The 57,538-nt window shown below is 43.7% G+C and overlaps 2 protein-coding genes and 1 pseudogene across 4 annotated transcripts; 2 read left to right on the forward strand and 1 right to left on the reverse strand.

Annotated features, from left to right (window-relative positions):
* Nucleotides 1-435: 435 nt before the first annotated feature.
* LOC311150454 (serine/threonine-protein kinase PRP4 homolog) lies at nucleotides 436-23,047 on the reverse strand (the record flags this gene model as incomplete). Of its 2 annotated transcripts, none has more annotated exons than XM_084187954.1 (15): nucleotides 436-1,756; nucleotides 2,710-2,796; nucleotides 3,009-3,160; nucleotides 3,599-3,713; nucleotides 5,665-5,818; nucleotides 14,424-14,561; nucleotides 15,073-15,220; nucleotides 15,441-15,531; nucleotides 16,809-16,882; nucleotides 17,301-17,499; nucleotides 19,350-19,431; nucleotides 19,914-20,060; nucleotides 20,471-20,608; nucleotides 21,318-22,487; nucleotides 22,985-23,047. In XM_084187954.1, 15 exons carry the CDS (start codon nucleotides 23,035-23,037, stop codon nucleotides 1,550-1,552), a joined length of 2,955 nt encoding a protein of 984 aa, XP_084044080.1. In that variant the 3' UTR covers nucleotides 436-1,549. The 2 variants fall into 2 exon arrangements, with proteins under 2 accessions (XP_084044080.1, XP_084044079.1); XM_084187953.1 differs by having other exon boundaries at nucleotides 833-1,756; nucleotides 16,809-16,879; nucleotides 22,985-23,037.
* LOC311150455 (uncharacterized protein) lies at nucleotides 23,043-34,393 on the forward strand. Its single transcript, XM_084187955.1, has 8 exons — nucleotides 23,043-23,523; nucleotides 23,878-24,424; nucleotides 24,566-25,256; nucleotides 27,352-27,448; nucleotides 28,156-28,371; nucleotides 31,016-31,149; nucleotides 33,436-33,559; nucleotides 33,770-34,393. Exons 2-8 carry the CDS (start codon nucleotides 23,888-23,890, stop codon nucleotides 33,981-33,983), a joined length of 2,013 nt encoding a protein of 670 aa, XP_084044081.1. The 5' UTR covers nucleotides 23,043-23,523; nucleotides 23,878-23,887; the 3' UTR covers nucleotides 33,984-34,393.
* A 15,261-nt stretch (nucleotides 34,394-49,654) lies between these two features.
* On the forward strand, nucleotides 49,655-50,759 carry LOC311150529 (melanopsin-like; annotated as a pseudogene). The gene is made up of 2 exons: nucleotides 49,655-50,677; nucleotides 50,740-50,759. The product of its transcript is annotated as a melanopsin-like (transcript).
* The last annotated feature ends 6,779 nt before the right edge of the window (nucleotides 50,760-57,538 follow it).

Raw genomic sequence — 57,538 nt, forward strand, 5'->3', positions numbered from 1 at the left:
GATTGTTTTCAACTAAAATGATCAAAAATAAACAAAAATAGCTTCTAAGCAAAAAGCTATTTCGCAAGCAAGAATTTTGCTATGACTGTCTGGGAGTGGTCTGAGTGGGGAGGGGAAAACTGAAAACTAGCCGTTATTAACAGAGAGGTTTGGAACCCTTTCTTATTGGTCTATTAACTAATTTACAACCCGGTGATGTCACCAGGCAGGCCAAAACGTTATCCCACCAAAACAGGCTGAAATTTCAGGCTGTCTTCTCAAATAGCTCTTACACTAAAAGGGCATTATCATCATTTTCACAGTATTACACCAACCTCATAGTGTGGAAATGTATATAAAGCACATGAAAATCACGTTTTTGACTGCACTGGGCCTTAATGCCTATAAAAACATATCAAACTGATGGGATACACAAACAAAACTGTAGACAAGCTACATTCCTTGCCAAATCATGACAGCTTTATCACAAATTCAAAATGGACTGGTTGATTAGCGTAGGGAAATGTGTTCCAACCACGCGCTGCAGTTTTGGAATAATAAACGAGTCTTGTCTATTTGAGGCTTTTTTGTGAACTGCTATAGTGTGCCATTTAGAATAGGTTACAACCCCCCCCCCCCCCCCCCACCCCTAAATCTAGGCAGGTTCCAGAATGAAATATGAAACAAAAACATTGTTTTGATGAAGGCAAATTGTGTACTCATTAGTCTAGGGGCTTTGTTTCATGATTAACAAAAGCCTGCCCACTAAGTTTAAGCTCACAAATCAAACACAGGGCAAAATAAAACACCCGCTAAATACGGGTATCTACTGGTTAAAAATTGAAGTTTTTTTGCTTTCTAATGCTGTTAACTGTATGTCTCAACTCCCATTATAAAGGGAATAACACCCTGTTGAAATGGGAGTAAACGGTGAACAGTGATATTTATGAGAAAGACGCACCTATTTCAGTAGCGTGAGTTGAGGCTCAAATGGCGTTTGCAGTTCTTCATTTATCAAATTACCTCGCAACTCAAGTAGGCCATTGAAAACGGTTGCGTATCAACTGCAATAATTTCTGTAACAGCGCTTTTTTTCAAACTGTTAACGACGATGACGTGCGGATGCATATCCCCTCTTACTAACGTTACAGCATTGTTGCATTACATAGGCCTATTTGTAAAAGAGAACATCTCTTTATGATGATCGGGACCTGTTAGTGGTAGTTTTGTGATAACTGCACCGTGATTTCAATTTTGTGGAGAGAAAAAAAACGGTTAGTTTTTTTTTCTTAACGTTAAGGATTCAATTTTGTTTAAACATTTAAACGTTCACACCCCTACTATGGTTAAATAATACAAGACTTTAGATCAATGTAAAACGTCAGAGCATGTGTGTGTGTGTTGTTCAAACAGGGGAAGAAAGAAAATACTACTTCCTCTCATTCAGCAGAGTCTGCCAGCTCAAATAAATACATTTCTTGGGCTGGGGTGGGGTCCAACCATAGTCAAACTATCTTCTGCATGTGTCAATCAATCAATGCATGACTGTGAGTGGTACAGTAAGAGATGGTCAGAAGATCTTCTCCTGGATGTAGGGGTGCTGCAGGGCCTGGTTGATGCTGATCCTCTTGGCCGGGTCCAGCATAAGGGTCAGGTCTAGCAGGTCCTTGAGCTGGGCAACCTTCTTGCGCTGGTCCTCAGGGAGACGCTGGCAGCCCACCATGTCAGCCAGCAGCTCCTTGGTGGGGTTGATGGTGCTCATCACTGTCACCTTCTCCTGTGAATGGGTGGGACAGAAGAAGGACAGGGGGGGTACGGGGGGTGAAGGGAGGGGAGTCAGGAAATAAATCGAGGGCATGCGATAGAGAGAGAGAAGAGAAGGAGTCAGGATGAGAAGTGGAACAGATAGGAGTGTGTGAGTTGGGTGGGGCGGGGCGAAAGGGATCAGAGTCGAGAAAGAACCAGGGAGGAAAACAAACGATTTTATAAGACGGCGAGAGAAAAGAAAGGAGTGGGGAAAAAGAAGATGGTAGAGAGAAAGTTGGCATAGAGATGTGGAGGGGGTGATTGGAATAGGAGGAAAAGGAGAATGAACAATGGGCTTAGCTTACTTTGCACAAAATGGAAATATACTGAACAAAAATATCAAGGCAACATGTACAGTGTTGGTCCCATGTTTCATGAGCTGAAATAAAGATCCCAGAAATGTTCCATACGCACAAAAAGCTTATTTCTCTCAAATTATTTGCACAAATTTGTTTATATCCCTGTTAGTGAACATTTATCCTTTGCAAAGATGTCACACGACACAATGCAACAGATGTCTCAAGTTGAGGGAGCGTGCGATTGGTATGCTGACTGCAAGAATGTCCACCAGAGCTGTTGCCAGAGAATTTAATGTTCATTTCTCTACCATAAGCCTTCTCCAATGTCGTTTTAGATAATTTGGCAGTATGTCCAACTGGCCTCACAACCACAGACCACGGGCCCACCCATGGCTGCGCCCTTGCCCAGTCATGTGAAATCAATAGATTAGGGCCTAATGAATGTATTTAAATTGACTGATTTCCTTATATAAACTGTAACTCAGTAAAATCTTTGAAATTGTTGCATGTTGCATTTATATTTTTGTTCAGTGTAAGTATACATGGACTAATACGGATACCAGAGAGGTTTTAATTAAAACATTCCCACTCTAAGACAATATTAGAGAAAATAACAACAACCTACCCTTTCGGTAACTTTGTCTACTTCTGTGTACAGGAAGTTGAGGTTCTGGTCAAAGTGCTGGTCCTTGAACACGCCTTTCCTGATCATCTGTGGAGGGGTAGAAATATATCAGAAGGGGTCAATTCCATTTCAAATTAGTCCATCCAGGAAGTAACCAGAAACTCAGATTTCAAGTTTCCTCATTGATATTTCAGAATTCTTATATCACTTCTGAATAAATTGTTTTCCCCTTCTGTACATTTCCAGTAGTAGGGGAAGGGTGTGTTTCTGGATGGACCCTACAGTACAGTTGGTCTCACCTTGTTGGGCATCTTGCCCTTGATGTCCATGGCCAGCTTAATCATGTGGTTGTTGGTTTTCCCTGGGAAAAGTATCTTGCCCGTGTACAGCTCATACAGAGTGCAGCCAACGGACCACATGTCGATCCCGTAGTCGTAAGGCTTCCCGATGACTGCAAGGAAAAATGCAGGCTTTAGGGGGACTATGACAAACGAGTATGTTTGATCAGGGATGTGTTCATAAGGGCATAGCATTTCAAAAATATTCTAAATAATCTGTTTTCTTCCGTTTGGTGCCTACTAAATACAACAGTTGTACATTTTCCCTACAAGTTAAGACCTACAGCAGTGGTCACCAACTGGTTGTGGAGAGCTACTGGACGCACTAATTCAACTAATCAAGGACTTGATGAGCAGGTGATTAGTTGAATGTAGCTTGTGCTGGGCTGGAGCAAAAGCCTGCACACCAAGTATAGTAGCACTCCAGGTCAAGCGTTGGTGATAAAAAAAAGTCGGCTGACAGGATTCATTCTAAACCAATCCAGAGAAGAGAGGAAAGGAAAAAAGAACAGAGGAGAAGAACACAAAAGAGAAGAAGAGAAGAGGCTCACTAATCTCTGGCGCCCTGTAGAACCGGCTGACCAAGTAGGGCGTGATGCCATTCTCCGCCACGTGTGACGCTGAACCAAAGTCACAGAGCTTGAGGATGGTTTTCGACTCGTTGACCTGTTGAAAACAAACCAATCAAAAGATATGCCACTCGACCTATGTAAAACTCCAGCCAACATGTTTAAAAAGGTCAATTGTGACGCCAAATCTCCCAGCATTCCCTGTCCACCAAATTAATTTATTGTAGAGTTCAAGCACAATGACAAACCACTTGCTATCAAAAGAACTGAGATGCAGAAGTGAATAACCCTATTTCACTATTACGTCACTGTGGAAAAGGAGTGCTGCCTGCCACAGTCAACAGGTCAGTAAATACTAGTCAGCATCTAGTTATTTACTGGCTAGTTAGCAAGTGAGACAACCCTGCTGTAAACTAAACTCTTAGGTAAGTGATACAATTTTAATGTACTGTATGTAATTTAGAGTCAGAGCATTGGCATTGTACAACGGTCATCTCTATGTCAGTTAACAGTGTTTACCCCCCCCCTCCCCCTAAACATCACATTGTTCACACAATTAGACTAAACCGAGGGGCACTGGGCTATGGCCGGTCACGTGACCGGGTAAAACTGATAAGGGCAGAGTGCCCTGCTCAAATCGAACAGTATCTCCGCAACCGGGTCATAATGCCAACAAGGCGGCATTATGGATCTTTCGGAAACATACAACAATATAGCAGATGAGCAAAATGGGTTCAGAAAGAAACAAAGTTGCCTGGAACACATCACCCACTTTACCACAATCAAAATGAACACATCTACATTTACATTTTAGTCATTTAGCAGACGCTCTTATCCAGAGCGACTTACAGGAGCATTTAGGGTTAAGTGCCTTGCATAAGGGCACATCGACAGATTTTTCACCTAGTCGGCTCAGGGATTAGAACCAGCGACCTTTCGGTTACTGGCACAACGCTCTTACCCACTAAGCTACCTGCCGCCCTAACACGTCCACTTACTGTTCTTTAATAGATTTCTCTAAAGCCTTTGACCACATTGACAAATTTATGCTATGGGACAAGCTGGAGTCAATTGGTCTAAATGGTAGCATCCTGAAATGCCTCATCTCCATGTATGATAATGTAAAATGTTGTGTACGAGTCAATGGCTGCCTAACTGACTGGTTACCTGTTGACATTGGAGTGAAACAGGGTTGCATTTTACCACCTATTCTGTTCTCAACGTACATTAATGAGAGTGTACTCTAGAAATGCCCAAAATGCTTTTGAATCAGCACTTTTAAAAAGCTATGAACTAAAGTGGTACCAACTTGATAAACAAACCTGAAAGTAACAAACTGCGCACCTATTGCCTATGTACGTACAGTTTTATCCAAGCAATATCAAAGCTCTTTTGCTAAATTTAGATGTGGAGTGGCCCCTCTCGCCATTGAGACTTGTCGATACACAAACATTCCCTTAGATAAACGTGTATGTACTTTTTGGAACGATGGATCCATTCAAACAGAAGCTCATGTCTTGCTTTACTGTCGGTTATACAACAACATTAGGGATGATGTTTTTAGTCAGTTGTCCAGCCCAAATTATAATTAACGGTCTAGATTAAAATATTAAATTGGGTGAAATTTGATCAGGTAATAATAATGTAAATGTCTGCGTCAAAGCCTGCCACATTATCCCACAATGGAGACGTTTCTTTATAAGTGCTTCATTATCCTTTTATCTTCTGTACTTTTTGTTTTGTTTATGCATACGTGTATAGATGATGTAATGAATTATAGCTTACGCCTGTACCATGTTTGATAATGATTGTTTGTTAGTCTCAAAACTACATTTGAGTGGTTCACAATGTGTTTAAAAACAAATAAAACTGTATTTTGCATTATTGTATCATTGTGAAGTGACACTTAAATTACATTTTCTAAACTAAACTTGCTTTAAAACATGTATTTTCCATTAAATGTTTGTAAAATGTTCACTCTCACTGTGTTTAGTGAAATAGTGTTATTGACTCTCTCTGGGGGCTTTGGTTGGTTAGAGGAGACGCACCAAGATGTTGTCAGGCTTGATATCGGCATGCAGGATGTTGCAGCGTTTCAGCAGCTTCAGGGCCAGGAAGAGCTGCTGGCTGTAGGAGCGCACCGCCTTGATGTGGAGGCCCACGTCTTTGCCATACTTCTTCAGTACCTCGCGCAGGTTCATACTAAAGAGTAGAGAGAGAGAGATGCCACTTACAATCTAGGGGTGCATCGTGCAGAGCCGTGGTAACACTCCCTGGCACATCACATATCCAACTCCCCACTCGTGACCAGGGTTTAATCCCTGTGTCTACCCTTCCCACTGTTTTTACCACTTGCCTGTCACCCCGCCTCATTTCCTGTTTGCATAAAGTTTTAAAGTAACTGTCCAGTGTTTACAGATTTCTATGAAATATTACCTATAATTAATTGCTGTACAATACGAGTGAAATAGTTTTCCTTCCATTTAAAAAAAATTATTAAGTATGTTAAAAGCAGCTTTTCTGTGTTTGAATGGTTTGGGCATACCCCAACAACAGAATGGTGTGGGAGTATACCGGTCATTAAAGGGATAGTGCAAGATTCCGGGATTCATTTTTTCTTCTTACCCAGAGTCAGATGAACACATGGATACCATTTGTATGTCTCTGTGTGCAGTTTGGAGATAATTGAAGTTACCATATCGTTAGCTTAGCGCAATTGCTGGAAGTCTCCAGGTACAGTAGCCAGCTGTAGCAGGGAAATAGACCAAACTACTTCAAAGTTGGGTGGTTGGTTATTTATAGTCTTACAAAGCTATACATAGTATTCTATATTTTATAAATGTGTTCATTTGACTGATCATCATAAGAAACAAGATTATATGAGCTCATCTGACTTGGAAAGCAGAAAAATGACATAAATCTCAAAATCTCGCAGTATCCCTTTAAAAATATTCATGCGAGTAGACTGCTAATTGGCCAATGCGCCAATGACATCATGGAAATAGCAATAATTTTCTTAACGGTCTGTTTAAAATACAAGTTTGAGGTGGGGTTTTTGAAGTGTTTTTTTTCCTTCAATTTATGCTTTGGCAACAAATACGAGTATAGGACAAGTCAACAACATTATTTGGGTATAGGTTAACAGAATATTAACTTTTAAAAGTTACATTTTCCCTGGACAGTTATTACTTTAAAATACCCCCAAAAAACTATCCAGGAGTGCGTAAAAATAAAAAAATAAAGAAATAAGGGACCCTATTCGCTACTTTTGACCAGAGAAGTAGTGCACTATGTAGGGAATAAGGTGACATTTCAGACATAGACTATATATACACAAAAGTATGTGGACACCCCTTCAAATTAGTGAATTCCGCTATTTCAGCCATACCCGTTGTGAGCGCAGCCATGAAATCTCCCTAGACAAACATTGGAAGTGGAATGTGACTTTCAACGTGGCACTGTCATAGGATGCCACCTTTCCAACAAGTCAGTTCGTCAAATTTCTACCCTGCTAGAGCTGCCCCAGTCAACTGTAAGTGCTGTTATTGTGAAATGGAAATGTCAACAACGGCTCAGCCGCGAAGTGGTAGGCCACACAAGCTCACAGAACTGGACTGCCGAGTGCTGAAGCGCGTAACATGTAAAAATCATCTGTCCTCGGTTGCAACACTCAATACCGAGTTCTAAATTGCCTCTGGAAGCAACGTCAGCACAAGAACTGTTCGTCGGGAGCTTCATGAAATGGCCAAGCAGCCGCACACAAGTCTAAGCTCACCATGCGCAATGCCAAGTTCCGGCTGGATTGGTGTATAGCTCGCCGCCATTGGACTCTGGAGCAGTGGAAACGCATTCCCTGTAGTGATGAATAACACTTCACCATCTGGCAGTCCGACGGACAAATCTGGGTTTGGAGGATGCCAGGAGAACGCTACCTGCCCCAATGCATAGTGCCAACTGTAACGTTTGGTGGAGGAGGAATAATGGTCTGGGGCTGTTTTTCATGGTTCGGGCTAGGCCCCTAAGTTCTAGTGAAGGGAAATCTTAACACTACAGGACACAATTACATTATAGACGATTCTGTGCTTCCAACTTTGTGGCAAGAGTTTGGGGAAGGCCCTTTCCTGTTTCAGCATGACAACGCCCCATGCACAAAGCGAGGTTCATACAGAAATGGTTTGTTAAGATCGGTGTGGAAGAACTTGACTGGCCTGCCCTGAGCTCAACCTCATCGAACACCTTTGGGATGAATTGGAACGCAGACTGCAAGCCAGGCCTAATCGGCCAACATCAAATCAAATAGTATTTGTCACATGCACCGAATACAGTGCATGCTTACTTACAAGCCCTTAACCAACAATGCAGTTTTAAGAAAGAATACCCCAAAAAAACATATCACAAAAATCAAAAAAATATACAATAAAAAAATTATACAAAATAAAAGTAACAAATAATTAAAGAGCAGAAGTAAAACTAACAATAGCGAGGCTACATACAGGGGGTACAGGTACTGAGTCAATGTGCGGGGGCACCGGTTAGTCGAGGTAATTGAGGTAATATGTACATGTACAGTGGCTTGCGAAAGTATTCACCCACCTTAGAATATTTCCTATTTTGTTGCCTTACAACCTGGAATTAAATTTTTATTTTATTTTTTTTTTAATCATTTGATTTACACAACATGCCTACCACTTTGAAGATGCAAAATATTTTTTATTGTGAAATAAGACAAAAAAACAGGAAAACTATTCACCCCCCTCAAAGTCAATACTTTGTAGAGCCACCTTTTGCAGCAATTACAGCTGCAAGTCTCTTGGGGTATGTCTCTATAAGCTTGGCACATCTAGCCACTGGGACTTTTGCCCATTCTTCAAGGCAAAACTGCTCCAGCTCCATCAAGTTGGATGGGTTCCGCTGGTGTACAGCAATCTTTAAGTGAAACCACAGATTCTCAATTGGATTGAGGTCTGGGCTTTGACTAGGCCATTCCAAGACATTTAAATGTTTCCCCTTAAACCACTCAAGTGTTGCTTTAGCAGTATGCTTAGGGTCATTGTCCTGCTGGAAGGTGAACCTCCGTCCCAGTCTCAAATCTCTGGAAGACTGAAACAGGTTTCCCTCAAGAATTTCCCTGTATGTAGCACCATCCATCATTCCTTCAATTCTGACCAGTTTCCCAGTCCCTGCCGATTAAAAATATCCCCACAGCATGATGCTGCCACCACCATGCTTCACTGTGGGGATGGTGTTCTCGGGGTGATGAGAGGTGTTGGTTTTGCGCCAGACAAAGCATTTTCATTGATGGCCAAAAAGCTCAATCTTAGTCTCATCTGACTAGAGTACCTTCTTCCATATGTTTGGGGAGTCTCCCACATGCCTTTTGGTGAACACCAAACGCGTTAGCTTATTTTTTTTTCTTTAAGCAATGGCTTTTTTCTGGCTGCTGCTCTCTGTGTATGGCTTAAAGTGGTCCTATGGACAGATACTCCTATCTCCGCTGTGGCACTTTGAATTTTTGGATTTAACTGTGCTCCGTGGGATGTTCAAAGTTTCTGATATTTTTTTATAACCCAACCCTGATCTGTACTTCTCCACAACTTTGTCCCTGGCATGTTTGGAGAGCTCCTTGGTCTTCATGGTGCCACTTGCTTAGTGGTGTTGCAGACTCTGGGGCCTTTCAGAACAGGTGTATATATACTGAGATCATGTGACAGATCATGTGACACTTAGATTGCACACAGGTGGACTTTATTTAACTAATTATGTGACTTCTGAAGGTAATTGGTTGCACCAGATCTTATTTAGGGGCTTCATTGCAAAGGGGGTGAATACATATGCACGCACCACTTTTCCGTTATTTGTTAGAATTTTTTGAAACAAGTTATGCTTTGGTCTGTCGATTTTGTGTATGTCCATTACATGAAATCCAAATAAAAATCCATTTAAATTACAGGTTGTAATGCAACAAAATAGGGGGGAGGTGCAATGCAAATAGTCTGGGTAGCCAATTTGATTAGATGTTCAGGAGTCTTATGGCTTGGGAGTAGAAGCTGTTTATAGAAGCCTCTTGGACCTAGACTTGGCGCTCTGGTACTGCTTGCCGTGCGGTAGCAGAGAGAACAGTCTATGACTAGGGTGGCTGGAGTCTTTGACAATTTCTAGGGCCTTCCTCTGACACCGCCTGGTATAGAGGTCCTGGATGGCAGGAAGCTTGGCCCCAGTTATGTACTGGGCCGTACGCACTACCCTCTGTAGTGCCTTGCGATCGTAAGCCCAGCAGTTGGAATACCAGGCAGTGATCCAACCAGTCAAGATGCTCTCGATGGTACAGCTGTAGAACCTTTTGAGGATCTGAGGACCCATGCCAAATCTTTTCAGTCTCGGAATAGGTTTTGTCGTGCCCTCTTCACGACTGCCTTGGTGTGCTTGGACCATGTTAGTTTGTTGGTGATGTGGACACCAAGGAACTTTAAGCTCTCAACCTACTCCACTACAGCCCCATCGATGAGAATGGGGGCGTGCTCAGTCCTCTTCTTTTTCCTGTAGTCCACAATCATCTCCTTTGTCTTGATCACGTTGAGGGAGAGGTTGTTGTCCTGGCACCACACGGCCAGGTCTCTGACCTCCACCCTATAAGCTGTCTCGTCATTGATCAGGCCTACCACTGTTGTGTCATCGGCAAACTTAATGATGGTGTTGGAGTCGTGCAAGGCCATGCAGTTATGAGTGAACAGGGAGTACAGGAGGGGACTGAGCACGCACCCGAAGGGCCCCCGTGTTGAGGATCAGCATGGCAGATGTGTTGTTACCTACCCTTACCACCTGAGGGCGGCCCGTCAGGAAGTCCAGGATCCGGTTATTGAGGGAGGTGTTTATTCCCAGGGAGCCTGTGTAGTACGATTCGATCTGTTTGATGGTTCGTCGGAAGGCATAGCGGGATTTCTTACAAGCTTCCGGGTTACAGTCCCGCTCCTTGAAAGCGGCAGCTCTACCCTTTAGCTCAGTGCGGATGTCGCCTGTAATCCATTGCTTCTGGTTGGGGTATGTACGTACAGTCACTGTGTGGGCGACGTCGTCGATGCACTTATTGATGAAGCCAGTGACTGATGTGGTGTACTCCTCAATGCCATCAGAAGAATCCCAGAATATATTCCAGTCTGTGCTAGAAAAACAGTCCTGTAGTTTAGCATCTTCTTCATCTGACCACTTTTTTATTGACCGAGTCACTAGTGCTTCCTGCTATAGTTTTTGCTTGTAAGCAGGAATCAGGAGGATAGAATTATGGTCAGATTTGCCAAATGGAGGGCGAGGGAGAGCTTTGAACGTGTCTATCTGTACATGCATGTGCATAGGTAAAAAATAATTGAGACCATGGTTAGAACAAGAAAATATTGAATCAGCGGTGAAACATAGGACAGAGAGCAGCAGACTTTCTCAGACGTCAAACAGCATCTTTGCATCAATAAGACCAGACCAGATAATCTTGTTTATCATGGTCTGAGTCCTTTAGGTGCCTTTCCGCAAACTCCAAGCGGGCTTTCATGTGCCTTTTACTGAGGAGTGGCTTCCGTCTGGCAACTCTACCATAAAGGCCTGATTGGTGGAGTGCTGCAGAGATGGTTGTCCTTCTGGAAGGTTCTCCCATCTCCACAGAGGAACTCTGGAGCTCTGTCAGAGTGACCATCAGGTTCTTGGTCACCTCCCTGACCAAGGCCCTTCTTCCTCGATTGCTCAGTTTGGCCAGGTGGCCAGCTCTAGGAAGAGTCTTGCTGGTTCCAAACTTCTTCCATTGAAGAATGATGGAGGTCACTGTATTCTTGGGGAACTTCAATGCTGCAGCAATTTTTTGGTACCCTTCCCCAGATCTGTACCTCGACACAATCCTTTCTCGGAGCTCTACAGACAATTCCTTTGACCTCAGGACTTGGTTTTTGCTCTGACATGCACTGTCAACTTTGGGACCTTATATAGACAGGTATGTGCCTTTCCAAATCATGTCCAATCAATTGAATTTACCACAGGGGTACTCCAATCAAGTTGTAGAAACATCTCAAGGATGATCAATGGAAACAGGATGCACCTGAGCTTAATTTCGAGTCTCATAGCAAAGGGTCTGAATAGTTATCGATCGATAAGGTATTTATGTCTTATGTTTTTTATACATTTTAAATACATTTCTAAAAAGCTGTTTTCACTTTGTCATAATGGAGTAGTTTGTGTAGATTGATGAAGATTTTTATTTATTTAATCCATTTTAGAATAAGGCTGTAACATAACAAAATGTGGAAAAAGTCAAGGGATCTGAATACTTTCCGAATGCACTGTATAGACACATCCTTTTTATTTTAATCAAATCAACTATATGCACGGAGCTTGTCTGATGCTTTAAGCGCACTGTTTGATGAAATAATTAAGACACACAAATGACTAGAGGGAGTCCAACCGCAATTTATTTGATTGTGCCGGGCCGGGCTCAGAATTGCTGAGCTGTGTAATTATTTTCTTTACAGCAAGTTACTGTGACTGGCACCCATTGTCTGTCTCTCCTCCCTGCTGCAGCGACCACCACAGAACATCAACAGTGTTTATCGCGCTGTCTGTGTTGCTGAACCAGCAACATAACTACAGCCATTTGACTGAAAAGTTCTGTTACCGAAATCCCTAATTTGTTTAGGGAAAACATTCCCTATTCCCTCAACCCTTGCTCTCTTTAAGTAACACATGTATGCATCACATGCACGTGACCAATAGGACCTGATTTATAGCATATAATCACATCAATAAATCACATTATAACAAACTCCAAACACATGTGACAGCAAAATAAATGCAGAGGACGTGACAAATAAACTAGAAAACGGGGAATGTTTACTGGTTGCTCAGGAGGTAAAGGGGAAGTCAGATGTGTGGAATACATTTGACTAGTTGTGGAAAATACTGGAGATCAAGAAAAACAAGGTAAGGAGCACGCATATTATGTGTGCAAAAACGGTGTTGTTAGATTACAATATAATTTCTCTGACCATTTGGAACAATGTAAACAACACTAAAGAAATTATAAGCGTACCAGAGTCTGTTGTAAAGTTTTTTTGTAAAGCCTTTATTACAGCAAAGATTCATTTGTGAATGCAATTTCCGAAATGGAACGGCTTATTTATTGTTTACGCTAATTATTAAAGGTTTGCATTGTTATTTTTAAACTAAAATGCTTGATTGCATTTCAAATCACAAATGACTCGTCTGCTGTGTGATGACATGAACGAATGATTGATACAGTAGCCTATATAAGTATTGAAATATAGGCCTAAGTAAGTTAAGGTTTTAAGACTAAACAGGACGAAACAGTTCGGAAGAGTTTGTGCATATATTATGACAACATTTTGTGACGTTTTTGTTTGTTTTGGACTTGGTAAGGGTTTTTTCGGTTGTTCGGACACAAGCCGAAGTCGGTAGCCGAAGTCTATGCCCCTTTGTCGGTGATTGGTCAACAGTCGGGACTCTTCAGTAAAGTCTGTTCATTTTCATGCAAATTATTTCATTTAGAAATACTGCACCAAACATCTTAATTAGATGTAGAATTATGCAACTAAGATCTCCTTGGCAAAAACGTCAATTTATGACATATTTCTTAAGTATCTTGGATTAATTCTGACCATTTTGAGGAAGTTTATACTGGCTACGGCGTTTCAAAATGGACAAACAGTACTATTTCGGCTTTTTTTGCGAGCACACTCGTTCGGTACGCCTAGCCGACTTCGGCTAGCCACCAGCCGAACTGAAGCATGCTGACGCCTTTAGGCCTACAACTCCATGGTGGTTATACAAGGCTGCTATACTATGCCTACTAATGATAATGACATTACTTATTATTATAATGATATCATAATAATAATAATAACAACAAGAAGGAGATCAAGAAAACGGAGGGCTATTATTATTATTATTATTATTATATTATTTTTCTGACAATTTGGAACAGTGTGAATAAATTATATATAATACCAGAGGCTGATCTATTGAAAAAAACCCAGTGTGAAGCCTTTACTACAGCATGGCAAAGATTAAACACAGCCGAATGTGTGAACTTGTTCATCCGACATGTTGTGGTTGCGTGAGGCTTGGTGCTCATGGAATCAGTTGGCTATTAAACAAACACTCAAACAGGCAACACAAGCAGGATCTGTCTTATTTCTGTAGACACTATATATATGAATGATTTATAAAGCCAGGCACATTTAACAGTTAGGCTATTGATTATAGACCTAATTAAGTTGGGGTTTCCTCTCTCCTCACTTTTCTTAGACAATTAAGGCAAGGGCTGTTTTCTCATCACCTAACTCCACTGCTGCCTCTACCGCATTGTCCTCAACACCAATATGCTGGTTAACTCTGCTATTATGCACATAGCAACATGGTCTAGGAAAAGGCGCCAATTCAACAGCGCACTGATGCGTTCAGAACCGGACAGCTATCCAACGCGGGGAAAAAGCGCATTTGTTATAAAACAATATAATGTTTATTAGTGTTGCACCATTGTTCTTACATAATATAACCATATATAATTTCAGTAGCACATGTCTTAGAGTGATGGACTGTGCCATCCCCACGGCCCCTACAATAGATTAGTCCACTCAGACAGGCGTGAATCAGACAGGTGTCTTGTACACCATGCTACTGCTCGACTAAAGAAATCTGGGTCAACCAACAGCCAATCGACCACTCAACTAAATGGGGTCAGCCCTACTGCCTTTACAGCGAAAGGGGAAACACTGTACTCAATCTATGGGTGCCAGAGGCCTTGTTGGTGTACCTGAGAGGCTCGAAGACCAGGCAGAGGTGCTGCTTGTGGTAGAAGTGTCGGAAGAGGCGCAGACAGTGGAACTTGTCGTCTGGGTCAGCATTGTTGAGCTTTTTAAGGAACTCCAGCTCCTTCAGCCCAGTCTTCTGCCTGTTGGGACAGAGAGATCACTGGGATGAGTGTCAAGTTATGGACACACTGGACAGGTCCCCCTGGAGAGCTACTGGGTGTACTGGGGAGTTTTCATTAGTCTGTTGCAAAACATTTCGCAACGGAAACAGTTTACCATTTACTCTAGGAACCAAACAGAAATAAACCGAACCAAACGGGGAGGGACCTACATGAATTTGTCCAATAGAAACTCTCGTTTTCATTGGAAAACGTTTTCTGTTTGGAGTAAACGTTTTCCGTTGCAAAGCATTTTGCAACAGATGAAACATTTTGCAACGGAATCAGCCTAATGAATACATCCTAGGCTTTTGTTCCAGCCGTGCTCTGACACACCCGATTCAGCTAATGAAGTAGAGGTTAGTGGAATCCGGTGTGTTAGAGCCTGGATAGAACAAAAGCCTACACACCTATCCCTCCAGGAGGAAGGTGGCTACCCCTGTCAAAATATAAAATACAAGCCTCTTCCATGTAACAAAGGCATAGCACTCACATGAGCTCGTTGTTCCGAATGATCTTGATGGCCACCTCTTGGCTGGCACGGGCCACGTCTCGGGCGCGAATGACGTTGCTGAACACCCCCTGGCCCGTGTAGCCATACACGCTGTACCGCTTGTCCAGTATCTCCCCGATATTGAGTCCTGTCAAACATCAAAAGACAGAACGTATTAGCTAACTGCTTATGAATGGGGGACCTTCTATTCTAACAATTTTGACGGATAATGTAGGTTACAACTGCACAATTGTGCACAAATGCAGACGTACAACAGAATAGATCTAACCAAAACACTTCACTCTGAGTGATTAATGAATTAACAATCAAACAAACAACTGAAGGAACAAAGGAGCTTTATGACTTACGGTAGTATCCCTCTGCGTCTGTCCAGTTGTCTCGGAGGTTGGGGTTCTCCTTAAAGTCCTTCCCGATGCCTGCTGCTCGAAGCCTTGCACTCTGCAGTGACCACAAATCACTTAGTATTAGTTTAAAAAACAATGGTTTTTCAACGTTTTTTTCTCTTCTCCTTTCAAGTAATAAGTTATCTTTATTAAGTGTGCTTGATTGAGCTTGCCTGGCACAATGGAACCAAATGAATAGTCCCAAAAGCGCAAATCCCATCCATCTGGCGCCACAAGCAGGCTCAATCAAACACTCATAACCCTTTCAAAGATTTTACTCAGTTACAGTTCATATAAGGAAATCAGTCAATTTAAATTAATTAATTAGGTCCTAAATCTATGGATTTCACATGACTGGGCAAGGGTGCAGCCATGGGTGCACCCACTGGAGAGCCAGGCCCAGCCAATCAGAATTAGTTTTTCCCAACAAAAGGGCTTTATTAAAGACGATCCCGCAGGTGAAGAAACCGGATGTGGAGGTCCTGGGCTGGCGTGGTTACGTGGTCTGTGGTTGTGAGGCCAGTTGGACTTACTGCCAAATTCTAGAGAAATGAACATTCTGGCAACAGCTCTGGTGGACATTCCTGCAGTCAGCATGCCAATTGCATGCTCCCTCAAAACTTGAGACATCTGTGGCATTATGTTGTGACAAAACTGCACATTTTAGAGTGGCCTTTTATTATCCCCAGCACAAGGTAAACCTGTGTAATGATCATGCCATTTAATCAGCTTCTTGATATGCCACACCTGTCAGGTGGATGGATTATCTTGGCAAATGAGAAATGCTCACTAACAGGGATGTAAACAAATGTGTGCATAAAATTGGAGAGCAATAAGCTTTTTGTGCGTCTGAAGAATTTCTGGGATTTTTTATTTCAGCTCATGAAACATGGGACCAACACTTTACATGTTGCGTTTATATTTTTGTTCAGTGTAATACTATTTGAACCCAGGTCGGACTGTCAGGCTGCAATACAAAACCTATTCAGCCACTTGAGGTGATATTCTGACTTGAGACCGACGTGCCAATCTTTTGTGCAAGTTCCCCAGTGACCTCAGTTAATGATTTACGTGAAAGTCAGACTCTGAATCGGACTTGCAGTTCTCACAGAAAAGTCACCAGAGAAAACGCTTTACGGTTTACAGTTACCCACTGACAGAAGCTTGTTTGGACAGTAATACAAAGGCGACCCGGACACCACACTGTGCAACTCTATCTGCTGGGATCCTATTCCATAGACAACTTCATTTAAAAGTTGAAGGCTCGTACACGTCATGGTGGTCAGAATGGGAACAACGCAATGGAATCATAGCAACAGGAGGAGTACTCACATCGTAGGCGGCGAACATGTCATCCGATTCGGTGAACATATCAGGGGCGGATGTTTTTTGGGGGTTGGTTCCTTCTAGGATAGAAAGGGAAAGGGAGTACAGTTATAAGTTATTATTAAAACTGTAAAAGCATTTTGATTTATTAAGAAGAATTCATAGTGTACATTAGGATTTGACATAATGAGCAATGGACTTTGGAACTACATTTCTAACTCGATCCCCATCAATAGTATTAGTCTGAAGCCATGCAAAATAAGACAAATTATTTTTCTATCCCCACTACTGATTCATGTACCAGCATGAGCTTCTATCAGCATGACACACAAACACGCACACGCACCTGGGTCAAATGCATATGTCAAATACTTTCAATACATACTTGTGTAAATGTACTGAGCAAACTAAATCAAACGTGGCTCAAGTATCTGAAAGTATTTCATATGTCTTAGTTTGCCACAGGTTTGAGGAACCCACACACACACACCAGTGTACCGTCTTTCTCCTGTTCTATGAGGTTGTGCTTGGCCTTGATGTTTTCTTCAAAGGTGTCCACGTTTTCCCGCTCGTACTCTTTGACGTCGGCCGCCACACGCTCCAAGATGTCGTCTGGCGAGGGCGAGCGGCTGCGCGGGCTGCTCTGGGGGCTGCCGGGCTCCGACATGTTACTATCCACCCTCCCTCCCTTGTACTTCTGTTCACGGGAACACAGATACAGTGGGGAAAAAAAGTATTTAGTCAGCCACCAATTGTGCAAGTTCTCCCACTTAAAAAGATGAGAGAGGCCTGTAATTTTCATCATAGGTACAAGTCAACTAGGACAGACAAAATGAGGAAAAAAAATCCAGAAAATCACATTGTAGGATTTTTTATGAATTTATTTGCAAATTATGGTGGAAAATAAGTATTTGGTCAATAACAAAAGTTTCTCAATACTTTGTTATATACCCTTTGTTGGCAATGACACAAGTCAAACGTTTTCTGTAAGTCTTCACAAGGTTGTCACACACTGTTGCTGGTATTTTGGCCCATTCCTCCATGCAGATCTCCTCTAGAGCAGTGATGTTTTGGGGCTGTCGCTGGGCAACACAGACTTTCAACTCCCTCCAAAGATTTTCTATGGGGTTGAGATCTGGAGACTGGCTAGGTCACTCCAGGACCTTGAAATGCTTCGTACGAAGCCACTCCTTCGTTGCCCGGGCGGTGTGTTTGGGATCATTGTCATGCTGAAAGACCCAGCCACGTTTCATCTTCAATGCCCTTGCTGACGGAAGGAGGTTTTCACTCAAAATCTCACGATACATGGCCCCATTCATTCTTTCCTTTACACGGATCAGTCGTCCTGGTCCCTTTGCAGAAAAACAGCCCCAAAGCATGATGTTTCCACCCCCATGCTTCACAGTAGGTATGGTGTTCTTTGGATGCAACTCAGCATTCTTTGTCCTCCAAACACGACGAGTTGAGTTTTTACCAAAAAGTTATATTTTGGTTTCATATGACATTCTCCCAATCCTCTTCTGGATCATCCAAATGCACTCTAGCAAACTTCAGACGGGCCTGGACATGTACTGGCTTAAGCAGGGGGACACGTCTTGCACTGCAGGATTTGAGTCCCTGGCGGCGTAGTGTGTTACTGATGGTAGGCTTTGTTACTTTGGTCCCAGCTCTCTGCAGGTCATTCACTAGGTCCCCCCGTGTGGTTCTGGGATTTTTGCTCACCGTTCTTGTGATCATTTTGACCCCACGGGGTGAGATCTTGCGTGGAGCCCCATATCGAGGGAGATTATCAGTGGTCTTGTATGTCTTCCATTTCCTAAGAATTGCTCCCACAGTTGATTTCTTCAAACCAAGCTGCTTACCTATTGTAGATTCAGTCTTCCCAGCCTGGTGCAGGTCTACAATTTTGTTTCTGGTGTCCTTTGACAGCTCTTTGGTCTTCGCCATAGTGGAGTTTGGAGTGTGACTGTTTGAGGTTGTGAACAGGTGTCTTTTATACTGATAACAAGTTCAAACAGGTGCTATTAATACAGGTAACAAGTGGAGGACAGAGGAGCCTCTTAAAGAAGAAGTTACAGGTCTGTGAGAGCCAGAAATATTGCTTGTTTGTAGGTGACCAAATACTTATTTTCCACCATAATTTGCAAATAAATTCTTTTAAAATCCTACAATGTGATTTTCAGGATTTTTTTTCCTCAATTTGTCTGTCATAGTTGACGTGTATCTATGATGAAAATTACAGGCCTCTCTCATCTTTTTAAGTGGGAGAACTTGCACAATTGGTGGCTGACTAAATACTTTTTTTCCCCACTGTACACACACAATGTAAGCATGAATACCAAGCACAGGCACGCAAACACGTACACACACACGATGAACTAACAATCAAACACCTGTGTGAGCCATGTGTGCATGCAGTGTATGACAATAGCCAATAATAGAGGGTAAATGGCATATCATGACATTAAATGGCTGTTTCTGTCTCTGTTTAAAGTAAGGTCAGTGCAGCAAGGATGATGATGATGTTATGGAGGTCTTATCACCCACCTGGACGATGGCCAGGCGCTGTAGCCTCCTCTGTTCAATGAGAGCCTCCTCGTCCTCCTCATCCACATCGTAATCTTCCACCCTGGACAGGAAACACCACGTCAACCCTCAACACATACATACAATGTGGTCATCCTCCCCACACACATGAACAAAAGCTTATATTACCAAAACTTGTTAGCCTGCCCTAAAACCAAAATGGTGTGGTTTAATGACACTGAAATGGATTAATGTTGAATCACTTAAGCCAAAATCTGAGGTAAGCAATACCCTATTAAAGTGATCTGTCATTTTCCAGGAAGAAACCTTGTAGTTTTTTAACTTTTGTAGGCTTTTTGAATGGTTTTCAAGACAAAACTTATAAAAGGCATCTGACAGAAGTAACACAAATATAATTTTATATATACCTTAAATGACTAAGTTTCCACTAATTTGATGATATAATCGTCAAGCCCATTTAAAAGATATGGAGACATGACCCGGAAGTATGACGCAGAATGACATCACTTTCATAGGGTATAAGCAACTAAAATTCCTTAGTGCACTGGACTACACTCTGCCTACACTTCATCTTCAGAGTCCTCCTTGTCGGCCCTCATTCCCTCCGAGAGGCTGCCCTTGAACTTGTCCTCTCTGTCCCGGCTCCATCTCCTCTCCTGGGATCTGTAACGCCACCGCGGCCTCCGTCCCATCCTGTCCCGATCCAACGACCTATGGAAAAGAGCCAAGAAAAACAAACGCCTGAGCATCTTACAGGTGCAACATGGAAGACTTCCTGCTGTTCAACAGTCATTTCCATTAATGATATAGCTATTACCACTGAATCTTGAAGAATAACAAAATACCTTATAATAGAACTATCGTAACCCAAAACTTTCACAACCCCAAAATAGGTGAGGTGCAACACTCTCTCCATTATAAAAATTGTTATTGTATTTAAAGATGAATATAAAGAATGACGTTTCAGTGTAAGCAGATCTTCATTGAACAGAGAATAGGACTAGAGTGACCCATCTGTAGTTTTAGACTCAAATACATAACACAGGTAGGGGTTATACAGATAATGAGACATGCACCTATGTGGACACTAAAAAACACTTTTGAACCTGTTCTCCACCCACCTCCTCCTGAATGGGGACCTGCTGCGTCTCCTGGGAGAGCGAGATCTCCGCCTGAAAGGTGAGCGGCTGAACGGTCGCCGGGCGCCTAGGGCCGGGCTGGCGTCCCGGCGGACCCTTGCCTCATCCTGGCTCCGCATCCTGAAGATCACGTGACAACAGGATAAGGGGTTACACATTCAATATTATCCATGCATTACCTAAAGTGGGTCTGATTTAATTTGGACAGGATTCAATGTGGGGATGATGTACGCTGGACTATGTTTGGTTTGGAATTTCGCGGCATGACGACATGTACAGCGCTACCTCCCATTTGGCAATGAAGTACTTGTCTTTCTTGCACTAACATCTGCACTTGTTTTTTCTTACTGGCACTGTTTCTGCTGATAGCTGTCAAGGGTCTACTTGCAATAACTGTGATATTGCAAGTATCCCCCTCCCCCCACATTACTAGGGGTGTATTCACTAGAAACCAAATGGAAGCAACCGGACGAAATGGGGAGGTCTCACCTGAACTTGCCTGATAAGAAACGCTACTTTTCATTGCAAAACGGTTTCTGTTGCAAAACATGTCTGTTGCTACAGTGTGCACTAATTAATATACCCCAGGGCTTCCCATCCCAATGCTCATAGTCTATCCTGGGAGGAGAGTGACAACACCGGAGCTGATGTTTTTTTCACAATACTTTACCGGTAAATTCATTTGTGGACCCTGTACCTGGTTGTGAGAGGATACATCTCCTCGAAAACAATAGCACCTGTTTATCTGTACTGAACACAAATGGATGTGTGTGTGTTTATGACGCATGTGTGTGTTTGGAATTGACATTTGGCCGAACAATGTTCTGACCTGCCAGGTGAGAGTCTCAGTCGGTCCATCGCTCTCCTTCGACTCTCCGGGGAGCGTGGGTGGCCCCCTCTGGGTGGTGGCGGTGACCTGGCCCTTTGCTCAGCTGCTTGGGGGCCTGAGGATGAGCCCAGGGAGTCCTGACGCTGTGATGGGGACGTGCTGCGCTGCAGCTGGAGGGCGGGGCCTGACGGCCTCCCTCGCAGGCCAGGAGAGTGGTTCTCCTTCCCAGAGGAAGCGTCCTTGGCGGGGGACTTGGTCACCTTCTTGTCCTTGTCCCCTTCCGTATCTGGCCACCTGGCCTTGTAGTCCTGGGAGTGCTCGGGTGACTTGTGGGTGCTGCCGCTGGGCTCCTGGTATTGGGCTCCTCTGCTCTGAGCCGGTGGGGAAGGCTGCTTGCTAGTGCCAGGAGCAGACCTGAAGCACTCTGCACTCCTGGAATGTCTTCTGCTGTCTCTATCCCTGGACGTGCTCCGTCCTCTCATCCGATCCTTGGTCTTCCCGTCTGTCCTGCTCTTCCTGGCATTTTTATTGGGATTTCTCTGCTTAGCTTTTCCGGCGTCTGTCGACTCTCGCCGTACTCTACCGGTGTCCTTAGCGGTCTGTGAGCCTGAGCCGGCCCCAGGACCTGTTGCCCCTATATGCCAGTGCAGCCCGTTGCACTCCCTCTCCACCTGAATCTCCCCATCCTCCTCCTCCCCAGAGTGGTAGCGCTGGAGTATGAGCCCCATGCCCGACTGTACCCCCCTGCCCCCCTCAGTCAGTTCACCGTCTAGCTCAGCTTGGATCAGGGCCCTCTGTTTCTCCAGAAACGCCATCTCGTCATCTTCCAGTCTTGGCTGCTTGGCAGAGGAGGAGGAGTACAGGGAAGTGTTGTCATCGCCACAGTTTGGGAAGACATCGGTCGAAGGGTTGTCTTTACGCTTGTGCCGGTGCTTGTGCCGGTGCTTGTGGCGCCGCTCCTTGTCCTCGGGGGAGGAGTGCTTGTGTCGCTTGTATTTGCTGCGGTGCTTGTGTTTCTTCTTCTTGGCCTTGGCCGAGCTCACGGCGACGCTGAGCTTCAAGGAACCGGCTTCGACCTTCCCGGCACTTCCTTCTTCCTCCTCTTCACCTGACAGGTCCTCGTTTTCCTCTTCATTGCCACTCCTCTCTGAGCTCTCTGCTTCTTCTCCCCTGCGAACGAAAAATATATAGGAAAGGGTAATGTAATGATTAGTCAACTGAAAAGGTCTATTGTAATTGGTTCATTTGACAACTATTGCTGGTTTATTCCACAACTACTAACGTTAGTGATGCAACTTGAGTGTTTCTCAGACCTTTCCTTTGGGACCCCCAGTCGTTTCAAAATTGTGTTCTAGTCTTGAACAAGCACGCCCGATTCAATAAGTATAACATTGTCCAGTATTGCTCCATAACTATGACATTGGTTTGTAAGATAGCTAAATAACGTTAGCTAGCAAGCTAAATAACGTTAACTAGCTAGGTTAACTTACAGACGGGGGATTTCTTCTAGCTACTACTGAAACAGCCTGTCTAGCGCTAACGGCGCTTCGACGCCGATACATGCATATATATATATTTTACATTAACTTTAGTTATGAAAACAAGCAGAATAAGCCACCGTGACAACTATACATCTTGCCTAAAACACAATTTTAAACATTTCTTACAGTTGTTTTCTCTCGCTGTCACCAGTTATGAAACCCATGGCAGCCATTTTCATTGTTTACCTTGGACATGCGCAATGGATAGGAATACAAGCCAAGGCACTGTCGGTAAAGTTATGACCATTTTGCGTTTTGTCTGGATCCCCAATATAAGAGATTTCGAAATAATGAATCGTCGTTGGGCCTATATTTTGATGTTACACACTATTATTTAATTATAAGACAATAAGACAATATGTAATTTACTGCATAGAAGCGAACCATTCCATTGCCAGTGGTCCCTAAAAAAGTCAGTAGGTTGGCTCATTGGCATTCTTGGATCCAATTCGTTGCGGACGTGTTTACATTTCATATTGCATGAACTCATCGCTGATAAAAATGTGACATTATTGTCGTATATGTCTAGCTATGTACTGTAGGTCTGGGTAACGTTAGCTAGCTAGCGAGCTAGCTACCTGGAATTGGTTTTGTGGTGACGGGACAAGTTTCATTAAGCGCGATTCCATGTTACCAAATGTAACGAACGCTAGCTAGCTATCGTGGTAAGTAGAAACGTTGCATATTCCAGCACATTCAGTATGTGTTCTTCAATATCTACCTACGTGCATGTGTTAGTATTTATTGGAGATTTCAGTTTTGCATGCATGCATTTTCCACAGCTAGCCAGCTTGCCTTGCAGTGCTATGGCTCAATTCTTCTTATTGTTATGCATGGTCAACAAGTGTAACGTTAGACACTAAGCAAGATATTCTCTTTTCATTATGTCTCTTGAATACAGAATATCTTGCTTAATCGGAGTATGGCTAGGACAAGTGTAGTTCAAACGAAGCTAATGTTGCATCCCCAACATTTGAGTTATGCCAATCTCATGCAATCCCTCTTTCTCCCCATGCTAGCTGAACCCAGATGATGAGTCCAGTAAATTATAACTTCCAGGACATCAGGCCGGTCACACTACGCCTTCCAGAAGAGACGGTCACCTCCAGCCTGTACTGTGTCACTGCTAAGGGGTTGGAGGCCCAAGTGGCATCCTTAGTCGAAGCCTTCCTGGTAGAAGTGTACCGCTGCAGAGTGTGCCAGTTCACCAGTGGCCTAAAAGGCAGTATCCATACACATGTACTGGAGAGGCACGATTTAGGAGCCTCCTCCTGCCCTGGTCTTCCCTGTCTTGAGAAGGATGATGGCCTTGAGGTAGGGGTGGGAGTTGACAGAGAAGAAGATGATGAACTGGACCAAAATGGCTCCTCAGGCTACAACCTGGAGGATGACCTCCATTCTGGCTCAAAGGATGCTGATGATGACCAGATGGATCATATGGGCTTGGAGCGCATGTCCTTCCTGCTGCCCATGTATGGTATGCTGCCCAATATCAGTCCCCGGTCATGTGACATGGCCCTGAGCTCCAACTCGGATGGGAGCCTCCATGTTGCACAGACCTGTGAGGTAAGAGAGGAGTTTTCCTAGGGGGGAAAATGTGCGTTTTAGATGCAGTGAAAGTTCCAGTCGAGTGGATTAGTCAATATAGAATAGAAAGGTGGACTAGTAATTTCCAGTAATTGTTGATCCTGCTCTGGTCCTATACAGGTGAGCACTTTGTTTGAGGAGGATGAGAGACATGGTGAGGAGGACGAAGAGGAGAGCGTGTTCCGATTGGACGCTGCCGGCTCCGTCAACCTGTCGTGTCCAATAGGCTCGGTGGTGGTGAACGAGGCCAAGGATGAGGAAATGGCCCAGTCAGCTCACCTCATGACCCTGGGCCTCTGTCGCATCTCCACTGCAAACAAGGGCCTCTCAGGCCGAACGGGTACCCAGCTTCCCTCAACTCCCATCGGGCAAGAGGGCTTGGAGTCGGACACCTCCCTGGATGACAAGATGGATGACAAAATGCCCCAGAGTCAGGGGCAGCAGTCCCCTCCTCCTCATGGCCCCAAGCAGCGGAGGTCACTGTCCTGTGTCCTCTGCCGCGCCTCCCTGACCTCTAGACACTTGCTTGAGGTCCACCTTAAATGCCACAACGGGGACAGGGGCTTCAAGTGCCTTCAGTGCGGCTGGACGTCGGCCGGGTGGGGGGAGATGGAGCGCCACTGGAGGGCCCACGGGAAGAAGATGCGGCGGGGAGAAAGAGAGAAGGAGAGGGGCTCCAGGCCCCATGGCTGCCAGGTTTGTCTCCGGAAGTTCCGGAGTGTGAAGTCCCGGGATGCCCATGAGCGGCGGCACCACAGCCAACGGCGGAGTCCTCAAGAATGCTTCACGTGCCTGCACTGCGACTACAGTGGTGAGGGCCTGTTCCAGTGTTTATTCCAATTTTACCCCACTGTCTATATTCCACCTAACATTGAAATTGTTCAGGGATAGAGTTGCAAAGGGAGGGTATATTACCAGTAAACTACCCAAATTTGGTAACTGTCAAGTTTATTTTATCAGGAGACATCTGGTGGCCTTTTTGGGTACTTCAGATTATCACAGGTGTCTGTAATTATCTCTGGGGTCATTCCACCTCAAAAAACACGAGAGGATTTTGACACCCACCATCTCAGATTGTTCTGGAATTGTTTCTGGAATTAGAAACAAATAAGATAAGCATTTCTGCAATATTATTTTGTTAAAATATAATTTGATCTCTGAGAAATTAAGCTAACTGATTGCACCCAAATTGGCCATTTTAATTTATAGGATTCATATAACATTCAATAAATATAGTACTTAACATCTGATTTGGACAAAACTTAATCCTAACAATGAGTAAGACATAAGGAATATATATATATATTTTTTTTTACAGCCACCCACGGACCCCCTCACACCCCATACCAAGCCCACCCCAACGGCCAGTATACAGTATCAGTTCTCTATGTTTGACAAGTAGTATGAAGCTGCGGGTTGCAGTATTGTTTATACATACTGTGTATTTTATTCTATGTGAATTTGGTGATGGTTTTTGCCCCTGTTCAGAGAAATTATTCATTGAAGTCGCTTGCATTTTCCCCCATAAATAGGTGTGAAAGTACCAGATTTTGCCCACTAGATGCTGCTGTTCTTGCTATTGCCACACCCTTTTATCCATGGTTTCTTGTGTTTATTAAATGTATGACAACATTTTCTTTCCAACTTTGGGTAGAAAACCAATAGCTTTTCGCATTATGAAAATAAATTGTGACACAATTCAAGCCAGTCCTCATTAAGCAATTCAAATGTTCCTTCTCTAAGGCTTAATCTATGTCCAGGAAACCAACCCTTTTGTGTGGTTTATTCCCTTCAAAAAAGGCCGGTATTAGTTGTTAGACCATTCCTGTTGAACAAGCAAACTATTAGGCTACAGTAGTTCTAATGGTTTCAATGTTATGGTCTCTAAGGGTTTTCAATGGTAAAAGTCCCAAACACACACTGTATAGTGTTTTGCAATGGTATTGGTATTGGGTTGTGTTTAGTCACTAGCCCATTTCTCCATCACATTTCTGGGCTTCATATGATAATTGCACCATAGGGAAAGCCCTCTCCGAGAGCTGCCACATGTTGGACTATTCAAGGAGAGTTGGGTTGAAAAGAGAAGGACAAACTGAATTGCTTTAATGGGGGACTGGCTTAACTTGTTAGGATAACCACACAACATCTATTGGTTTTCTACCCAAAGCTGCTAAGAAAATGTTGTGATACATTTGATAAACACAAGAGACCAGCAAAATGGATAAAAGGGGAGTAGCAGGAACAGCCTTGTACCTGGTACTTTCACTTAATTTATGGGGGAAATGCAAGTGACTTAAATTGCTAATTTCTCTGATCAGGGGAAAAAAAATAAAACATCACAAAATTCACTGAGAATACATTACATAGTATGAATAAACAATGCTCTAAGTCGCAGCTTCATACAACTTGTCAAACGTAGAGAACTGATACTGTATTGGGTTGGCCATTGGGTTGGGCTTGGTGTGGGGTTTGGGTTGTCTGGCTACCCACACTCCTTGCTCCGGCTAAACGCTACGCCACGCCCACAGACGTTAGTTTGTTCTCCTCATTGAGTCTGGATCTGAGTACCCCCCCAAACCATAGCCTGGCGACTCAAACTAATTGTTCCCGCAAGAAAGGGCGGGGATCGATGACACCCCATCAGACCAGCTCCTTGAATGTCCTTCTTGAAGTTTGCAGTTCTATCTAAAAAAAATAACACTTGCTCAATGTATTGTTTTACCCTTACGTGTGTACAGTACTGTATTTATACTTGGATATTGTTTTTCAATTACCCAAATTTCCAAAGATTCCGTTAACTTTGGTAAATTACCGGTAGTTTTGCAACCCTATTCAGGGATGAACACATTTACATTAATATAGACTACAAATTTGACCCAGTTGTCCCATCTCGGTCTGTCTTCCAGATAAGTCGTGGGACAAGCTGCACAAACACATTCTCTCAGAGCACAAAGTCTTTGGGGACAGACTGACAAACCCGGATGGACTGAGCACCCATGTTGTGTAAGTAGCTTGCCTGTTCCCTTCCTGTACTATAACCTCAGAGCAACAAACCAACCTACTCATTGTGTGCACCCAAAATATTGAAAAGCGTTTGGTCTGAACATAGGCCCTATTTGAATTCCGAAAAAATGCGTCCTTCTTTCCTCTTTTCCGTTAAGTAATCAATGATTAGACACAATGGCTCCATCACATGGCTTTCAGGAAGCATTTGAATTGGGCCCCCCTTCCTGTTAGCTACTGTATGAAATCTATTCTGATGAATTTTCAGAAGTTGGTCTTTGAACACAGTTGAGTCAGTTCATTATTTCAACCATATGTCTTTGACCATTAAAGGGTCTGCTATTGGTACAACCATTTTGGACTTGATAATATACTTGGTAATGATATACTGTATACCCATTGATTCTTGAAGAATATAACTTTTGTCTCATTATTTGAGCAACTGTCATACCCCACCACATACCAAAATTTGTAAACAATGTAATTGTGAACAAACACTTTATAGCCTCAAATGGTTAAAACTATCATTTTGATCTCATGGATAGTCAGCCCTTGCATTAATGGCTCTCTATGAATTTGAGAGTGGTTATATTTCTGCAACCCATCCATCCCTCAGCTGTTTACCAAAACAACAATGGCGTCGTGACCGATTTGTTGTTGTTTGAAGTGCAGATTGTCCATTTAACGTTGCCCTCTCCAACTCACAGGTGTGCTTCGAGGAAGTTCACCCACGAAAGCAATTACCCACAAGCCCTGCAAGGAGTGGAGCCAGAAAAGTGGTGCCAACCGAGGAAGAAGTGGAGGCCGACGCAGATGAGGGGAAGAAGGGACGGAGAGGAGGTCAGAGAGGACCAAGGGCAGAAAGAGGAGGAATCGGTGAGGAGGAGAGGGAGGAAAGAGTTCTGCTGTGCCCTCTGCAACAGGTACAGTCACTCAGAAGTGTCAGTAACACATTTTACCACAAGGGGTCAGAGTACAGTTTGTTGTGGAAGATATGAGGATTACAGATGCTTTGTTTGTTTATTAACTTTTCTGTGTGTTTTCAGTACCATATACACATTCAAAATACATTTGCTACTAAAAATGGGCTGTAAAACCATAGAGATCCTATTAAATTACTAGAAGGGCATGTCATATACCCCTCAAAGTTCCAGAATGGTCTGAAAATGGCAGCCATTGTGGTCAGGCAGAAATCCAAACCAGTCTAATTGGAATGAATGGCAGTAGAGGCATAGGTGATGCATTTCCTGCTTTTACTTGTGCAGGAAAATAAAAGTAAGGCATGTGATATATAAAAGATGTGTAAGAATTATTGTCAATCAAATATATTGTCATATAATTATAAATACAGTTTATAAAGGTTTTTACCAATGTTGCTGTATAAATAGCCTCTAAAATATATGTAAACAGGCCATAAATGTCTCAATTTGTGTTATTATATGATACAATATAATAATAATAATATAATAATATGCCATTTAGCAGACGCTTTTATCCAAAGCGACTTACAGTCATGCGTGCATACATTTTATTTTGTGCATGGGTGGTCCCGGGGATTGAACCCACTACCTTGGCGTTACAAGCGCCGTGCTCTACCAGCTGAGCTACAGAGGACCACATGCAGAATATCAGTACTTGTTGCATTTACAACTTGTCTAAGTCCTATCATCAACTGATATCAGCCAGTGCATAGCTGTGGATTGACTGCATTGTTGGCATATTGGTAGTTATTTTGAAAAATTAATGGAATTGCTCATCTAAAACTGGTTGGCTAGCTAGCTAACAAACATACAGTGCAGATAGTCTTCAAATTCATTGTTTTATAAAATATCTTAGCACAGCACTGGCAAGCCATGGTTGAACAACTCCCTTACCAAAATGGCTGACATTTTATACCATCATTGATGCGGTAAAGAGGTCAATGGAACGCAGACCGTGGCGGATAGAAAAAGGATGCCAGATTGGTGCACGTTCAACAAATCTGATTTTAACAAAGTGGATATTCGTCAAATCTGTGTATTGATGTGTTGTAACAGGCTCACAATGTGATTACTAAAGTCCGATTTGGATATATTTGGCTGTTTTTGTTGCATAACAGTTAGAAGTTGTTCCTTTTCAGTTTTAGAAGAAGTGACTGCTAAATGCTAACTCCCGTTTGTATAAGCTGGTAGCATAGCTATAGCATACAGAAATCAGTGGTGGTAGTCAGTTGTTTTTAACTGCAATGCAGTTGATAATGACATGAACATGTATTTGGGATAACATCCATACAAGCATTATATTTATATTATATTATTTTTACCTCAACATAGTTTGAAATACACATATAAACAATAGCTTAAATGTAGGTTAATTTTGCTGGTGGGCAATGAGGAGATTCGGGATCTTTGTTTGGGTCGAGTTCCATTGACCTTACCACATCAGTAGCTAGGTTTCCATCCAATTGGCGACAGATTTTAATGTGAATATTAAAAAATCTGCATAAAGAAAATATGTGCATTTTCCCACAAGTGTTTTTTCCACCAAACAGACTTGGTGCGCATAAAAATCAGTTTGTGATGACGTAGTGCACACACAAATATATGATTCACTTAAGTTTTCATGTTCCGAATAAAAATCTAAAGTTCAATGTGTTTCCATCGCATTTTCCACTCTACCAATAGTTTTGTCACAAAAACTGTTGCGTTAAATAGCAAATGTGCCTACTCTGGTCTTGGCACGTGTACTCTAGCCAACAACGGATACAGCGTGGGTAGGCTAGTCTACACGATGACATTATTATGGATAAGAGCGATAATATTTTTATCTGCCAAGCATCGATCATCATGTCACCGGAATAAGACCCTCAATATTTATTGTAAAGGACCATCAAGCTCCTCACCTTGCACTTTCACCACCCTGTGAAGTTCATCATAACTTATTTCATCTGTATCCTAATAAACTGCATGCTTTCCCGACGAGGCGTAGTGGGAGGACCACACAACATATCATTGCGTGACTCCAAGTTTACTTCGATATGACGGTTATTATATCAATATTTGCGCATAAAATAATTTCTACCAACATTTCTTGCATAATTAACTTTACAGACACAAAAAGATCCCACCATGTCGAACGAACAAGTTATCTGTAGGCATTTATAAAATTGTCCTAAAACTTCCTGTTTCAGTCACAGCTGTCATGATTAATATTTTTTATATGGTATGACTTTACGCACATAAAAGCTGTGGATGTAAACATGGTTTATAAGAAGGTTTGTGTCCGTTCTAGTATTCTAATTCCTAATTCTATGTGTAAAACTGTCATAGGATCATTGCCACTTTATGGTGGTATAATGGCAGCACATATAAATTCTACAGTGTGTGTTTGAGAGACATACTTAGAGAAAGCCCACGGTAAACAAACTACAACCTTTAAGGCCTAATGTAAATACAGTTTGTGAAGCATTGATGTAGTGCTTATAAAGACTTTCTGAACGCCATATAAAGCCTTCATAACGTGTAGTTTATTTAAAGTATGGCCAGGTTGTAAATTCATCTTAATGAGCCCTGTTTCCTGCCATGACAGGAAGTTCTCCACTAAGCTGACCATGCGTCGCCACATGGGCATCCACCAGGGGGACAAGCCCTTTGAGTGTCCCCATTGCCACTACAGCACTCGGCTCAAGGCCTCACTGGTACAGCACCTCCGTGTTCATACAGGTAATGTTTTTAGACCTAGCTGATACTGTAGTCAGCACAAGGATATATACACACACACACACACACACAATTTTCCATTCCACTGACATGATATATACATAAAAAACACAATGTTTAGGGGAATTTTTCCCAGATATTTTCCTAAAGTGGGGCTAGGGCCCCCCGAGAAACATGCAGGAAAGCCGACACCAATATTTAATTTTGGAATTGGGGTGCACTGGGCAACAGAGCAATAATTAGCAGTTTGTTTCTGAACAAAAACATTTTTTGTTGATAGTTGGAAAGCTACTGAACCCCATAATAGGAACTGTTATTGTGCTGAAGAGAATGAAAATAAGGTTAAAAAGTGGTGGAATTGCCCTTTAAGTAGCGACCTACTCTGACCAAATAAAACAGTTATTTGGGTTTAAAAATACCAGGGGTGCAGAGCTCCCAACCTGTCCTTGAGGGCCACAGTCACATAGATTGTTGTACTTGCCTTTAAAGACCCACTGTAGTGACTAGTGAAAAGCCAGCTTTTCAAAATGAAAACAATGTTCTGAGCTCACCCATAATGTTGTACAGAGTTTTTATTCTGACAATAATATGTGATAAAAGGTTCAGATTGAAGCCTTATTGTCTCTGTGACCTCTGAGCTGTCATCTACAGTTGAAGTCGGAAGTTTACATACACCTTAGCCAAATACATTTAAAGTCAGTTTTTCACAATTCCTGACATTTAATCCTAGTAAAAATTCCCTGTTTTAGGTCAGTTAGGATTACCACTTTATTTTAAGAATGTGAAATGTCAGAATAATAGTAGAGTGATTTATTTAAGCTTTTATTTCTTTCATCACATTCCCAGTGGGTCAGAAGTTTACATACACTCAATTAGTATTTGGTAGCATTGCCTTTAAATTGTTTAACTTGGGTCAAATGTTTCGGGTAGCCTTCCGCAAGCTTCCCACAATAAGTTGGGTGAATTTTGGCCCATTCCTCCTGACAGAGCTGGTGTAACTGAGTCAGGTTTGTAGGCCTCCTTACTCGCACACGCTTTTTCAGTTCTGCCCACAAATGTTCTATAGGATTGAGGTCAGGGCTTTGTGATGGCCACTCTAATACCTTGACTTTGTTGTCCTTAAGCCATTTTGCCACAACTTTGGAAGTATGCTTGGGGTCATTGTCCATTTGGAAGACCCATTTGCGACCAAGCTTTTAACTTCCTGACTGATGTCTTGAGATGTTGCTTCAATATATCCACATAATTTTCCTTCCTCATGATGCCGTCTATTTTGTGAAGTGCACCAGTCCCTCCTGCAGCAAAGCACCCCCACAGCATGATGCTGCCACCCCGTGCTTCACGGTTGGGATGGTGTTCTTCGGCTTGCAAGCACCCCCTTTTTCCTCCAAACATAACGATGGTCATTATGGCCAAACAGTTCTATTTTTGTTTCATCAGACCAGAGGACATGTCTCCAAAAAGTACGATCTTTGTCCTCATGTGCAGTTGCAAACCGTAGTCTGGTTTTTGCATGGCGGTTTTGGAGCAGTGGCTTCTTCCTTGCTGAGCGGCCTTTCAGGTTATGTCGATATAGGACTCGTTTTACTGTGGATATAGATACTTTTGTACCTGTTTCCTCCAGCATCTTCACAAGGTCCTTTGCTGTTGTTCTGGGATTGATTTCCACTTTTCGCACCAAAGTACGTTCATCTCTAGGAGACAGAACGCGTCTCCTTCCTGAGCGGTATGACGGCTGCATGGTCCCATGGTGTTTATACTTGCGTACTATTGTTTGTACAGATTAACGTGGTACCTTCAGGCGTTTTGAAGTTGTTCCAAAGGATGAACCAGAGTTGTGGAGGTCTACAATTTTATTTAGGTCTTGGCTGATTTCTTTTGATTTTCCCATGATGTCAAGCAAAGAGGCACTGAGTTTGAAGGTAGGCCTTGAAATACATCCACAGGTACAACTCCAATTGACTCAAATGATGTTAATTAGCCTATCAGAAGCTTCTAAAGCCATGACATTTTCTGGAATTTTCCAAGCTGTTTGAAGGCACAGTCAACTTAGTGTATGTAAACTTCTGACCCACTGGAATTGTGATACAGTGAATTATAAGTGAAATAATCTGTCTGTAAACAATTGTTGGAAAAATTACTTGTGTCATGCACAAAGTAGATGTCCTAACCGACTTGCCAAAACTATAGTTTGTTAACAAGAAATGTGTGGAGTGGTTGAAAAATGAGTTTTAATGACTCCAACCTAAGTGAATGTAAACTTCCGACTTCAACTGTATCTACCTGTAGGTGAGAAGCCCTTCAAATGCCTTCAGTGTCCCTACGCATCCATCGACAGCAGCTCCCTGCGCCGACACTCCCGCACGCACACACAGGAGAGGCCCTACTGCTGCCAGTACTGTCCCTACAGCAGGTAACCACACACACACATACACACTAATGGCTGTTTAGAGTTCATTTTAATCGTTTGCAAAGTCTATCTCTACTCCTCAATGGCAGCCTCTGTCTACCTTGCCAGTCTCCCACACTGTCCACACTGTAAGTTAGCTCTCTCTCTCCCTCTCTATGTCTGTCTCTGTCTCGCTCTCACTATCTTCCTCTTTCTCTTTCAATTTTTCTGTAGCATCCAGAAAAAGAGCTTAGATCTCCACGCACGACGCCACCACACAGGCGAGTCTTTCCCCTGCCACATCTGTCCGTATGCTACGCCGGACCGCCAGCTGCTGCTGCGCCATGTGCGCAAGCACCACTCTTCTGACCCATCCCCCGTATTGGGACCAAGGACACCCAAACGCCCCAAATCCTCTATCTCTGCAGGAAGGGTCCAGCAATCCTGACAAATAGCTTTCTCTGGGTCGTGTTCAGTAGGCACCAAACGAAAGAGAACTGACCCTGGTTTTGAATGGAAATGTGTCTTGAATCTTATTAAACAAGCACATTTATTTTACTACACCTCACAATACTTGATATTTCTTTAGAAATTACATGGTAAATGGTAATTACACAGTAATAACCTAAGAATTTTCTGTCAAGTTTATGAAGTTGAATCTATGAAGGTTCTTTCAGATTCATCAAAACAAACAGGCACCACTAAGTAACATTTGGTATCAGGTAGTTACATAGAAGTATATAATTGTTAGTAACCAATTGCATCATTCCACATTTCCTCTGTCTTTCTCTTACTTGAAGGCTTACAGTTACAATAGAGATGAGCAGTGCCTTTTACATTAAAAACAGAATTGAACATAAAAAAAAAGACTATTCATATTACTTTTTATAACTGTCTGTGTGTGCACACTTTTCTCTGAAAACTGTAAGCATCTACCTGAAGAGAGCAAGTTTACCAGGTACTAGTAATAGTAGCTTAGGATTTTACAGTACCCAAAACCATTCTGTGGTTGTATGGTATACTGTTGGTATAATGATGGCAAAGAACCAATAACACGGGGGACCAAATATTTTCCCCATTGTTTGCTTTGCTTCTTCTAACAGGGAAATGCTGCCATTGCCAAAATGATTCGGAAACATTTCCAACACTCATTAGAGCTAGTATCCAAGGTGACGCTGGTCGGGTTGCATAATAATGTGGGGTGAGGGACTGACTGACAGTGGCTGGAAGTTTCTCTTTAACCATTGTTATTTATCCCTCAGCAACAACATAGCATGGGGAAGGGTTGTCTGTCTGTGTGGATTTAGCGTCGGCTGGAGTGGTGAAAGCTCGCCGCCATTGGACTCTGGAGCAGTGGAAACGCGTTCTCTCTTCCCAGAAGAGTGGAGGCTCTTATACCTGTTATAGCAGGGGGGACCAACTCCATTTTAATGCCCATGATTTTGGAATGAGATGTTTGACGAGCAGGTGTCCCAATACTGTTGGTCATGTAGTGTAGCTTGTAAATGGGCCGTATCAAATTGTATTTGTCACATGTGCCGAATACAACAGGTGTAGACCTTACAGTAAAATGCTTACTTACAAGCCCTTAACCAACAATGCAGTTTTAAGAAAAATAAGTGTTAAGTATACAATAGATAACTAAAATATAAAAGCAGTAAAAATAACAATAGCGAGGCTATATACAGGGGGTACCGGTACAGAGTCAATTTGCGGGGGCACCGGTTAGTCGAGGTAATTTGAGGTAATATGTACATGTAGGTAGAGTTAAAGTGACTGCATAGATAATAAACAGAGTAGCAGCAGCGTAAAAGAGGGGGTGGGGGGGACAATGCAACTAGTCCGGGTAGCCATTTGATTAGCTGTTCAGGAGTCTTATGTCTTGGGGGTAGAAGCTGTTAAGAAGCCTTTTTGACCTAGACTTGGTAAAAGTACCGCTTTCCGTGCGGTAGCAGAGAGAACAGTCTATGACTAGGGTGGCTGGAGTCTTTGTAAATGTTTAGGGCCTTCCTCTGACACCGCCTGGTATAGAGGTCCTGGATGGCAGGATGCTTGGTCCCAGTGATGTACTGGGCCGTACGCACTACCCTCTGCAGTGCCTTGTGGTCAGAGGCCGAGCAGTTGCCATACCAGGCAGTGATGCAACCAGTCAGGATGCTCTCGATGGTGCAGCTGTATAACTTTTTGAGGATCTGAGGACCCATGCCAAATCTTTTCAGTCTCCTGAGGAGGAATAGGCTTTGTCGTGCCCTCTTCACGACTGTCTAGGTGTGTTTGGACCATGATAGTTTGTTGGTGATGTGGACACCAAGGAACTTGAAGCTCTCAACCTGCTCCACTACAGCCCTGTCAATGAGAATGGGGGCGTGCTCGGTTCTTCTTTTCCTGTAGTCCACAATCATCTCCTTTGCCTTGATCACGTTGCGGGAGAGACAGTTATCCTGGCACCATACGGCCAGGTCTCTGACCTCCTCCCTATAGGCTGTCGCATCGTTGTCGGTGATCAGGCCTACCACTGTTGTGTCGTCGGCAAACTTAATGATGGTGTTGGAGTCGTGCCTGGCCATGCAGTCATGGGTGAACAGGGAGTACAGGAGGGGACTGAGCATGCACCCCTGAGTGGCCCCCGTGTTGAGGATCAGCATGGCAGATGTGTTGTTACCTACCCTTACCACCTGGACGCGGCCCGTCAGGAAGTCCAGGATCCAGTTGCAGAGGGAGGTGTTTAGTCCCAGGGTCCTTAGCTTAGTGATGAGCTTTGAGGGCACTATGGTGTTGAACGCTGAGCTGTAGTCAATGAATAGCATTCTCAAGTAGGTGTTCCTTTTGTCCAGGTGGGAAAGGGCTGTGTGGATCTGTTGGGGCGGTATGCAAATTGGAGTGGGTCTAGGGTTTCTGGGATAATGGTGTTGATGTGAGCAATGACCAGCACTTCATGGCTATGGACGTGAGCGCTACGGGTCTGTAGTCATTTAGACAGGTTACCTTAGTGTTCCATGACACAGGGACTATGGTGTCTGCTTGAAACATGCTGGTATTATAGACTCAGTCAGGGACAGGTTGAAAATGTCAGTGAAGCCACTTGCCAGTTGGTCAGCGCATGCTCGGAGTACACGTCTTGGTAATCCGTCTGGCCCTGCGGCCTTGTGAATGCTGACCTGTTTAAAGGTCTTACTCACATTAGCTACGGAGAGAGTGATCACACAGTCGTCCGGAACAGCTGGTGCTCTCATGCATGCTTCAGTGTTGCTTGCCTCGAAGCGAGCATAGAAGTGATTTAGCTCGTCTGGTAGGCTCGTGTCACTGGGCAGCTCGCGGCTGTGCTTCCCTTTGTAGTATGTAATAGTTTGCAAGCCCTGCCACATCCGACGAGCATCGGAGCCGGTGTAGTACGATTCAGTCTTAGTCCTGTATTGACGCTTTGCCTGTTTGATGGTTCGTCGGAGGGCAAAGCGGGATTTCTTATAAGCGTCCGGGTTAGAGTCCCACTACTTAAAAGCGGAAGCTCTACCCTTTAGCTCAGTGCGGATGTTGCCTGTAATCCATGGCTTCTGGTTGGGGTATGTACGTACAGTCACTGTGGGGACGACGTCATCGATGCACTTATTGATGAAGCCAGTGACTGATGTGGTGTACTCCTCAATGCCATCGGAAGAATCCCGGAACATATTCCAGTCTGTGCTAGCAAAACAGTCCTGTAGCTTAGCATCTGCGTCATCTGACCATTTCATTATTGACCAAGTCACTGGTGCTTCCTGCTTTCGTTTTTGCTTGTAAGCAGGAATCAGGAGGATAGAATTATGGTCAGATTTGCCAAATGGAGGGTGTGGGAGAGCTTTGTACGCATCTCTGTGTGTGGAGTAAAGGTGGTCTAGAGTTTTTTTCTTTCCTCTGGTTGCACATTTAACATGCTGGTGCCGCCACTGGATGAGCGTTTTCCTGTTTGCTTATGGCCGTATACAGCTCATTGAGTGCGGTCTTAGTGCCAGCATTGGTTTGTGGTGGTAAATAGACAGCTACGAAAAATATAGATGAAAACTCTCTTGGTAAATAGTGTGGTCTACAGCTTATCTTGAGATACTCTACCTCATGCGAGCAAAACCTCAAGTCTTCCTTAATACTAGATTTCGTGCACCAGCTGTTGTTTACAAATATACACAGACCGCCACCCCTTGTCTTATCAGAGGCCGTTGTTCTATCTTGCCGATGCGGTGTAAACCCCACAAGCTGTATGTTATCCATGTCGTCGTTCAGCCACGACTCGGTGAAACTGAAGATATTACAGTTTTTAATGTCCCGTTGGTAGGATATTCGTGATCGTGGCTTGTCAATTTTGTTATCCAATGATTGTACTTTGGCTAATAGGACTGATGGAAGATGCAGATTACCCACTCGCCGTCGGATCCTTACAAGGCACCCCTACCGCCCCCAATAACTCTGTCTCTTTGTCCTGCGAATGACGGGGATTTGGGCCTTGTTGGGTGTCTGAAGTAAATCCTTCGCGTCCGACTCGTTGAAGAAAGAATCTTCGTCCAGTACGAGGTGAGTAATCGCTGTCCTGATATCCAGAAGCTCTTTTTGGTCGTAAGAGACGGTGGCAGAAACATTATGTACCAAATAAGTTACAAATAACGCGAAAAAACTCACATAATAACACAATTGGTTAGGAGCCCGTAAAACGGCAGCCATCGTATGGGAGATGTCCAATAAGTGTCATAACCAGCCATAAAATAACGCAATATATGTCACAACATGTCTAAATATACAGTGGGGAAAAAAGTATTTAGTCAGCCACCAATTGTGCAAGTTCTCCCACTTAAAAAGATGAGAGGCCTGTAATTTTCATCATAGGTACACGTCAACTATGACAGACAAAATGAGGGAAAAAATCCAGAAAATCACATTGTAGGATTTATGTAGGATTTTTAATGAATTTATTTGCAAATTATGGTGGAAAATAGGTATTTGGTCAATAACAAAAGTTTCTCAATACTTTGTTATATACCCTTTGTTGGCAATGACACAGGTCAAACGTTTTCTGTAAGTCTTCAAGGTTTTCACACACTGTTGCTGGTATTTTGGCCCATTCCTCCATGCAGATCTCCTCTAGAGCAGTGATGTTTTGGGGCTGTCGCTGGGCAACACAGACTTTCAACTCCCTCCAAAGATTTTCTATGGGGTTGAGATCTGGAGACTGGCTAGGCCACTCCAGGACCTTGAAATGCTTCTTACGAAGCCACTCCTTCGTTGCCCGGGCATTGTGTTTGGGATCATTGTCATGCTGAAAGACCCAGCAACGTTTAATCTTCAATGCCCTTGCTGATGGAAGGAGGTTTTCACTCAAAATCTCACGATACATGGCCCCATTCATTCTTTCCTTTACACGGATCAGTCGTCCTGGTCCCTTTGCAGAAAAACAGCCCCAAAGCATGATGTTTCCACCCCCATACTTCACAGTAGGTATGGTGTTCTTTGGATGCAACTCAGCATTCTTTGTCCTCCAAACACGACGAGTTGAGTTTTTACCAAAAAGTTATATTTTGGTTTCATCTGACCATATGACATTCTCCCAATCCTCTTCTGGATCATCCAAATGCACTCTAGCAAACTTCAGACCAGCCTGGACATGTACTGGCTTAAGCAGGGGGACACGTCTGGCACTGCAGGATTTGAGTCCCTGGCGGCGTAGTGTGTTACTGATGGTAGGCTTTGTTACTTTGGTCCCAGCTCTCTGCAGGTCATTCACTAGGTCCCCCCGTGTGGTTCTGGGATTTTTGCTCACCGTTCTTGTGATCATTTTGACCCCACGGGGTGAGATCTTGCGTGGAGCCCCAGATCGAGGGAGATTATCAGTGGTCTTGTATGTCTTCCATTTCCTAATAATTGCTCCCACAGTTGATTTCTTCAAACCAAGCTGCTTACCTATTGCAGATTCAGTCTTCCCAGCCTGGTGCAGGTCTACAATTTTGTTTCTGGTGTCCTTTGACAGCTCTTTGGTCTTGGCCATAGTGGAGTTTGGAGTGTGACTGTTTGAGGTTGTGGACAGGTGTCTTTTATACTGATAACAAGTTCAAACAGGTGCCATTAATACAGGTAACGAGTGGAGGACAGAGGAGCCTCTTAAAGAAGAAGTTACAGGTCTGTGAGAGCCAGAAATCTTGCTTGTTTGTAGGTGACCAAATACTTATTTTCCACCATAATTTGCAAATAAATTCATAAAAAAATCCTACAATGTGATTTTCTGGATTTTTTTTTCTCAATTTGTCTGTCATAGTTGACGTGTACCTATGATTAAAATTACAGGCCTCTCTCATCTTTTTAAGTGGGAGAACTTGCACAATTAGTGGCTGACTAAATACTTTTTTCCCCCACTGTAGGTGTCATGACAGTGTTCATTGTAACTCCCCTTTCCCAACAATGCAAAAAGAAAAGAGAAATAGTTGAAAAATAATAACACAAGGAATAAAAGTCAAGTAAACAAGTGTAAGTGTATTTTTATATTTATCTCATTCAAGTTCGCTAGTGTTATCTAGACATTCTAGTAGGCTAGTTCTGTTGTGATAATAACGTTAGTTGCGTTGTTGTATAGTTAATTAAGGCCTGGGCCATCCAGCAAGCCAATAACTATAATGATAAACTATAGGCTACATACAGTAACTATAAAACGTTGGTGAGCATCCACACTAGAGGAAAGTGAATCATTTATCATTCTACAGTCCTACACCTGTCAATCAACTGATCAACGCATCCTACTGCAAGCTGCGTATTAATAAGGTGGTAACACTAGACCATTCATGAGGTCTCTAACACACAGATACTGTTCATTGTTCATGACAACTGCAAATAATACTACAATGTAAATGTAGGCCTAATGAAAAATAATATAGTAACTCGTATTTAAATGTAGTAATTCAACAACAGACTCGGTTTAGCCTGTGCATCTTTTACAGCATGTCATTGCCTCATTGCTCAAGTGGTTTGCAAGTGATTTCCATTTTTGTAATGGTTGTCAATTCCATTGGGTCTTCTTTTTCACTGTGTTCATCTCTGTATGTCCTGTGCCACTATTTGCAATGCATCAGTGCAACAATGTTATCATAACGGACCGAAAGTGATCACACCAATGCACTTTCTCTCCTCAACTTTCCCCAACATGCATTTTCTATGCTGTAGGCCAGTAAAAAAGGCCGTCCTAATCCTCTCCTCTCTACCTAACGTTCCCTCACAGTCCCTTCAGTTTCCCTTAAGTCCCATTAGTTTGGCTGTTCAGCCTACCTTAGTTATCCCTCACCCATCATAACTCTGCTATTCCCAACCAATCAGAGCACTTGGAAATGCGCATCTGGACACTGCACCCTCCCACTCAGGTCAGAGTGTTATTGTCAACCGAAGAGAGGAGACACACGTTTTTTCGGAGGACTTTTTATTGTCGACCTTAACACGAATGTCTGAATGCATCGAAATAATGACAACAGTAAGATTCCAAGTCATTCAAATGACCACACATGAAGAACTACCTTCAGTTGAAGCAGTTTTGTGTGTGTGTGTGTAGTGGTGACAATGAAGAGAGTAATGGGCCTCAACATCATGTTCTAACTGGACAACACTGTAGTGAGCAGAACCTAAGTAATCAGCATAAGTTAATAGCGTGTGAGGGCATTCACAGCCGACCCCTCAGATGAGTGTAGCACATGGATGGGGATGTGTGAAACTTACTAAAAACAGCTAGCTGTTTTTACAAGGCCTGTTTTACATTCAGCAATTAGCAAGAGCAAGCCTGCTTTTTTCCCCGAATAGGCTATTAGGCCTAGTATAATTGTTTTTCTAAATTTACTGAACAAATATTTTTTTTAAAGTGTTGGTCCCATGTTTCATGAGCAGAAATAAAAGATCCCAGAAATCTTCCATATGCACAAAAAGTTTATTTCTCTCAAAGTTTGTGCATAAATTTGCTTATGTCCCTGTTAGTGAGCATTTCTCCTTTGCCAAGATAATCCATCCACCAGAGAAGGTGTGGCATATCAAGAAGCTGATTAAACAGCATGATCATTACACAGGTGCACCTTGTTTTGGGGACAATAAAAGGCCACTCTAAAATGTACAGTTTTGTCACACAACACAATGCCACAGATGTCTCAAGTTTTGAGGGAGCATGCAATTGGCATGCTGACTGCATGAATGTCCACCAGAGCTGTTGCCAGAGAATTTAATCTTAATTTCTCTACCATAAACTGCCTCCAACATTGTTTTAGGGAATTTAGCAGTACGTCCAACCGGCCTCACAACCACAGACCACATGTAACCACGCCAGCCCATGTCCTCCAGATCCGGCTTCTTCACCTGTGGGATCGTCTGAGACCAGCCACCCAGACAGCTGATGAAAATGTGGGTTTGCACAACCAAAGGATTTCTGCACAAACTGTCAGAAACCGTCTTAGCGAAGCTCATCTGCGTACTTGTCCGTCTCACCAGGGTCTTGACCTGACTGCAATTCTGCCGTCGTAACCAACTTCAGAGGCCAAATGCTCACCTTCGATGGCCACTGGCATATTGGAGAAGTGTGCTCTTCACGGATGAATCCCAGTTTCAACTGTACCGGGCAGATGGCATCGTGTGGGTGAGCGATTTGCTGATGCAACATTGTGAACACAGTGCCCCATGATGGTGGTGGGGTTATGGTATGGGCAGGCATAAGCTATGGACAGCGAACACAATTGCATTTTATCGATAGCAATTTGAATGCACAGAGATACTATGATGAGATCCTGAGGCCAATGTCGTGCCATTCATCTGCCGCTATCGCCTCATGTTTTAGCATGATCATGCAGGGCCCCATGCCCCAGAGGAAGGCCCTCAAAATTGTCAAAGACTCCAGCCACCCTAGTCATAGACTGTTCTCCCTGCTACCGCACGGCAAGCGGTACCGGAGTGCCAAGTCTAGGTCCAAAAGACTTCTCAACAGCTTCTACTCCCAAGCCATAAGACTCCTGAACAGCTAATCATGGCTACCCAGACTATTTGCACTGCCCCCCCACCCCATCCTTTTTACGCTGCTGGTACTCTGTTAATGATTTATGCATAGTCACTTTAACTCTACCCACATGTACATATTACTTCAACTATCTCAACTAGCCGGTGCCCCCGCACATTGACTCTGCACTGGTACCCCCCTGTATATATAGCCTCCCTACTGTTATTTTATTTGACTTCTGCTCTTTATTTCTCAACACTTTTTTTGTTGTTTTATTTTTACTTTTTTTGTTTAAAATAAATGCACTGTTGGTTAAGGGCTGTAAGTAAGCATTTCACTGTAATGTCTGCACCTGTTGTATTCGGCGCATGTAACCAATAAAATTTGATTTGATTTGATGTCGCAAGGATCTGTACACAATTCCTGGAAGCTGAAAATGTCCCAGTTCTTCCATGGCTTGCATACTCACCAGACATGTCACCCATTGAGTATGTTTGGGATGCTCTGGATCGACGTGTACGACAGCGTGTTCCAGTTCCCGCCAATATCCAGCAACTTCACACAGCCATTGAAGAGGAGTGGGACAACATTCCACAGGCCACAATCAACAGCCTGATCAACTCTATGCGAAAGGAGATGTGTCAATCAATCAAATGTATTTATAAAGCCCTTTTTACATCAGCAGATGTCACAAAGTGCTATACAGAAACCCAGCCTAAAACCCCAAACAGCAAGCAATGTAAATGTAGAAGCACAGTGACTAGGAAAAACTCCCTAGAAAGGCAGAAACCTAGAGAATAACCAGGCTCTGAGGGGTGGCCAGTCCCCTTCTGGCTGTGCCAGGTGGAGATTATAACAGTACATGGCCATTAAGGACAGATTTTTCTCCAAGATGTTCAAACGTTCATAGATGGCCAGTAGGGTCAAATAATAATCACAGTGGTTGTAGATGTTGCAACAGGTCAGTACATCAGGAGTAAATGTCACTTGGATCTGTAGTGCGTTCCTCCAGGATGCGCTCTGTGGTCCCTGGGCACGCAAAGCTCCACTGTTGATTAGGCCTACGTTTTTAGACAAGGCTAATTTGAATAACCGCTCACACGTCCTGTTTTGTTTCATGCCGAAATAACTGCATAGGCCAACAGCCTGGGCCTGATTATGCAACCAATTGGATCAGTTTAGGTCTATTCTCCACAGTTTAGAAGGTCCAGAAAGGTATATTAGCAGGACACTCATATGGTGTAGGCCTATTTCGTCAGGATATAGCCCGGTGTTAAGATAGGCCTACTATAGGAAAATATGGGCTTCTCCTTTCCAACTCCCCGCCCGTTAATGCTGTAGCCTTACATTCAGCAAGCAAGAGCAAGCGTGCATCTCTCCTCCAATAGGGTATTAGCAGTCTAAAGAAAAGGCGTAATTGCGCAACAGAACAATGAAGATAGATAGGCTCGAGATGTAGCCTATATCCTAAATCAGAAGCGTAGGCTATGCATATTAGGACATTATTCATGAGCTCAATGTTAAGCGTAATACTGCAGTGAATATATCCAGTCAATTTACACAGCAAAAAAAAAAAAAAAAAAAGTTGAATAGATAATGAAATCATAGGTAGCCTACACTGTGCGCTCCCGAGGCTCCGCTTTGTGCACTCCCTCACAGTCACAGGACAATAAATGTATCCTACCTAAGCTACAACAACACAATGTAATGAAGAATGTTATTATTGTTTTCAAGTGAGTACAAAAAACTCTTGTCTAGGCTGTAAACTACAGTGAATAAAAGTCTGGCGTTTTGAATGCATATTCATTTCGAAATAAGTGCATCTAGGTTGCCTGATTGGGCAACCATTTTGTTCAGTTATGGGTTTTCTCTCTGCAGTTATTCCGTTCTAAGGAGGATGAGTATTGGTTATGATGTAATTTATTTGTGTGTCCAGTGAAAGGTCATCAAATGTACTTGTAAGGGGTGAATCTCAAAAGTATTTTCCTTGATTCCTCGCATCCTCTCACCTCACCTTCTTCTCAAAATGTCAGACAGAAGCGAGGAGAGCCATGGAGGAGAATATATTTTTCACTTCCCTCTAATGTTTTGAGAAGGAGGAGAGGAAAGGGGTCTTAAGGAATCTAGGAGAAGAATTGTGAGATCCACCCACCCAAAGTGATTGTTTTATTCTCTTAACTTTGACCTTTTCTTCTACAATATTCATGGTCAGAAGCAGTGCTCATGTTTTTTGAGCAATCTCGGCTGGACGTGATGACTAGAAAAACGACATCAACAACATGGAGCCATACTACCAGAGTCCAGTAACAATTTCAGGTCTAAATCAATCGAGCAATTTAGTCCTATGTTTCATTGAAAACAAGTGTCTGATTTATTGGTTTGCTAATTTTACAGGCAATCTTAACAGACACACTCCAAAGTCAGGAAGGCAAGCAAATTATTCAGGACGTCTTTGTTGCCCTAATTGAAGCAACAAGTAGTTTAATTGACATACATTTGGATTTGTGCACAAAAACATAGATCAAACGCATGAACTGCTATCCAAGGACTGTCCTGTTCTCCTATGGTCAACCTACAGTACCATAGACAGATGTCATGTCTACTCTATGGTGACAGATGCTGGACTTGTTGTTGTGCCTCCTAATGACCATAGGGCGGCGCACAATTGGCCCAGCGTCGTCCGGGATTGGCCGGTGTAGGCCGTCATTGTAAATAAGAATTTGTTCTTAACTGACTTGCCTAGTTAAATAAAGGTAAAATAAAAAAAGTGTATTGCACTTCAGACTTCATTACTGATAGACTGCAACATTGGTTCTGACCACTAAAAGTAAAGTGTGCAAACATAACAGGAGCTCCATTGTGTCAGAGTTTTAATTTTCAGAATTATTTTCATCCTTCAAGCACGTGGGTCTTGTTCAGTAGGCACGGAACAGAAGATAGCCTTTCGAAACAAAGGAGGTGCCATGGGAAATGCTATAACACAGATTTTAGTTTTCTGTTGCAAAGCACTTCGCTGCGGTGTACCTTACTGAACATGACACAGAACATTACCAGAATATTATCAGTTAGTTTGCCTTTCTTTTTGCTTTACAGATATCATGAGGAGCAATGGATTTTGTTTGGCAAACACAGAGACCATCTTCTATGACTACAGTGCACCACAGGATAGAGACCGGTCAGTGTCCACATGCACAGTCTGCAGGATTTGGGTGAGTCGTCAACCATCGCTCCCTTTCTTTTATCATTCACTCACTAGTTTTCTTATTTTATACTGTGTTTAAATCACACTGTATGCTACCTTGTGCTATGATATCACTTGTAGTCTTGGCTGTGGTTGAGAAATGTAGGATACATCCAGTCTACTCTTTTAAAGGGATAGTTCACCTAAAATGAAGTTTGAAATGTTTTCAACTTTTTGGGTGAACTATCCCTTTAATGAAAGGCAGATGGAAACAACTCTTGTTAAAATGATATATTTTCAGTCTGTTCTTCCCTTTTTCTTCCCTATTTTCTGTTTCTTTGTCTCACACAGAACAAGTCACCAAACATCAACATGCATGCAACTTTCTTACACTACATTTTCCAATGCCTTGTCTTCAGAGTATTTCATCTTTTCAATATTTTTTCATGTATGACACCCAATCTGGGTTTAAGGAGACCCTGGACCTCGTTGAGACAGCATCAACGGAAGGTACTGTAGTGCCGAAGACCAAGAAATGTCTTTCCCTAACCTGACCTACTACCAACTACGAGACTGATATTCTGGAATGAATGGCAGTGGCTGCCATATTGTTTGAGTCTGTATGGCTCTCACTTATGTCTACCTATAATTTCGCTGATCCGGTCCAAATGTTGTAGGTTACAGACTGCTGCTGCTAGATTCAAATGGTTTCATGTTAGTAAGGGAGTAAAAATACTATCGCTATGCTCTATGAGACCATTTGAGATTAGGGTCTTCACATTCTCGTTCTCCAAACTGATTAACCAATTCTGCACTGTTACTCTAATAAAGACATTTTTGAAAGGGAACATCTCTTCATTTGAAGTGTGAATATTCAGTCTACAATATTTTAGAAATAATAATATACAAGTTTAGAATACTACGCTTAGTTTTTCCTCTTTTTTAAGTTTCCCCATTTTTTAGTTATTGCACTGGTGTTCCAGAAGTTATATGTTGCTTTGCAGTGAGAACTGTTGTCATTCCTATTGAGGTAAAATCACCAGATGTGTTTTCCCACGTGCAGGGAATAGGTTCGCTCAACTTATTCTAGGGTTTCACATCTTGGAAATGTGGTATATTAAAGTTTTATTGATAAATACCAGTTGGAAATGGATGAGATGGGGAGAGGGATATAGCACAGAAAGTGAGTGGTGGGGCCGGGGATCAAACTATGTGGGGCAATGTGTGGTCTGGGGTGGCAGCACTACCACTAGACCCTGCCACATTTCTATGGATCTCTACCCCTATCGCATAGCTTGCTGGTGCCCACATTGGTGTATGATTAAACCTGATGTCAGAATATGTGGGGAGAAAAGATTACATAAGAGAGAATAAGAATGTGTAAAGTGCATGTATCTCAAGTCTGAACCGGGTCCACATGTGGAATTGGTGCCCAACTCCAGAACGTATGGTGAACAACACTGCCATCATTTACATTTACATTTACGTCATTTAGCAGACGCTCTTATCCAGAGCGACTTACAGTTAGTGAATACATTAATTTTTTTTTTTTTTTTTTTTTTTTTTTTTTTTTTTTTTTTTTTTATACTGGCCCCCCGTGGGAATCAAACCCACAACCCTGGCGTTGCAAACGCCATGCTCTATCAACTGAGCTACATCCCTGCCGGCCATTCCCTCCCCTACCCTGGACGACGCTGGGCCAATTGTGCGCCGCCCATGAGTCTCCCGGTCGCGGCCGGCTGCGACAGAGCCTGGATTCGAACCAGGATCTCTAGTGGCACAGTTAGCACTGCGATGCAGTGCCTTAGACCACTGCGCCACTCAGGAGTACACATCAACTGGCCATCAACTGGCCAATAAGCATAAAGCACATACCAGATATGACCTACCTGTTTCTTGTAGTTCTTTGGGTGCATCTCAATAGTCTTACATGGCTTCCTCTCCTCGTCTCCTCTCCTTCATCTGCATCAGTGGAGGCTGCTGAGGGGAGGATGGCTCATAATAATAGCTGGAACGGAGTAAATGGAATGGCATCCAACACATGGAGACCATGTGCTTGATGTATTTGATACCATTCCACTGATTCCGCTCCAGCCATTACTATGAGCCCATCCATTCCAATTAAGGTGCCACCAACCTCCTGTGATCTGCATTGATATGTAACAAACTGCAAAGCTGAAAGGAATATAGTGGATGGATGCCTATACTAGAGCTAGTCCAATCCAGTTATTTTACATCTGTAAAGGGAGACAAGGAGAGGAAGCCATTTTAGACTATTGAGATACAGGCTGTGTATCTTGATCTTGCCATCCATTGGTTTCATTATCATTTTGCACTCAATTCATATACTTTGCTGAAGTAACACCATCAAATCCCTTTATTAGAGTAACAGTGCAGTATTTGGTTTTAAAGTTGTTATAAAAAGAGTTGCCAAATGTCTCTATCATCAATGATAGAACTGGTAAACAAGGAACTTCTATTCATTTTTTTTACCTGATCTGTTCTTGTTTTTTAACATAAACGCAAATGTTGTATAATCCACTGAAAATAAAGAGTATAATGTAATGGCTTGTAATTTACTTCTGTATGTTCATTGCGAGGAAAGAAGGGGTCAAGGGGTCAAGTCTTGGACTCATCACCTAGCATGCTCTAGTTACAGTGACCTCTGTAATTATTGGGACAGTGAATCATTTTAGCTTCTTTTGGCTCTATACTCTAAATGTTTGGATTTGAAATCAAACAATGACTATGAGGTTAATTTGAGGGTATTTTCATCCATATCGGGTGAACTGTTTAGAAGTTACAGCACTCTTTGTACATAGTCCCCCCATTTCAGGGCACCAAAAGTATTGGGACAAATTCACTTATTTGTGTATTAAAGTAGTAAAAAGTAAAATATTTGGTCCCATATTCATAGCACGCAATAACGACATCAAGCTTGTGACTCTACACATTTGTTGGATGCATTTGCTGTTTGTTTTGGTTGTGTTTCAGATTATTTTGTGCCCAATAGATGAATGGTAATTAATGTATTGTGTCATTTTGGAGTCACTTTTCTTGTTTATTAAGAATAGAATATGTTTCTAAACAGTTCTACGTTAATGCAGATGCTACCAGGATTACGGATAATCCTGAATGAATCGTGAATAATGATAAGTGAGAAAGTTATAGACGCACAAATATCATACCCCCAAGACATGCTAACCTCTCACCATTACAATAACAGGGGAGGTCAGCATTTTTTGGTGGGTGTGATATTTTTGCAAGCAAATTATTTTCATCTCCCCCTGTGCAGCATCTGAACCATTCCCTTATGAATGACATGGAAAAGCCTATTGACTAATCACCAGAAGGAAAGACTGTACATTATGGATCAAAGTTGTGTGTGAATGGGGTTATAGTGCATTTTTATTTAATAGAGTTGGTTGTTCATCGCTTAAAGGGATAGTTCACCCAAATTATAAATTACTTATTTGTTTCCTTACCCATGCAATGGTTTTTGTTATGTAATGTGTAATTTTGTAATGTAGGTGAACTATCCCTTTAGTATGTCAATTAGTTTTTTTCTCTTTCATTGATGAGTCGCCGGCACCAACTCAACACAACAGAGACAACCAGAGTATGAAAATAGAGCGGTCAGGGGTCTGGTCAATAACAGCCTATTTATGCATTGATCAGTATATACAGTATAGATCTGATGTGGGTTCGGGGACCGTATGTAGTCGGCAGTGGGAAGAGGAATTGCAGAGCTCGCTCTCTGACTGAGAAGCTGTCAGATTTTACCTTGATTTTCTCCCCTTTTAGAGTAGGTTGAGGTGAAGTCATTGATATAAATTGGTCAGAACCGCTCTAAGCTGATTGTTCACAAAGGACATCCTCATCTCTGTTTTGCGTTTTCTACTTTGTCTACCTTTTCAGATAAAGGCAAAACACTTTGGGGGGGATAGTTCTCTGAAAGAATCTGGAGATGGCAAATCATCATTTGACCAGGAAAGGGGTATTTTGCCCACTGAGGGAGCTCAACTGCACCAGGGTTTTTAAGGAGCACCTCTCAGCCTCCAGGCTTGGCCATGGGCCGACCCACCTGCCCTTCTACTCAGTGCCACTGCACCCCTTCCCCACCATGTGTTCCCTCACCACACGCACTACATCATCGGCTCGGTCATCCTCATAGTGGGCATCACGGGCGTGCTGGGTAACGCTCTGGTCATTTACATCTTCTGCTGCAGTCGCATCCTCCGCACACCGTGTAACCTGTTCGTGGTCAACCTGGCCATAGCCGACTTCATGTCGCTGACCCAGTCGCCCATCTTTTCTGCTGCCTCGCTGCACCGCCGCTGGGTGTTCAGCGAGTGCGCCTGCAAGCTCTACGCCTTCTGCGGCACCCTCTTTGGCTTCTGCTCTATGATGATGCTGACAGCCATAGCTGTTGACAGCTGCCTGGCCATCAGGCCGCTGGCTCGCTGGGCGGCATGAGGCGGCTGCGGGCTGTGATCTTGTTGACAGTCTGTTGGCTCTGTAGCCTGGGCTGGAGCCTGCCGCCATTCTTCGTCAGGAGAGCCTACGTGCCTGAGGGCCTGCAAACGTTGTCAGGACTACACCACCTTCACCCAATCGGTGCTCGCCTACACCATCCCCCTCTTCACTTTCGTCTTCTTCATCCCGCTGGGGGTGATAGGCGGCTGCTACCTGCGCCATCTTCTGCGCCATCCACCGAGCGGGTCGTGATGTGCGGCAGCTGGACTGCGGTGAGAAGCACAAGGCGCATGGCCAAGGTAGCGCTTGTGGTCATCCTGCTCTTCATGGTGTCCTGGTCTCCATACTCGGCGGTGGCGCTGGTACCCACTGCAGGATACGCCCACCTGCTGACGCCCTACATAAACTCGGTACCTGCTGTCATCGCCAAGGTCTCGGCCAGCCACAACCCCGGTGCTGCGCTCGCTGCTGCACGTGGGTGACAAGGACCTACATTCATCCTTCAGCTCCAACAGTTTATTTAATGTACAGTATATAGGTGTTTTCTTACAAATTTGCATATTCTGTCATTGTCAGTTTTGTCCAGTGGCATGTAAAACTTGGTGGGGCAAACTCCCATATTTTTTTGTTTTATGCATGCCAGCAAAGCCACTACACAACACAACACTAAACAATACATTAATTGCACTATAACGGTGACAAACGGTGTCCACAAACTTTCAGGGCCTACATAAAGCTGTCCCAACAGCAGAGTCCCAACAGCAGTCCCAACACCTTACCACTGCTACACCTGGCTATCAGCGGAGCCTTGTATGGCAGCGAAACAGTTAATTCAGCCTCATTTACTGCCTTTAATAAAAACTTAACTGATATGGCTGACTTGCTTAAACAAATGTGGTTTCTACATAAATAATGGCGCCGGAGGAGATGGCTGCCGTTTTATGGCCCCCTAACCAATTGTGCTATTATGTGTGTTTTTTTTGCATTATTTGTAATTTATTCTGTACATAATGTTTCTGCCACCGTCTCTTATGACCAAAAAGAGCTTCTGGATATCAGGACAGCGATTACTCACCTCGTATTGGACATAGATTTTTTCTTCAACGAGTTGGACGCGAAGGATATTCTACAGACACCCAACAAGGCCCAAATCCCCGTCATTCGCATTAGAAAGAGATATTGTGGACGTAGGTCGGGGTGCCTTGTAAGGATCCGACGGCGAGCAAGTAATCTGCCTATACCATCAGTCAGTCCTATTAGCCAACGTACAATCATTGGAAAACAAAATAGACGACCTACAATCACGGATATCCTACCAATGGAACATAAAAAACGGAAATATCTTATGCTCACCGAGTCGTGGCTGAACGACGACATGGATAACATACAGATGGCGGGATATACCTTACATCGGCAGGATAGAACGGTAAAACAAGGGGTGGCGGGCTGTGTATATTTGTAAATAACAGCTGGTGCACAAAATCTAATATTAAGGAAGTCTCAAGGTTTTGCTCGCCTGAGGTAGAGTATCTCATGATACCAAGAGAGTTTTCATCTATATTTTTCGTAGCTGTCTATTTACCACCACAAACCGATGCTGGCACTAAGACTGCACACAATGAGTGTCACGACTTCCGCCGAGGCTGCCTCCCCTCCTTGTTCGGGCAGGTTTCAGCGTTCGGCGTCACCGGCTTACTAGCTACTGTCGATCCATTTATCATCACTCCATTTGTCTTGTCTTCAATCACACACACCTGGTCCTTATTCCCTCATTAGTCATGGTATAAGTGTTCCCTCTGCTTCCTTGACTATGTGGGTGATTGTTTGTTGTGGACCGCTTTTCTAAAGCCTGCCGCCTCCTTCCTCTGCCCGGTCTCCTCACGGTTCTGCAAACTGCGGAGGCCCTGTTTACACACGTCTTCCGGCACTACGGGGTACCAGAGGATATAGTGTCTGACCGAGGTCCCCAGTTCACGTCCAAGGTCTGGAAGGCATTCATGGAACGTCTGGGGGTCTCGGTCAGCCTGACCTCTGGGTTCCACCCTGAGAGTAATGGGCAGGTGGAATGGGTAAATCAAGACGTGGGTAGGTTCCTGCGGTCCTACTGCCAGGACAGGCCGGGGGAGTGGTCGGTGTTCTTGCCATGGGCAGAATATGCCCAGAATTCTCTCTGCCACTCCTCCACTAACCTAACGCCTTTCCAGTGTATTCTAGGTTACCAACCGGTTCTGGCACCGTGGCACCAGAGCCAGACCGAGGCTCCTGCGGTGGATGACTGGTTTCGGCGCACGGAGGAGACGTGGGATGCTGCCCACGTTCACCTCCAACGCGCCGTGCGTCGTCAGAAGGCCAACGCTGACCGCCACCACAGTGAGGCCCCCGTCTTTGTACCGGGGGATCGGGTCTGGCTCTCGACCCGGAATCTGCTCCTCCACCTGCCCTGCCGGAAGCTGAGCCCGCGGTTTGTGGGGCCGTTCAAAGTCCTGACGAGAGTCAACGAGGTCACTTATAGGTTATTACTTCCCCCTGAATACCGTATTAACCCCTCGTTTCATGTGTCTCTCCTCAGGCCGGTGGTAGCTGGTCCGCTCCAGGAGGCTGAGGTGCGGGAGGTCCCTCCACCTCCTCTGGACATCGAGGGGGCCCCGGCGTACTCTGTCCATTCCATCCTGGATTCGAGGCGTCGGGCCTTCAGTACCTTGTGGAGTGGGAGGGGTATGGTCCGGAGGAACGGTGCTGGGTCCCGGTGAGGGATATCCTCGATCCCTCCATGTTACGGGATTTCCACCGTCGCCATCCGGCTTGCCCTGCTTCGTGTCCTCCTGGCCGTCCCCAAGGCCGGGGTCGGCGCGCTGCTGGAGCCGCACGTCAAGGCGGAGGGGGGGGGGGGGGGGGTACTGTCACGACTTCCACCGAGGCTGACTCCCCTCCTTGTTTGGGCAGGTTTCGGTGTTCGGCGTCACCGGCTTACTAGCTACTGCCGATCCATTTATCATCACTCAATTTGTCTTGTCTTCAATCACACACACCTGGTCCTTATTCCCTCATTAGTCATGGTATAAGTGTTCCCTCTGCTTCCTTGTCTGTGTGGATGATTGTTTATTGTGGAGGTTAGTGAAGCTCGGTGGAGCTCGTGTATTGTGTATTGACGGGAGTATTTCCTGTGTGCCTTGTATTTTCCAGTGTGCCTGTTTTGTGCCCTGGAGTGTGTTTGACGCATTTCTGCGTAAACCTGTATTTTGCGGATTAAAGCCTGTTATTCTGTGATTTACCCTCCTGCGCCTGACTCCTTCAACACCACCTCATCACAATGAGCTGTATAAGGCCATAAGCAAACAGGAAAATGCTCATCCAGAGGCAGTGCACCTAGTGGCCGGGGACTTGAATGCAGGGAAACTTAAATCCATTCTACCTAATTTCTACCAGCATGTTAAATGTGCAACCAGAGGAAAAAAAACTCTAGACCACCTTTACTCCACACACAGAGATGCGTAGAAAGCTCTCCCTCGCCCTCCATTTGGCAAATCTGACCATAATTATATCCTCCTGATTCCTGCTTATAAGCAAAAACTAAAGCAGGAAGCACCAGTGACTCGGTTAATAAGGAAGTGGTCTGATGACGCAGATGCTAAACTACAAGACATTTTTGCTAGCACAGATTCTTCCGAAGGCATTGAGGAGTACACCACATCAGTCACTGGCTTCATCAATAAGTGCATCAATGACGTCGTCCCCACAGTGCCCGTACGTACATCCCCCAACCTGAAGCCATGGATTACAGGTAACATCCGCACTGAGCTAAAGGGTAGAGCTGCCGCTTTCAAGGAGCGGGACTCTAACCCGGACACTTATAAGAAATCCTGCTATGCCCTCAGACGAACCATCAAACAGGCAAAGAGTCAATACAGGACTGAGATTGAATCGTACTACACCGGCTCCGACGCTCGTCGGATGTGGCAGGGCAGGCAAACTATTACAGACTGAAAAGGGAAGCAAAGCTGCGAGCTGCCCAGTGACAAGAGCCTACCAGACAAGCTAAATCACTTCTATGCTCGCTTCGAGGCAAGCAACACTGAAGCATGCATGAGAGCATCAGCTGTTCCAGATGACTATGTGATCACGCTCTCCATAGCCGATGTGAGTAAGACTTTTACGAGGATGCCGACTCTGAGCATGCGCTGACCAACTGACAAGTGTCTTCACTGACATTTTCAACATGTCCCTGACTGAGTCTGTAATACCAACATGTTTCAAGCAGACCACCATAGTCCCTGTGCCCAAGAACACTAAGATAACCTGCCTAAATGACTACCGACCCGTAGCACTCACGTCTGTAGCGATGAAGTGCTTTGAAAGGCAGGTCATGGCTCACATAAACACCATTATCCCAGAAACCCTAGACCCTGGGACTAAACACCTCCCTCTGCAACTGGATCCGGACTTCCTGATGTGCCGCACCCAGGTGGTAAGGGTAGGTAACAACACATCTGCCACGCTGATCCTCAACACGGGAGCCCCTCAGGGGTGCGTGCTCAGTCCCCTCCTGTACTCTCTGTTCACCCATGACTGCATGGCCAGGCCCGACTCCAACACCATCATTAAGTTTCCAGAAGACACAACAGTGGTAGGCCTGATCACCGACAATGATAAGACATCTTATAGGGAGGAGGTCAGAGACCTGACCGTGTGGTGCCAGGATAACAACCTCTCCCTTAACGTAATCAAGACAAAGGAGATGATTGTGGACTACAGGAAAAAAAAGAGGACTGAGCACGCCCCCATTCTCATTGACGGGGCTGTAGTGGAGCAGGTTGAGAGCTTCAAGTTCCTTGGTGTCCACATCACCAAGACAGTCGTGAAGAGGGCACGACAAAGCCTAGTCCCCCTCAGGAGACTGAAAAGATTTGGCATGGGTCCTCAGATCCTCAAAAAGTTATACAGCTGTGCCATCGAGAGCATCCTGACTGGTTGCATCACTGCCTGGTATGGCAACTGCTCGGCATCTGACCGCAAGGCACTACAGAGGGTAGTGCGTACGGTCCAGTACATCACTGGGGCCAAGCTTCCTGCCATCCAGGACCTCTATACCAGGCGGTGTCAGAGGAAGGCCCTAAAAATTGTCAAAGACTCCATCCATCATAGACTGTTCTCTCTGCTACCGCATGGCAAGCGCTACCAGAGCGCCATGTCTAGGTCCAAAAGGCTTCTTAACAGCTTCTATTCCCAAGCCATAAGACTCCTGAACATTTAATCATGGCTACCCGGACTATTTGCATTGCCCCTCTTTTACACTGCTGCTACTCTCTGTTTATTATCTATGCATAGTCACTTTAACTCTACCCACATGTACATATTACCTAAATTACCTCGACTAACCTGTGCCCCCGCACATTGAATCTTTATCGGTACCCCCTGTACAGTGGGGGAAAAAAGTATTTAGTCAGCCACCAATTGTGCAAGTTCTCCCACTTAAAAAGATGAGAGAGGCCTGTAATTTTCATCATAGGTACACATCAACTATGACAGACAAATTGAGAGAAAAAAATCCAGAAAATCACATTGTAGGATTTTTTATGAATTTATTTGCAAATTATGGTGGAAAATAAGTATTTGGTCACCTACAAACAAGCAAGATTTCTGGCTCTCACAGACCTGTAACTTCTTCTTTAAGAGGCTCCTCTGTCCTCCACTCGTTACCTGTATTAATGGCACCTGTTTGAACTTGTTATCAGTATAAAAGACACCAGTCCACAACCTCAAACAGTCACACTCCAAACTCCACTATGGCCAAGACCAAAGAGCTGTCAAAGGACACCAGAAACAAAATTGTAGACCTGCACCAGGCTGGGGAGACTGAATCTGCAATAGGTAAGCAGCTTGGTTTGAAGAAATCAACTGTGGGAGCAATTATTAGGAAATGGAAGACATACAAGACCACTGATAATCTCCCTCGATCTGGGGCTCCACGCAAGATCTCACCCCGTGGGGTCAAAATGATCACAAGAACGGTGAGCAAAAATCCCAGAACCACACAGGGGGACCTAGTGAATGACCTGCAGAGAGCTGGGACCAAAGTAACAAAGCCTACCATCAGTAACACACTACGCCGCCAGGGACTCAAATCCTGCAGTGCCAGACGTGTCCCCCTGCTTAAGCCAGTACATGTCCAGGCCCGTCTGAAGTTTGCTAGAGTGCATTTGGATGATCCAGAAGAGGATTGGGAGAATATCATATGGTCAGATGAATCCAAAATAGAACTTTTTGGTAAAAACTCAACTCGTCTTGTTTGGATGACAAAGAATGCTGAGTTGCATCCAAAGAACACCATACCTACTGTGAAGCATGGGGGTGGAAACATCATGCTTTGGGGCTGTTTTTCTGCAAAGGGACCAGGACGACTGATCTGTGTAAAGGAAAGAATGAATGGGGCCATGTATCGTGAGATTTTGAGTGAAAACCTCCTTCCATCAGCAAGGGCATTGAAGATGAAACGTGGCTGGGTCTTTCAGCATGACAATGATCCCAAACACACCGCCCGGGCAACGAAGGAGTGGCTTCGTAAGAAGCATTTCAAGGTCCTGGAGTGGCCTAGCCAGTCTCCAGATCTCAACCCCATAGAAAATCTTTGGAGGGAGTTGAAAGTCCGTGTTGCCCAGCGACAGCCCCAAAACATCACTGCTCTAGAGGAGATCTGCATGGAGGAATGGGCCAAAATACCAGCAACAGTGTGTGAAAACCTTGTGAAGAGTTACAGAAAACGTTTGACCTGTGTCATTGCCAACAAAGGGTATATAACAAAGTATTGAGAAACTTTTGTTATTGACCAAATACTTATTTTCCACCATAATTTGCAAATAAATTCATAAAAAATCCTACAATGTGATTTTCTGGATTTGTTTTTCTCATTTTGTCTGTCATAGTTGACGTGTACCTATGATGAAAATTACAGGCCTCTCTCATCTTTTTAAGTGGGAGAACTTGCACAATTGGTGGCTGACTAAATACTTTTTTCCACACTGTATATAGCCTCCCTAATGTTATTTTATTTTACTTATTTTATTTATTTTTTACTTATCTATTTTTTACTGAACACTTATTTTTCGTAAAACTGCATTGTTAGCAAATGTGGCAAATACAATTTGATTTGATTTGTTTTTTACTGACAATTGAGATATACAAACTATAGCATAAGGGGACGACAAGTGGATAACAGGCAATCCGTAATTTCGATTAAGACATTAATGAGCGAGCTAGGACGGACACATAGTCAATATAATTATTTGTTCACCGCTTTTGAAATGTATGGCGACAGAATTCAGAACATGGGCCATTCTTACAGTGTTCTCCCTGTACACCAAGTCAGATCCGTAGGATA

This window comes from Coregonus lavaretus, assembly GCF_964263955.1.
Source record: "Coregonus lavaretus genome assembly, chromosome: 23".
Taxonomy (NCBI): domain Eukaryota; kingdom Metazoa; phylum Chordata; class Actinopteri; order Salmoniformes; family Salmonidae; genus Coregonus; species Coregonus lavaretus.

Bases quoted from the DNA above. Each gene is read 5' to 3' on its own strand.
- LOC311150455 (XM_084187955.1), top strand. From the start codon at position 23,888: ATGATGAGTCCAGTAAATTATAACTTCCAGGACATCAGGCCGGTCACA. The intron at 28,372-31,015 runs GTACAGTCACTC...CTGCCATGACAG, and splicing joins TGCTGTGCCCTCTGCAACAG to GAAGTTCTCCACTAAGCTGA. The intron at 31,150-33,435 runs GTAATGTTTTTA...ATCTACCTGTAG, and splicing joins GCACCTCCGTGTTCATACAG to GTGAGAAGCCCTTCAAATGC.